Source organism: Azolla caroliniana, unplaced genomic scaffold, assembly GCF_043228905.1.
Source record: "Azolla caroliniana isolate FFs.n. ecotype wild unplaced genomic scaffold, voAzoCaro1.0.p SCAF_6, whole genome shotgun sequence".
NCBI classification, from domain to species: domain Eukaryota; kingdom Viridiplantae; phylum Streptophyta; class Polypodiopsida; order Salviniales; family Salviniaceae; genus Azolla; species Azolla caroliniana.
Window position 1 is genome coordinate 11,014,402 of NW_028230441.1, and position 72,089 is coordinate 11,086,490.

General features: G+C 42.2%; 3 protein-coding genes across 8 annotated transcripts in view; 2 read left to right on the top strand and 1 right to left on the bottom strand.

Annotated features, from left to right (window-relative positions):
* LOC147863063 (kinesin-like protein KIN-7A) overlaps nucleotides 1-3,380 on the top strand; it is a 10,857-nt gene extending 7,477 nt beyond the window's left edge. For all 3 annotated transcript variants that reach the window (XM_087321457.1, XM_087321459.1, XM_087321458.1), the window contains exons 13-16: nucleotides 1-91; nucleotides 766-1,079; nucleotides 1,660-2,061; nucleotides 3,167-3,380. The exon at nucleotides 1-91 is cut by the window's left edge and continues 1 nt beyond it. In XM_087321457.1, coding sequence (XP_087177583.1) covers nucleotides 1-91; nucleotides 766-1,079; nucleotides 1,660-1,987 — 733 coding nt within the window. In that variant the 3' untranslated portion in view covers nucleotides 1,988-2,061; nucleotides 3,167-3,380. The remainder of the gene's footprint in view (nucleotides 92-765; nucleotides 1,080-1,659; nucleotides 2,062-3,166) is intronic.
* A 7,799-nt stretch (nucleotides 3,381-11,179) lies between these two features.
* On the top strand, nucleotides 11,180-32,424 carry LOC147863064 (LEAF RUST 10 DISEASE-RESISTANCE LOCUS RECEPTOR-LIKE PROTEIN KINASE-like 1.1). Its single transcript, XM_087321764.1, has 4 exons — nucleotides 11,180-11,531; nucleotides 30,039-30,869; nucleotides 30,940-30,987; nucleotides 31,319-32,424. Exons 1-4 carry the CDS (start codon nucleotides 11,180-11,182, stop codon nucleotides 32,422-32,424), a joined length of 2,337 nt encoding a protein of 778 aa, XP_087177890.1.
* A 7,004-nt stretch (nucleotides 32,425-39,428) lies between these two features.
* Nucleotides 39,429-42,508, bottom strand: LOC147863065 (D-tagatose-1,6-bisphosphate aldolase subunit). 4 transcript variants are annotated; one of them, XM_087321582.1, is made up of 6 exons: nucleotides 42,350-42,508; nucleotides 41,757-42,051; nucleotides 40,564-40,670; nucleotides 40,337-40,453; nucleotides 40,140-40,241; nucleotides 39,429-39,808 (listed from the first exon to the last, which is right to left on the bottom strand). In XM_087321582.1, the coding sequence occupies exons 1-6, from the start codon at nucleotides 42,422-42,424 to the stop codon at nucleotides 39,635-39,637; spliced, it is 870 nt and encodes a 289-aa protein (XP_087177708.1). In that variant the 5' UTR covers nucleotides 42,425-42,508; the 3' UTR covers nucleotides 39,429-39,634. The 4 variants fall into 4 exon arrangements, with proteins under 4 accessions (XP_087177708.1, XP_087177711.1, XP_087177709.1 ...); XM_087321585.1 differs by having other exon boundaries at nucleotides 40,567-40,670; nucleotides 42,350-42,507; XM_087321583.1 differs by having other exon boundaries at nucleotides 39,429-39,805; nucleotides 42,350-42,506.
* Between the last annotated feature and the right edge of the window lie 29,581 nt (nucleotides 42,509-72,089).

The window sequence follows — 72,089 nt, forward strand, 5'->3', positions numbered from 1 at the left end:
AGAAAGTGTCACAAATGTTCATGCTTATGTAACGGATCTGAAGGAGAGGGTTGCTCAGCTTCAGCATCAGAAGGATTTACTTGCTACTCGGGTAACATAATCTATTTAAGACCAATTTGCCAGTCAAGTATTGCTTGTCTGGTTGTGAAGTTGAGCATGAAAACAAATTATAACCAGACATTATTTGCAATTCACGATGTGATCCATTGCCTCTTGTTGGCAAATGTAGTACAACAAATTAACCGTTACAAACCACTAAGAGAGAAGGAGAAAAGTAGAAGTTGATTTTAGAAAGAAATTGTAACATAGAATTACATCCAAAGCATGATGTGAAGCATTGCCCCTTGTTTGCAAATGTGGTACAACATATTAACCTTCACAAACCAATGAGAAGATGAGAGAGATTTGGCAGTAGGGTATAAATAACAAGAAGTACCATAATTATCATACTCTAAAATGCATTCTTTTTCTTTTATTATTATTATTATTATTCATATTTACGAAGTTTTATCCATGAGGCAATGTAAAAAACTCTTTTACTAGGATTGTTTTGAAGTAAAATAAACTTTGAAAAAACTCTTTTACAATAAAAATGAGAGAAGAAAAGAGGGATCAATGTATGCAGGATAGCTCCCAACAATTGTTTTTTATAAATTTAGGATTTACACAACTTTTTAAAGAAGGATTCTCAAAATGATAGTTTGCTTCTCTAACCAACCAATCCAACTAATGGATATTTAACTCTTTTTGCTGATATTGGTGAAGATTTCGGAGCTCGAAAAAGGTGCAAGTAATGGGCTCCACTCTGTTGACGTGGAACTTGTTTTATCACCTCAAAGTTGGAAATCTGACTTCCACACCAAGCTGAAGCAGATATTTGAACTCTGGGATGTGTGTAATATTTCAATTATGTACAGATCACATTTTTATCTTTTGTTCCGTGGGGATCCTTCCGATGCTATATATGTGGAAGTGGAGTTAAAAAGGTTAATATGGTTGAGGAGTCATACAGCAAAAAGAGAACCTAAAGGAAGCACATTTTGTACTCGGGAAGAACATGTTGCTTGTCCTGGGTTGAGGTAGGGACACCATGTTTACTTTACTAAGGGTTCGAGTTTCTGTTTCATGCGAAAAGCATTCTATTAAACATTATAGGAATTTAGCGGAAAATTGACACATATCCGGTGAAAGAGGTACTAAATACATTTACATTGTGGCATCAAGGTGGTAAAATGTTGTGGAACACAACCATGCCAAATTTATTAATGCATGAAAAGGGATGTGCATCAATGTATTTTGCAAAAACTCCAAAATACCCCAAAGTTCATCACTAGTTGTTTTCTCACCAATGTCCATATACTCGCAGTTCCGAATTTTTCTCATGCATTAATTTATTGAGGGAAAAACACCAAAATACCCCCTAACTTGTGGACATAAACTAAAAAACCCATAATGTTTTAAATATGAGATCAGAATACCATCCCTTGGAAGTAATCTTCCTACTACATTGGTGTATTCTGGTGATTTTTGAAAAATTAGGGCATATTTTTAAAAAGTTACCAACAGTTCGGTTTTTTTCCGAAAAGAATTAAGCCTAAAAGTCACTTCAATAGAGAACAACTAACATAAAGAGGTTTTTTGTTTTCGTGAATAATACAGTTTGAGAACTTTAAAGCATGAAAGGGAGACACTGGTGAAGCTGTTGAAATCAGCCTTAACTTCTCCTGAAAGAGATGAAGTCTATAGGCAATGGGGTGTACCAATAAACGCAAAGAAACGTAAGTTAAAACTTATCTCCTTGATTTGGACAAATCCCTATGATGAGGATCATGTCAAGATGAGTGCAGAGTTAGTTGGAAGGCTTCTAAAAGTGTGTGGTAGGAGTGAGCCAGTATCCAAGGATATGTTTTTGGTCAGCTTTTCTCCAGTTACCTCTGACAAGTCTCGGTTCAGTAATAGCTCTATTTCAAATTTCTTCAGCTTCTGACTTCTCTCACTCCATGGGTTTGTTTTGTTGAGGTGGCAGCATGGCATCATCACCCAAATATGAAAATATGCAAGGTATGCAATGAACACCTAATTTAGGATACTCAGTGTGTAAGGTAATTCGCGAGAAATATGATGACTTGTTAGACGGGCATGATAAGTGAATGTTATTTTCAAATGTTTGCTAAGAAGGGTGATGAGCACATATGTTGCATTACTAACGCCCCTTCTTATGAAGGAGTCATACAAGATGATACGTTGATTTGGTCCCATAGTTCAAAATTGGCCTTATTATGGATACTAAAATTTCTAGTCTATTTTATTCTCTCTCTCTCTCTCTCTCTCTCTCTCATTTTCTTTGTGCGTTTATGTAGTATTAGTCTTCATTGAATGCTTTTGGGGTGAAGGAATGAAGGATTCTTTAATATTGTGTGATAGATAGTTGAGAAAAAGACACCAAAATATACCTCACTTGTTTGAATATTTTGACAAGAATAGCCCCTTGAGTTTCCAAAAAGTGACCATAATAGCCCTTTATTCTGGTCATTACCCAAAAACAAGTTGCTGCTATTTTACCCAGATCACTTGCTGAAGGTGCTTAAATCTAGCCTTAGTTTGGCATTAAGTAATGCAATGGTTATGTGCAATGGCCATAAGCTACAACTATGCATGTGGATACTCTGGACATTGATGTGACACATGCATCTCTATCCTATAGATTTTCGTACTTGTGCTGTCATTAAATCCCTAGGATATGCATCAAGCCTCTGCATATTATTATCATAGGCTATGACAGTGCTGCTTGGGAGAAAGTTTCTTTTCAAGTTTCCTTTCCATGTAATGAGATAAAAGGAATGTAAGTAAAAGCACTACAAGTTTACTGAGATTTTAGTATATAGTTAAAATGTGTTTTTGTTGGTTCACTTAATAGATATTTCGGACTTTGAAGTTAAGAAATTTGACCGACATTTTTGGGAAATGTAAACATGTTTTTATAACCCCAACACTACTGTCTTTCTACAAAATGTTGGAAAAGTCTTTTTTGGCTAATGATGTATGCTCAGCTGTTGCACTACTTTGGGATGTATGCAATATCTTTTTTTTGCTACTTGTAGTTATGTAAATGGAAAGCTAATTTTCCTAACTTTTTTGGTTTCATTTTCTGATGTGTTGTTAACAGGGTAAAACAAAACTGGTTCGTGGAGCTTATCTTAAACCATCGTTGGATGTAGAAAAAAGCCAGCTACACAAGTATTAAATGAGCTTAGTTGTGTAAAACTCGTATATTGCAATGAGCTTAGTTGTGTAAAATCCGTATATTGTAATATTATTGGGCAAATGATGTAAATAGGCTTATATTATTCATATATAGTATATATTGCTCCTTTTTTTAATGCTCGGGCAACTTGTTTGACTAGAAGTCTAAACTAAACCTTCCTAGAATCCCAACGAGTACACTAAAAACTTAGATATTATTTCTCGTGTGCAAACGATTTGTACCATAGTGTATGATATTTCAAGGCTAAAGGCGTAAAACAAATTAGATTTTGGGTTGTATACTAGTGATAAAACTTTGTTCTTAACTTCTTTTTAACGGCTGTATGGTCTGCATTCGTCTGTTGGTATCCCATACCCACCATAACCCTTCTTAACTTGTTGAATCAGGCTCGAGGAGATTGCATTAGTCCATAAAGTGACTTTGTTAGTTTGCAAACCTTACCTACTATTTGAATTGTACCAAAACCTGGGGGGATATCCATGTACACTTCCTCCATCAACTCTCCATGAAGGAATGTATTTTTTACATCTAATTGATGTAATTTCCAATCTATATTCACTGCTAAGGAAATAAGTGTTCTCACAATGTTCATCTTCGATACAAGTGCAAAAGGCTCATTGTAATCAACACCATATGTTTGACTATATCCATTAGCCACCAATCGTGCCTTGTATTGATCTATTTTTCCCTCTAGGGTTAATTTTATTGTAAACACCCATTTGCACCCAACCGTCGTCTTTCCTGGTGGTAGTGACACAATCTCCCAAGTTTTGTTCTTCTCAAGAGCTCTAAGTTCTTCTTGCATGACTGTTTTCCACTTTAGATCTTCTTTAGCAACCTGCCGACACTTGGGTAAAGTGACAGTCTAATGATGCAATGAATGCTCTATGTGTAGTTGGTATGTTAAAATAAGAAATAAACTGAGCAATATCATGAGGAAAACCATAACGATCAGGAGGGACTCTTGCATTACTGCGAGAGGTCCTCCTAACCTCTATAGGAGAAGGAGAGGAAATCATATCTCCTGTGATTTCTGGGTTTGGGAGTTCTATAGGTATTTCAGAAGTCGAGGCAGGTCGGGACATGGAACTTGATGGCATAAGTGGCACTGAAGACGTGCTCATATTTCCTTCCTTCTGCCTCCTCTTCCATGTATACAACCTTTAGCTCCCCCTCAGCTTGAGTCCCAACACATATAGGTTCGTCGTCTTGTTTTCCTTCTTCTTCCTTATCTCCTACGCTCACTTGTTTCTCAGCTGATGTAGGGATCAACAAAGGAATTGATCCTATTTTTAGCAACCTCTCACCATTATCTCCTTCCCTTATATTTTCGGTCTCAATTAAGTCATCAAAGGGTGAAGTTACCTCTTGTTTATAATATGGCTTTGATTCTCTGAAATGCACATCCATGCTCACAAATAATCTCGGTTGAATGAGCAAGCTCAAATTGGGCCGGATTAGCTGAAGAAGCCGAGAATTGGACCGGATTGGACTGATCGATTAGGCCCAGATCGACTGAAGAAGTTGGGAGCTGGATCAGATGGAGATCGATCAGCTTGGTCGGATAGGTGGGAGCCGGAAGGCCATTGGAAAGATATTCCCTGACCAAATATATTTGGGAGTTAGTGTAGGGGCTCATTTATGAGCATTCAAGTACTGAAGATACTCTTGTCAGTCCTTTTAGGGACTTGTATAAAGTGCTCTCTAAGCACATTCGATGTACATAATAGAGCGCCATTCTTTGAATAGAGTTGTTGTCTGTTTGTTTGTCTCTCTCACCTACTCTGCGTATTCCATTCTCTGTGTTTTCTGTTTTGATCCGGCTGAGCCGGTTGTGATCAATGTTTAGCTTCCACATTGTAATTCTTTCATGGTATCAGCGTGCGAGGGTTGAACATCCTCTGTTGCCGACTAGAACTTCCAACATAGACAAACCTTAGTGTTCGGGCAAGAACAGACGAAAATGGGAAATGGACAGAGGCACGCTTCCAATGGAGAAGCTCGATAGGAACAACTACGCATCTTGGTCATACAAGATGCACCAATATTTGTTAGGACATGGATATTGGAGTTATGTCGAAGTAGTAAATGATGCAACACCGGATTCGACACACAGGGATTTTCCGGCTTGGGAACAATCGGCAAGCGGAGTTCTTTATTGCTTTGCATCCAGTGTCAATGATAAGCTATTGAGCTACATCGGGGACGCCAAGACGCCAAAGGAGGCCTAGGGAAATCTAAAGAAGATTTTGACCGTGAACACCACAACCAAAAAGCTTCTGCTGAGCAACATCCGCAAAGAGACATGTCCGTGGTTGATTACACCTCTCGGATCAAAGACATCTGCGATTACCTCACTTCCATCAATGTGACCGTCGAGGAGGACGAGATGGTGCAGGTCTGTCTCAGAGGATTGGCGTAGAAGTTCGGATAATTTTGGACGGTGGTCTGCACGAGAGAGAATATGCTGTCATTCTTCAAGTTGCAATCGATGATTCTCGTTGACGAGAACTATGCGGGTGCGTCGACGAGTATGCACGCCGACACCAAGATGATGTACATGGAGGAAGATAGGCCCCATGATCGTGGTGGATGAGGCGGGTCGACATGCAATGGAGGTGGCCGACAGGAGCAAAACAGAAGGCATAATTGAAATGCCGATAACAATTTCGGATCCTCAAGAAACAAGGGGATTCAAGGTGGCACCGGAAACTGGCAAGCAAAAGCCGAAACAAAATGCTGGTATTACGGCCGGAAGGGCCACAAAGAGAGCGAGTGCTGGAAGAAGTGAGTTGGGGTGATGACGACATGCGTCAAAGATCACACTACACCGAAGGCTCACGAGGAGCTGGAAATGAATCGAGCCCAACCTTTGTGATGAAGCACAAGGCTAATTCAATGCAGACAAGCACCTCGAAACCGAACGAGGTATGGTATGTTGATTCTGGAGCGTCAAACCATATGATGAGCCATGAGGAATGGTTCTCGTATTTGGAGAAACCGGAACAATTGGGGGTCAACGAAACTGGTGAAGACACCCCACATACCATCGAACATGTCGGTGAAGTTCCCTTAAACTAAGTTGGACAAAAAGGGAAGTTGATGAACGTCTTGTACGTCCCGACAATCACGAAGAACCCGGTGACGGTCGGACAGATTGTCGACTAGGGGATGCGGGTTCGGTTCACACACCTCGGATGCTTCATCGAAGAAGAGGGCAAAGTCATCGCACAAGAGCGTTGAGAAGGGAGGATGTTGACCCTCGAAACGAACGAAGTTGGAACCGTTGTTGTAGTGTATTTCGTACACTACATGAAAAACGTATAAAATACCTGATGTAATAAATATGAAGGAAACGAAGAAAATATGAGAATACATGTTACATGCATAGGGCAAGATTCAAACCTTGTACCTCCATGTTAATAATGTGAAGCCTTACCATTACACTAACATATCATTAGTGTCAAAAAGTAGATGTCCCACATAGAAAGCTAAGTTCACACTAGGATAAACTTTAGGAAAATGCATGATAAAAGAAAAAGCTACACATGCACATCTAGCATGCATGAACACTATAGTTGATAAAAAACCCATGACTTTAGAAAAAGCATGTTAGAGAAAGCATATAGTCTATTGATAGAAAAAGCATGGAGGGCATAATTAGAGAAAAAGCATGGATTGCCAAGACTCTCTCATCACTACATAAGGAAGGGGAGCACAATGTAATAAGTGTGTGGAATATTTGGAAATTGGATATATTTCTAAAAGACACCAATTAATAAAATATATTCGTGGGATTCACGAAATAAACTATACTCGTGGGATTCACGAGATTTCTATATCTATCTCTTTCAATCTAAACTCATATTCTTATCTATATATTGATTAATAAAATTCATTATACTTGTGGGATTCACAAGTTTTTTATATCTCTTTCTTATAATCGATTCATATTCTTAACTAAACTTGTCTCAAATTCTTCTTCCTCCTAGTAAAAAACATCGGCGGTTCCCACATGACTCATGCAACGATCTGGTGCCGAAAGGCACGGCACATGTGGTGAACCCGACGTGAAGACGGGTGGCAAGGAGATGGAGAATCAACAAGAGGCGATGTCCATGATGACGATGATGCTTAACCGCATACTACAAGAACAATGCTTGATGTCGGAGATCAAATCGGAAGTAGAGCGGCTTGTGCAAAGAAACGGGCAATTCAACGAAATGTGTCATGTTATCTATGTGGCTACAAGGCGGCCATGATGCGACATGGGATACCAGAAGGATTGCAAGTGATATCATCCTTCAGTTGGGTGGCCACGGATGAGCTACAAGAGAGAATCCACAAGATACGGCAACAAAACCTAACATGGGGGTCCTTTGAAGAAGCTTTACGAGAGACATATGACTATGAGAGATCGAAGGGACGAGATCGACATGAGTTTGACGAATGGGTGGTATCGGAGAAGACCCACCGAAGTGCAACACAAGCATTCCTAGAGTTTGAGTATCATTTTGCTCAACTCTCGGAGCGGGAACAAAGATTGGTGGGGGAGGATAAAGTCCTAATGTTCATAAGATTGATTGATCAGAAAGAAAGGATGGAGATCGGGATCGAACTTGAAGATGATGACGGTGCAAATGGCCTTACCGAGGATTGGGCTGAAGTCAAAAGAGTATGCCAAAGATATGATAAGAGGAAGAAGAGAATCTTGTCAACAACAACATGGCCCATGAGGGATGGTCGATTGAGGACAAATGATGTAGCCAGCATGAAGGCCGAAATACAATATGATGGTACCACGGGAGAGAGTGTGGAACAAGTCACCGTCTCGTCTTGCGAAAGAACAATAGCCAAGGATAAGCTCGATGACTTGAGAGTGGCGAACACCACTTCAAGAACGGAAGAAAGTTTCAGAATACAAGTATTCGAAACATCGAGTGAAAAAGGGGTAAGCATAATCGATGCTTGCATGATCGAGGGAGATAAAGAGTGCGAGGCGGACTTGATTGAGGAGGTCGCCACGAAAGATGACATCGAGTCGGAGGTGGCTATGAATGAGTCAATGGCGGATGGCCAAGGCAAGACTCTCCCAACACTAATTCCAGATATTTTGGCAGTTGTGTTCGAAAGACAACGTGTGTGTCCGAGAACCAATGTGAGACTGGAGAGATGGGAGGTGGCGGCAAGAAAGGTAAAGTCGGAAGCCGATTCGGATGGAAGATGATCCAGACGAAATTTCGATCCGAAAGAAAGTTGACCCGAAAGGGGGTCGACTCGGTCAAAAACGATCGATCTAGTCCGATTCGGCTGAACGCGAATACGGATGGAAGCCGACTTAGTCGAAAGTCGATCGGACGAGACCGATCCGGAAAGAAGCTAATCCGACAAAGCCGGAGGTCGAATCCGGTGAACATGAAGAAAAGAAAGTCAACCCAGACCGAAACCGGAAGGGGGCCGACTCGGTCGAAACCGATCAATCAAGTCCGATTTGGTTGAATACGAATCCGATCGGAAGCCGATCCAACCAAAAGTCGATCGGACGAGACCGAATCGGAAATAAGCTAATCCGACTCAACTGGAGGTCGAAGAGATCAAGGCTGACGATTACGAGGAAGAGGTCAAGCAGGTGCACTACAAAGGGTGACGAGGACCAATCGGGCCAAGAAAATTTGAAGGGTGTTACCAAGGATGAGATCTCGACAAAGGAAGGCTATAACATGAAGATTGTCAACTCTAACGCGAGATTATATGACAAAGGTGGACAAAGTGGGAAGCATGGCACATGCACAAGACATGAAGGGTTATGCTCTAAAGGAGCATGAGGAGCTGTGAAAACCGGCCATGGCCATGCAAACCAGTGAACGAAGACTATGGTGGATCGGATGGCGACAATGGTTCAGGTGGAAAGAATGGATATTGTTACGGGCATGACCATATAATATCCCGTGGTAAGAATTTACCGTAGTATTCTATACACGTGGATAAGTGTGAGGGTTAAACGAGAGTGTAAAGAAGGGGAGGATTACTTTATGACCATATAATATCCCGTGGTAAGAATTTACCGTAGTATTCTATACACGTGGATAAGTGTGAGGGTTAAACGAGAGTGTAAAGAAGGGGAGGATTACTTTTAATACTCGGGATTGAGACAACCCATTAGGTCAAGTGTGAACTTGCCTGGGGGCCTTGGGTATCGCTATAAATAAGAGGCCTAGCTACCCTCATTTGATCATCTTCTTGACTACATCGAGACTCTGCTCTTGTGGTGGGTCAACTCTTGTAGCGAGCGTGCCAGCACCAGGTACGACTCACCACAAGAGCAGAGTCTCGATGTAGTCAAGAAGATGATCAAATGAGGGTAGCTAGGCCTCTTATTTATAGCGATACCCAAGGCCCCCATGCAAGTTCACACTTGACCTAATGGGTTGTCTCAATCCCGAGGATTAAAAGTAATCCTCCCCTTCTTTACACTCTCGTTTAACCCTCACACTTATCCACGTGTATAGAATACTACGGTAAATTCTTACCACGGGATATTATATGGTCATGCCCGTAACAGATATGCTCAAAATGGAGAGACAAAGTCGACATAGCGAGCAAAACGGAGGGTACTACGAGTAAAGGAGAATTACGAGAACCGGTGACTGGGCGGAGCTGACAAACTGAAACCTGCAACCGAACAGAACCGACAACGAGACTGGCAACGAAACCAATCAGGCGGAGACCGGACGGAGGAGACTAACAATCTCCGACAACTTCGGCACATATCGGAGGATGTGCGGGTTTGGAGGGGGCGAGTGTCATAGTGTATTTCATACACTACGTGAAAAACGTATAAAATAACCAATTCAATAAATATGAAGAAATAGAAGAAAATGTTTTAAAATACATCATACATGCATAGGGCAAGATTCAAACCTTGTACCTCCATGTACATGATGTGAAGCCTTACCATTACACTAACATATCATTAGTGTTAAAAAGTAGATGTCCCACATAGAAAGCTAAGTTCACGCTAGGATAAACTTTAGGAAAACGCATGATAAAAGAAAAAGCTACACATACACATCTAGCGTGCATGAACACTATAGTCGATAAAAAACGCATGACTTTAGAAAAAGCATGTTAGAGAAAGCATATAGTCTATTGATAGAAAAAGCATGGAGGGCATAATTAGAGAAAAAGCATGGATTGCCAAGACTCTCTCATCACTATATAAGGATGGGGAGCACAATGTAATAGGGGTTGTGGAATATATTTGGAAATTGGATATATTTCTAAAAGACACCAATTAATAAAATATATTCGTGGGATTCACGAAATAAACTATACTCGTGGGATTCACGAGATTTCTATATCTATCTCTTTCAATCAAAACTCATATTCTTATCTATATATTGATTAATAAAATTCATTACACTTGTGGGATTCACAAGTTTTTTATATCTCTTTCTTATAATCGATTCATATTCTTAACTAAACTCGTCTCAAATTCTTCTTCCTCCTAGTAAAAAACCCCGACGGTTCCCACCCATCTCACGTAGCGATTTGGCGCCAAAAGGCACGACAACACGATCGCAGTTTAGAGGATTCCTTAATCAGGTATGATTAGTCATTCAAATGCATCCTTCTCGATATCCCACCGATGCATCACGAGTGGGACTAGTAGGCGCTCTACTTAGTGGCATGACTTTGGCATGGTTCGCCCCAGTGTTAGAAAAAAACTCTCCCTTGTTAAATAATTTTGAAGAGTTTATTACCGAGTTTAAAGCCTGTTTTGGAGATAACGACAACGTTAGAACAACAATCAACAAAATCCGACGATTGAGCCAAGGTGAGCGGACGGCCTCGGCCTATGCTGCGGATTTCCGTCTTCTCGCCATCGATATTCCCTGGGATGACCGGGCACTAATGGAGCAATTTCGTTTTGGCCTACGTAATGATGTTAAAGATTTACTCTTAAATTTCCCTGAGGAGCCAAAGTCATTGACAGAAGCAATCAGTCGTGTGGTGCGATGCGATAATCGCCTCTTCGAACGACGTTCAGAACGTCAGTTCCAAATGGCACGGACAAGATCGGAGCCCACCTACGCTTCAATTGTAGCAAAGCCTTTCCCAAGGGAGTCATTCAATATGTCTCCAACAAATATTCCGACTCCAATGGAAATCGAAACCACATGTCGTCGCAGACCACTATCAGAAGAAGAACTGGGGTGGACCGGGGCATATTGCAGTGAACTGCCCCCATCGGCCAAAAAGGCAGGTAAATCAAATAACCGCGAGTACTAATAGTACTAAACCCGAGTCTATTCCTCTAGGTGTGTCTAATAGTCCTAATAGCCCAAGCCTTTCAAACAAATTTGAAATCCTTAGTCAACTAAAAGAAGAGTTAAACGATTAAGTCCAGCCAAAATAGGAGTTGTTTGGTTGGACAACCCTAGATCTGTGCAACCCATTACTGGTTCCATTTCCTCTAAGCAAGTTGGCAATGTGTTCTTAGCTCAAGTAATGGTTAGTACTAAAAGTACTCCTCCAGTATATGTCTTAGCACTCTTAGATTCCGAAGCCAACTCTTGCTTCATGGATAGGAATTTTGCCCAAGCTCATCAGATATCCCTAAAGAAACTCCCATGACTAGCCTCTGTAGTAGTCATTGATGGTCGTCCCATTGCTTCGGGGAATATTATAGAAGAGTCAGAACTTGTTAATATTGTCCTAGATAACTTAGCACGTGTTATATCATTTAATATAATTAGTATCCTAGAACATCCCATTGTTTTGGGATTACCATGGTTCGAATTACATAACCCAACCATAGATTGGAGAACAAGAGAAATACGGTGTCGACAAACCCGAGGATCTACTCATAAGATTGCAACCATTTCGCTACATCAGTTGCGTGAGGAAGGATGCAAGGAAGAAATGTTTCTCTTCGCAATATTAGTAAACCCCTACAGTATCAATAAAGAGGATTCCACCGTTCAACTTCCAAAGAAGTATCGTCATTATGCCGATGTGTTCGATAAAGTACGAGCTAATACGCTTCCTCAGCATCGACCGTATGATTGCCCCATCGATTTACAACTGGGAAAAGAGGCACCATGGGGACCGATCTACAATTTTTCACCAACCGAGCTAGAAATCCTTCGAGCCTATATAGAGGAGAATTTGACAAATGGTTTCATTCGACATTCGAAATCTCCAGCCGGCGCACCCATTTTCTTCGTCAAGAAAAAGGATGGATCACTTCGTCTCGTCGTAGATTACCGTGGGTTGAATAAAGTCACCATCAGGAATAGGTATGCACTTCCTCTTATCTCAAGTCTTTTAGAATGGATCAATGGTGCAAGGTTCTTCACAAAGATCGACTTACGAGGAGCATATAACCTCATACGGATCCGACTAGGAGATGAATGGAAGACTGCATTTTGCACTAGATATGGGCACTTCGAGTATACGGTCATGCCATTCGGCCTCACTAATGCGCCAACAGTCTTCTAGCACATGGCAAATGATATATTCCAAGATCTCTTGGATGATTTTTTGATCATCTATTTGGATGATCTACTGGTTTATTCAAAGTCCCAAGAAGAGCATGATTCTCATGTACTATTAGTACTAAAATGGCTTTGAGAACATGGTCTTTATGCAAAACTGGAAAAATGTAGTTTTGGGTGCAACCAGGTAGAATTTTTGGCCTATGTCATTTCCTCGGAAGGCATCTCCATGGATGCAGCTAAGGTCAAAACGGTGGTAGAGTGGCAGACTCCGCGTTCGTTGCGAGATGTTCAATGCTTTTTAGGCTTTGCCAATTTTTACCGCAAGTTCATACAAGATTACTCAAAGCTTGTTTTGCCTCTCACACAACTTACCAGGAAGGGAAAATTGTTCGTTTGGTCTGAAGAAGTGGACATTGCTTTTGAGAGTCTTAAGAAGACATTTACATCAGCTCCTATTTTAGCTCAAGTTGATCCAGAAAAAACATTCATCATTGAAGCAGACGCATCAGATTTCGCCTTGGGTAGCATTCTGTCTCAACAAGGCGATGATGAAAAGCTACATACTGTGGCTTTCCATTCATGCAAGTTTGACGCCACGGAAATCAACTATGAAATTCATGATAAGGAGCTATTAGCAATAATGGACTCTTTTACGCAATGGAGGCATTTTCTAGAGGGGTCTTCTCATCAAGTCATCGTATTTAATGATCACAAAAACCTTGCCGACTTTCAGAATGCTCGTGTGTTAAATCGACATCAAGCTCGGTGGGCCCAATTCCTCAATCGTTTCGACTTCAAAATTACATATCGTCCGGGGAAGCAACAAGGGAAGGCAGATGCATTATCACGGCGTTCATATCTAGAACCACATCCCGGCGAGCCGGCTTTCGATAACCAAAAGCAAGTAATCTTGGGACCGACACGACTGCAAGCAACGCAAGTCTTCGGTATGCCCTTGGATTCCCACATTATCGATACCATACGTGAGGACTTGAAGACAGATGTTTTCGCTCAAGAAATTCTAGCACAAATTGATCCCTCTCGAGCATCTTGTTCACAGTCGCAACAACCAGGTACGGACTATCGACAATTCGAATGTCATGATGGATTACTATTCTTTAAGAAACTCTTGTATGTTCCTAATGGTACTTGTTGCCTTCAAGTAGTCCAAAACTGTCATGACACATATACAGCTAGGCATTTTGCTAGTACTAAACCACTAGATTTAGTACAACGATCCTTTTGGTGGCCCCATATGTGACAATTTGTCGAAGATTTTGTTAGAACTTGTGATACATGTTGCAGAGCAAAAATGCCAAGGCATCATCCATATGGTTTATTAGAACCATTACCAATTCCAAGCAAGCCATGGCAATCCATTGCCTTAGATTTCATCACAGATCTTTCGGTCTCTACGGAATTCGATGCGATCTTAACAGTAGTAGATCGATATACGAAGATGACCCATTTCTTGCCATGTACTAAGGAAATCTCTAGTGAAGAAACCGCCGAAATTGTCATGCGTGAAGTATGTCGGCATCATGGCCTTCCCGATAGTATCATCAGTGACCGTGGACCCCAGTTCGTCTTGAAGTTTTGGAAGCACCTCTTTAAAATGCTTAAGGTCACTTGTAACCTCTCCTCCGGCTACCACCCGCAAACAGACGGCCAAGCAAAAGGAGCAAATCAAATGCTAGAGCAGTATCTTCGGTGCTTTTTAAGCTATCATCCAGATGACTGGGCGGATATTCTCCACTTCGCCGAATTTGCATATAATAACTCTGTCCACTCATCGACAAAGGTGACACCATTTTATGTTTACACAGTGTTGTGGAGAAAACCATCCCTAGGAGGAATCGGTGAATAGTGTGCGTGAACCAGCCCTTACACGCAGGCACATGTTTTGATGTATCGTGCATAGTTAGGTACAGGTCTGCGATGTGAATATCCTAGGTAGCGCGTATGCATTAGGTAGGGAATCGAGGAGTATCTCTATCCAAAAGGACAGAGAATAAAAGTGATGTAACCGACTATAACGTCTCTCTCTCATTGGGCTATAAAAGGAGAGGAAAGGGGACTGAGTGGGGGGGGGGTTGTGGAGGACGAACTACTGTCGGACTGGGACCGAGCTCTTCTCCTTTGTCTTTCATCGTTCTCTGCAGATTTTGGAAGGCTACCTTTGCTTCGTGGAAAGCCCGAGTGCTTCCGGCAGAGGCTCCATCTCGTGTTGTCCATGTGCATTGTGTGAGTTGGTGTAAGTGCGTTGACGCTTACCGGCTAGCCGGTTGTCACTTTGATCATAAGTATATATTTGCCTTATTCGTTGTTCGATCTTCGTTGTGAGTTCTCTGTGTATTTGTGCGTGCGGCTCGACTGTGGTTTCGTGTCGCTCCTCCCTTCGTTCGGTTATTCCCCGGTTCAGGGTCCCCACGGTCTCGCCTAGGTTTCTCTTGCTCGTGCAAAATAACACGACAACGGGTTGTCACCCCCGGTGGTGTGTATTTGAAACCCCAGAGTTACCTACAAATCCTTGTGCAGAGGATCGTTTGGAGCGGCTACGTAAGATACAAGCGGATTTATCTACTCATCTACAATAAGCTCAACAAACACACAAGGTTTACGCGGATCGTCATCGGCTTCCATCCAGTTTTGACATTGGAGATAGGGTGTGGCTACTACGACGACACATCAAGACTACTCGGCCATGCGAGAAGTTGGATTACCGACGATTAAGTCCTTTCTGTATTATCGGAAAAATTAATGATGTCGATTTTCGTCTCGATCTACCTCCACAACTTCAGATACATCCGATGTTTCATAGTTCTCTCCTCGAACCCTATCAAGACAGCACCATCCCAGGTCGTATTAAACAACCTCCACCCCCGATTGAGCTTGAAGATGGACCTGAGTACGAGGTTGCCGCCATTGTCGATTCCAAGATTGTTCGCAACAAGATCTACTATTTAGTCAATTGGCTAGGATATAGTCCTAGCAAGCGTTTGAGAACCTATAGAGAATGTGACCAATGCTCGTTCTCTTCTTGAAGACTTCCATCGTCAATATCCAGACAAACCGGGTCCTCAATCCAAAACGACTCGTGACACTCGTCGTTTTAAAGGGGGGATAGTGTCATGATGTGGCAAGACTCGAACCCATGATCTTTTGTTACATGGGTTGAGCTCTTACGATTAGGCTATTTAATATGAAAGATATTATTTTCATTTAAGTTTTACTATAGAAAATTGATGTATATTCCAGATTTCTTTGGAATATTCTAGAAACTTCAGGAGTACTCCTGAGAACACTATAAAAGGAGGCACAAGGCATTATTTCGAACCAAATCGGTTCAACGCCAGTCTTAAGCCTCATAGCTACTATTGTATATTCCCTTAACATAATATATATCTTTTGTTATCCTCATTCTCTCTCTCTCTCTCTCTCTCTCTCACTCACTCTCTCCTTCTCTCGAGAGTTCTACACCTTCCTTAGTACTAATCCTCATCTCTTAGTACTAATTCCTTCTCTGTTTTAGTACTGTTCATGACAATACTTCTCTGTCTTAGTACTGCTCATGACATTGCCCTATCGAGCACCTTTGTTTCCATCCGTGAAGCCGTGATAAAGGGGTTGCCCGAGAATCATGAAATGTGAGACCTCATCTTGCATGAAGAAATTTTGGTCAATCTCCACATCTCTGATCTTCACCCTCACATCCGGACAAGCCGCAAATAGGTCTTCCGTTGATTTAGTGGCTGCCCGAATCTTCCATCCATGACTGGTGTTAATAGGCCACTTCCCCTTCTGGTAGAACTCCTTAGACATCAGATTGATCTCTGATCCATGATCAATCAATGCAACTACAGGCTCTTTGATGTTTCCAATTCGAACCGGAGTCTCGGTAGTCGCTTGTGCCCAGTGTGAGTTTGTGTAGTGAGAGTTTTGACTCTCATCCTCCACTTCTGTGTCGTTCATTACGGTATTCACATTCACCCTTGGAGCATTCAATTCTTCCGTAGCTTGCCTCTTTCTCTTCACGAGGTCCACAAGGAGATCGTGGAACTCTTTCTTTGCTATTTCGAGCAATTCCAAAGAGAAAATTCCACCCAACTATCAAGGATTCTCTCTTCAAACACCTTCTTTAGATCCGTCTGTTGTTCGATATCCGACGCGAGTTTGAATGCCGGACTCGTTTTCCCTTTTCCTTTTCCTTTGGAATTCCAGCTCTCCAGTGTCTTCGATGGTCTGGTCGCATCATCCGTGCGCCATTGTTTCTCATCTACATAAAACTCATGTAATTCGCATAGGGCGCAAACGTTATTCTTGTCTACGACACACTCCCATCCCGTAGCTTCTCGGATTCCTTCCGTGGTGCTTCGGATCTCATCCAAAGACGACTTCACTCTAGATGTTTCTCCCACACGTATTTCCGCGGTCGTCGCATAATTGCTTTTTGCCATAATCTCCTCCTCTAGGACCTTCTTCATGCCGCCCTTTTGGAAGTTCAGTCGAAGTGGCTTCCGGGAGTCCATTGAATGGATCCGATTTCCCTCGTAGTAGATGAGATATCGTCGTAGAGCCTCGTGCTCATCGCAATCTTTCCAATCATGTTTGGTGCTATTACACCATATGCATCGATGGTCCATATACTTGGAACTCGTGGGACAATCTTCCAATTTCTTCATCATTGCAATCTTGATATTTTCCATCTCTTTCAGCAATTGCTCCACCGTGGTCGCCTCAATTCCCTTTTTGATCATAGTCTCTCGAGGTCGTGGTTGGTGATCTTTCAATCCGGGTCTTGGTCTCAAGATTGGTTCCAAAATTCTCTTTTCTTCATTACCGAGCCATTGCCCCCTCTTTGTGTATCGCGCGACGATATCCCACACGTTTTCCGATGTATTGGTGAGGCCACTCTCAGTAGTTGTATCCTCTAGAAGTACTCCAAGATCTTTCCGGTCCCGAACGTCCACGACTCGTAAGAACATGATCACTTTGTCTGGTGCGAGGATAGCTTGATCTCTCGCAGACAACCTCCCGAATCGACTTTCGAATGTCGAAAACACATCCAGGACCTTCAGCCCCTTGTCCGGTGTTTCCACCCAATCTTTGAATCCTCTCCGTGTTGCCTTGGAGGAGTTCTCGATAGCTAATGTGGTCTTCAATGCTTCTTTAAACGCCGCCCACGTCAGATTTTGAAGTCAATCAGCAACCACTCGATTGAAGGATATCACTTGCAATCCTTCTGGTATTCCACACTGTAACATCTCTACCTTGTAGTCCCGCAAATAACGTGACACATCCTTCCCATTGAATTGCTCGTTCCGTTGCATGAGCCGCGCCACTATCGTCGCAATCTCTGACATCGCACGTTATTCTTGTAGCATCCGCTCGAACATCGTCATCATGTTGCTAGGCTCTTGTTAATTCTCCAGCTGCGTGCCACCCGTTTTCACGTCGGGTTCACCAAATGTGTCGTGCCTTTCAGCGCCGGATCGTTGCGTGAGTCGGGTGGAATTGCTGGGGTTTTGTACTAGGAAGAGGAGAGTTTTAAGGCTAATAAGAATATAAATAGATTATAAGAAAGAGAGATAGGAATTCGTGAATCCCACGAATATAGTGATCTAGTTTAACTTAATATTTAAAATCATAGTAATAAATTGAAATTGTTTAGAATAGATTAGAATAGATTGAGAAAAGAGATCAAAACTTGTGAATCCCACAAGTATTATGTTAATCAATATTTACATCGTAATAAAAAACCCAAGAATCAACAACCTTATTACAATTTGCTGCCCATCCTTATATAGTGATGAGAGAGTCTTAGCAATCCATGCTTTTTCTATCTATAGACTATATGCTTTCTCTACCATGCTTTTTTCTAACTGCATGCGTTTTTTTCCGACTATAATAGTGTTCATGCACCCTAGATGTGCACGTGTAGCCGACTTCTTCAGTCGACCCGGCTCCCTTTTTCTTCTTGTCTCCCCCTGTTTTGGTCTTTTCCTCCTCTCCGGCTACATTGTCGGTGCCTCTACCAATTCTCCTGGTTCCTGTTCCGGTTCTCCCCCTCAAGTGCGGCATGTCGAGATGCTGCAACCCAAGCATCTCCGAAAAATGTTGCAACTTGTCCGATATGAGGGGCTTGGTGAAGATGTCGACAACCTGCCGATTGGTTCGAACATATCAAAGTTCGACTTCACCGCTCAAGACCCGCTCGCGCATAAAGTGATAATGCACTTCTATGTGCTTCATCCAAGCATTGAACACTAGGTTTTTGGCGAGCTGAATGCTACTAATGTTGTCGTAGTAGATTGGGATCAGATTTGGTACTGCAACAGCCATTGAAGCCAAATGCCTTCACATGTCGCAATAGTAGCTCCATGGTACTCAGCCTCAATGCTCGATAGAGCCATTGTCGGCTACTTCTTCCTACTCCACACAATAGTCACGCTCCCGAGAGAGAACATAAAACCGGAGGTGGACAGACGATCTGATGCATCACCGGCCCTGTTGGCATCTATATAACCAACTAGTTTTTCGGTTATACCATGTTGGTATTATAGTCCTCCATCCTTAGTGTCACTCACATATCTAAATAATCGATGCACGAACTGAAGGTGCTCAACGATTGGCTTCTGCATAGATTGACTGATCACTTCAATCGAATAGTTGATGCTAGGTTGGGTGATTGTCAAATATGTAAGGCTTCCGACAATTTGTCGAAACCGTTTATATTAGAGACATGAACTAATGTAAGCATAAAATAATGATAAAAGATAGATCTAGATAGAAAGTAGAGAGAGAAAGACGGGTGCCGATCCACCCGACCACCCCCAAGCGAAGGGATCGAGATGGAATCGAGCCTCGATCGGTGTCTCATACCACCGCCGTGGCGTCGAGTCGTACTTGGTGCTGGGGCGCTCGCTACAAGAGTTGACCAACCACAAGACAGAGTCTCGACGTAGTCAACAAGATGATCAAATGAGGGTAGCTAGGCCTCTTATTTATAGCGATACCCAAGGCCCCCAGGCAAGTTCCCACTTGGCCTAATGGGTTGTCTCAATCTCGAGGATTAAAAGTAATCCTCTCCTTCTTTACACTCTCGTTTAACCCTCACACTTATCCACGTGTATAGAATACTACGGTAAATTCTCACCACACAGATATTATATGGTCATGCGCGTAACATTAGGGAAGTTAGTTCTGAGAGTATTTTCGCGTTCCCATGTGGCATCTTTTATTGATTTATCCATCCATTTTATTTTAAATTCTCGGATTTCTTTAGTACGTAATTTTTTTGTTTTAACATCAAGAATTCTTACTGGTACATGTGGCTAACAATAAAATCCATGGATATACTTTCCCACTTATTATTGGCAATGTCCAAAGGATGTAAAAGTCCTACGGCTTTAAGTCGCTCGGCTTTGTTAACCTGACATTGGTGACATTTAGTCACATAGCTATGTATGTCAGGACGCATCTTAGGCCAATAAAATTGAGTGGAGATGAGATCGAGTGTACAATGTATTCCAGGGTGCCCCGTAGAGGGTGCATCATGGCATTAAAAAAGAATTCTCTTTTTGACCTCAGGCAAATCTGGAACACAAACCTTCCCATTACGGTAGAGCTGACCGTTAGCAATGTGGAAGGATTCCTTCGAGGATGTGGTGGTGTCTATTCTAGACTCAACTCTTGCCTAGTATTTCACAAAATAACTATCATCAGGATACTTTCCACGAAGGTGATCATAAAGATCTGATGTTATTTCAGTGAAGCTAAGCATGTTAACTTTAGAGATGCGACTTAGTGCATCAGCGACAGTGTTCATGGAACCTTTACGATATCGTATGGAAAAACCAAAGTCCTGGATGAGATCAGCCCATCGTGCCTTACGACCTTTCAGGTCTTGTTGGTCACAAAAATATTTCACGGACTCGTGGTCCGTAGTTACCACAAAGCGATTTCCATAAAGATAATGGCACCATGTTTTGAGGGTATGTATAACTGCAAATAATTCCCTTTCTTGAACGGTATACCGACATTGAGCAGAATCAAGTTTCTTACTGTCGAATTCTATTGGTTTACCATCTTGATATAAGACCACCTATAGCATAATCTCTTGCATTGGTTTCAACCTCAAAAGGTTTTGAAGGATCGGGTAAAAGAAGTGAAGGGGCCTTGCATACCAGGTCCTTGAGTTCCTTAAAGGCGAGGTCTACTGTAACATTCCAGACAATAGGTTTTGTAGACTTACGCGTTTGACCTTTTAGAAGATCAGTAAACGGCGTCATCAATTGGGAGTAATTACGAAGGGATTTTCGCAAAAACCCGACAAAACCAAGGAATGATCGAACTTCTCGAATATTTCGAAGAGTGGGCCAAAGCTTAATTTTCTTGATGCGAGAAGGATCAATTTCAACTCGTTCGGTTATGAGATGTCCAAGATAAGTAATTGATTTCTTGAAGAACTCACATTTTGAGATCTTCGCATAAAACTTTTGGCACGCAATGTTTGTAAAACAAAGCAGATATGTTTAGCATGTTCTTGTAATGTACGCCTATAAACTAAAATATCATCCAAGAAAATAATGACAAATTTTCCAAGTTGTTCTCGGAAAATGTCATTCATTTCTTGTTGAAATGTAGTCAGAGCATTGGTCAAACCAAAAGGCATAACCAAAAACTTATAATGGCCATAGCGCGTACGAAATGCCGTTTTATGAACACCGTCCTCACTTATACGTATTTGATGGTAGCCAGTACGGAGATCAAGTTTCGTAAAATACCGAGCTCCCTAGAGACGGTCAATTAGATCGTCAGCCCGGGGCAATGGATACGAATTCTTGATCGTCACTTTATTCAAGGGTCGGTAATTAATACACATACGCCATGTGCCCTCTTTCTTTTTAACCAAGAGAACTGGTGCACCCCATGGAGATTTACTATAACGTATATAACCCATTCGTAAATAGTCCTTGAGTTGCTTAGATACCTCATCCTCTTCGGATCGACTTAAGTGATAAGGAGGTATACTTATTGGTGCAACTCCAGGTACAATATCTATACGATGGTCTATATTACGTTTAGGAGGTAACCCATCTGGTAGTTCACTCGGAAAAACATCACGAAAATCATTTAAGATTTCATCAAGTTGTTGTTGTTCAAAATATGTTAATTGAACCAAGACATTATCGATATTGTAAACGTGAATGTCCGGATCAAGTACACAATAAAATAGACTAGAACAAGACAACTCGGATATTGATGGAGAGGAAACAATTGAGAGGGATTGTTTTTTTACACATTGAATAAAATGAGGACAATTGTTCAGTACAAATGTAATTGAATGATGAACCCAATCAATAGATAAAGAAGAGTTTTTATTATAAAACCAGGGATAACCCAGTATTACATCGGTGGTACAAAGATTCATTACATGGCAGTCTACTTCCTCTATATAAGTGTCAATAGAAATTCCTAATGAATGAATCGCCCCGTTGATGTATTGTACTCTTCCATAAGCCAAGTGCACCGTATAGGTGTGATCACTTACGGTGGGTTGGATTCCCTATATCTAAACCAAACGATCATTCACAAAGTTGTGTGAGTTTCTCGAATCAAACAAAAATTGTACGGGTGATCCATTGATATACTTGTTTGCACGTAGTAAATCATTGGGACCCAATACATAGTGAGGGAAAGAACATTGACAATTACTTAAATGATGTGTATATACCTAAAGGACATTAGGAATCTGACCTTTATGGTTTGCAGCTTTAGCTTTACTGTCATGCTCTTTCCGTTGGAGGTTTCGACATTGCTCTTTTGTATGACCCATCTTTTTGTAGAATACACAAAAAGGATTTTGGATCCTTATCGTGCACTATCCAGTGATAGTCCGAATTGGGTATGCCATTGACAAAACAAGAATTAACCAATTGTCCCCTTCTAGACCCGATTTTTGGATTTGGGTTCTAGCATGGTGGACATAGTCTTCTAGCAAAGAAAATTTCTTGCTAGAGACGTTCATTAAAGCTTGAGCTGCCTCAGTTCGAGAGGGAGGTTGCAGAAATTGGCCCTTAAAAATTGTGACAAAATCTGTCCAAGTATCAGGCAATTTCCCCAAAGATCGGAGCCCACACCACTAGGCGGCAACCTTACCCCCTAGTTCTCGGTTGACATATGCAATCTTCGTACTATCTGGCATGGGATGGAGCTCAAAATGAGACTCCTATTGGCCCAGCCACATGCAGATTGCTTCTTCGGTTCTTTCCTTTTTTTCTTCCCGTAAATGGCTTAACGACAAACGATGGGTCACCCTGTCGCTCATCAAGTCTATTAGTCTCACGTTGTAAACTAATGACACGTGCCTCGAGAGCACTTTGAGATTGCCAAAGTTCGGTCATCTGTTGAGCGGTGAAACTAAGGTATTGGGTTATTTGCGAAAAATACATCTCAATGGACATTTGTCTAGGAGGATTTTCTTGAGTTCCTTCCGCTTGAGTGGATGACATAGGGTCGTTATTTTGAGCCATTGAATGGTTATTTCTGGCAAAAAAATAGGATAAGGTCAGACAAATAGTCATAACATCATGTCGTGATGTAAAGATATCATGGGCAAACATTAATCAATATCATTATCTCACGTCAATACCCCTCTAGAAGTATGAGATGAGGTTCAAGATCAGGTTACTATGGTAACACAAAGGTGTTTTAAAAACCATGGGGGTGACAAATAAATGTCTTTCCCTGATCTCTATATCGATTTTTTCATGGCGGCTCCCTGAGGCTCAACCATGTATGTCCACGTCATGAGTAGTTTATACACGAAAAAAATGTTAACAATAAACTATGTTTCTGTGCCCACATATGTGCTTTCGGCTCTTTAAGTCCTATTATGAGGACCCCGAAGTGAACTTAGACCTCAAGTCTAAACATGTGTCATAGGTATCAACAATGTTGTATGGTCTTGGTTATATTTGAACTCGAGACCTCGAGAATAAATGCATTAAACACTTGAGCTAACCAAGTAGGTTGCTCTTCTTGAATGTTTAATGTTTCATGCGTATAAGAGATATGAGGCATTTGCCCATATATGTTTTTTTAAAAGAAACATATATGTCAAGAGTCCTTATTTCCCCCTTGTTTACTACAAAATATGTTCGTACGTTACCTAACCTCAAGTCTCGTAATTACGATGGCATACGCCAAAGTGCAACCTAATGGTCAAGCCAAATGAGCCCTCTTTTCGTAGTAAGCCCACGTGGCCCATCAAATGGTTATGTCATTACGAATGCCTCTCGTAAGAATGATCTCATGGTGGCATCATATCCATGTAGCGAGGGAGGGATGTTGGATATGTGTGTCATAGGTGCGACCTCACATGAAGTGGGTCGAGCCCTACGTTCTCAACATCATTGTGGCTATAGGCATTTCTTTACGTAATAAAATTGAAGTCACCAACGGGGATGTCAACAATAAAAAATTGTTGAAAAAAGGGATGGTGACAACGCCATTCTCACAAAAATGTGAGGACGGCCACCAAAATCCTTTTCCTGAAAATGACAAAATTCGATAGAAATCACATAATATCAAATATACACGTATGTTTACTTATCACATATATACGATCAAATACGTATACACGTGACCACATATGCGTACATTAAACAAATCGTTACATCAAATAGCCATAAATGATATAATCGAGATACGTAATCAAGGCATATACCTCTACGCCCACGAAACATCCAAAAATAAGGGTTCATCGTAATACGCAATTGAGGTATTGACCTCTTACGCATACGAGACCAAACACATGACATTTACAACGAAATCGAGGTATTGAACTCATACGCATACGTAACATATGTACGTGAACGTAATACGCAATTGAGGTGTTAACCTCGTACGCATACGACACTAATCACATATTATTTATTTGTCAAATGAGGTATTGACCTCCTGCACATATGTAAACGTTTCATACAACCAATTAATTACCACTACAACATCATTAAATTAATGAAAACAATTACATATAGACTATACACATGATTAGATGGGAGAATAAAGAAAAGGAAAAAGAAGAAGGAAAGAGTTACCGAAGTTCCTTTGTTGATCGTTGTCTGGATCAAGGTTGACCGCACATTGATCGATCACCATCAATCAACAAAACAAAAGACAACAAAAGAAACATTAGAGCATAGGCTCTGATACAAACTATTAGAGACATGAACTAATGTAAGCATAAAATAAGGATAAAAGATAGATCTAGATAGAAAGGAGAGAGAGAAAGGAGGGTGTCGATCCACCTGACCACCCCCGAGCGAAGGGATCGAGACGAACTCGAGCCTCGATTGGTGTCCCATACCACCGCTATGGCGTCGAGTCATACCTGGTGCTTGCGCGCTCGCTACGAGAGTTGACCCACCACAAGAAAGAGTCTCGACGTAGTCAACAAGATGATCAAATGAGGGTAGCTAGGCCTCTTATTTATAGCGATACCCAAGGCCCCCATGCAAGTTCCCACTTGGCCTAATGGGTTGTCTCAATCCTGAGGATTAAAAGTAATCCTCTCCTTCTTTACACTCTCGTTTAACCCTCACACTTATCCGCGTGTGTAGAATACTACGGTAAATTCTCACCACCGGATATTATATGGTCATGCCTGTAACAGTTTATCATTGCAAGCCAGTCTGGAGTCGGGACGTAGCTTGAGGTTCCAGTCTAGTGGTGTCAAGATTGGTCACCATTCGTTCATGCCAAATTTGTACAACATATTCAACACATAGTGTCGTTGTGACAACAATATGCCGACGGGGATGTGGATCACTTCGATCCCGAGGAAGTAATGAAGGTCCCCCAGGTCCTTCATTTCGAATGCTTCCGACAATTGGGACTTCACTCTATTGATTTCATGAAGGTCGGATACGGTGATGACCAAGTTGTCGACATATAGTAGAATACATATTGGACCCTTTCGGATGAACAATGATGAGTTGGATTTGGAGGCAACAAACCCCATCTTACGCAACCGGTGCGTTATCTTCAAATTCCAAGCTCGGGGGGCTTGCTTCAGGCCATAGAGCGACTTCTTGAGTCAGCACACTACCGACTTGTTCACCTCCGACTGAAATCCGGGGGGTTGGAACATATAGACTTGTTCTTCAAGATCACCTTGAAGAAACACATTCTTCACATCCATTTGGTGAAGATGTCACCCCCTTGCCGCAGCAACTGCGAGCACCACATGAACCATCGTGATCTTTGCTACCAGTGCGAAGGTCTCGTCGTATTCGATTCTGTGGGTCTACCAGGTCCCATGTGTTGTTGGCATCGAGTGCCCGCATTTCTTCTTCCATCACGGCACGCCAGTTCGTGGCTTTCGCCGCTTTTGTGTAGCTCTCCGGCGCACACACTTCTGCCACTTTCATCATGTACGCATAGTGATGCACCATGTATTCATTATACCCATACCGTTTCACAAGATTCTTTTGGTGGGTCGATAGGTGTAACTTCTCGTTAGCCGATTTAAGGGATGACTCAGACTTCATCTTCGAAGGTCCTTCTTCATATCGGACTCCTCCAACCGGTGTCGTATTCTGGCATCTTCTTCTTCCCCTTCTCTTTGTGCATGAACCGTCTCCTCGGTCCTTGTGTGGGGACATCACGGTCGAGTCTCCATTATTCATCGGTTCATCATCCGACTGGTCGTTCCAACTCAGTCCCTCATTCGGCTCGCTCAGCTGAAATGAGATTGGACGCTCGTCTAGAGTACCAAACACTTCTTCCTCTTCTTTTGCCCAGATCATGTTGAGCTCACTGATCTCATCCTCAGTGTTTGGGTGGTTGGAGTTGTCGGCGGTAGGAGTCGGTAAAGAGTACCATGATGTCAACTCATCAAATTCGACATCTCGGCTCACTCGAACTTATTTGGTCCGAGGGTTATAGCACTTATACTCTTTCTGGTCATGAGAGTAGCCGACCAATATGCACTTCTCCGACATCGGGTCCAACTTTCTCCTCTTCTCATCGGGCAAATGCACATAGGCAATGCTGCCAAATATCCTCAGGTGTCGTAAGTTCGGCTTCCGTCCGAAATACAACTCATGTGCCGACACCTTATCCCTGATCCGATTTTGGATGTACACGGCCGTCCGGACCACTTCGACCCAACAAAAATTGGGCATGCTCTTCTCCTCCAACATCGTCCTTGTAGCCTCCACAACTGACCGGCTCTTCATCTCGGCAACTCCATTTTGTTACGACGTATATCTGCAACTGAATTCTCGCCGAATTCCCTTTTGTTGCAAATAGCTGCTGAATTGGCTAGAAAAGTACTATTTTCCGCCATCCGACTGCAAGCACTTAATCTTCCTCTCAAACATGTGTTTTTATATATTTTGTGTGTATTATGTGTATGCTTTCATGTTTGTATGCTTAGGTTGGTGTTGGAGTGAGGGAGGGGTATTAGGTAAAAGAGAAATTGTAAAGGGGGGAGGACTTAATTGATGACGTGGCAAGGTAACGTAGCTCACTGACGTAACTTGTAGATTGACGATAAATGACAATGATGAGCAACAATGGGCACTGACAACATTAGTGAGTATGGCGGCAATAGTGAAGTCATCATCCCCCATGCACCCTAAGCTTGAAGACTTTATTAATGTATATTTTCACTTATTTCTGTTTTGGTCATTAACCCATGATTTCGGGTAGTGGTATTCATGCGATTTCAGATGTAGTTGGGATGATGAGTGAAGATGAAGGGAAGGATGATGGTAGATAACAACAGGATGACTCCACCACCATACCATGCATTCTTGAAGACTTTGGCATCATCGCAAGTGGTTTTCAAGAGAAGATTACAATCTCAACCACCCATGAAGAGTTTAGTACGGATCACTAGGATGATGAAGTTGCACTAGGTAGTACACAATGTCCTCATTCTAGGATCAACAAGGGTTTAAACCCAAACCTAAATGTTACAAAGAATTTGCATATGACAGGATAAACAAACAATTAAATAGATGTGAGCTTTTTTATGGGTGTGACTCTTTTAATCATTGTGATATGATTCAATGGAAGACTATTCCAAAATTCAATAGTCTTTTAATCGGTGTGATATGACTCAATGGAAGACTACCAACACAACCACCCATGACGTTTGGGGCACCATATCGAGTGCAAATAAATAGAAGACCACTCAAGTAATAGAAAAAGAGAAAGGCCACCCTATGCTTCAATCCAAAGAGAAGGGCCACCATATGATGTTACCATGCATAACTCTGATGATGAAATTCCACTTAGCATTGTGGTTTTAGGACAATGAAGGGTGTAGGATGGAACTTAATTGTTTCAAAGAATTTGCGTAAACACAGGATTGTCCTAATACTATCATTATGGCCATTGTCCCTAAATAATCAATACATTGAACATTGCTTGTAACCATTGGCAATTTCCCTCTCTTCAATCATGAGCAATTGCATTGAAGCTCCTAAAAGAAGTAAACGTGGGATTGTCCTAATACTATAATTATGGGCCATGGCCATTGTCCCTAGGTAATCAATACATTGAGCATTGCTTGTAACCATTGGCAATTTGCTTCTCGTCAATCATGATCAATTGCATGAAGTTCAAAGCAATGTAGATTGTTTTATAATACATCTCCATATGACACAATAATTAATCTCTTGTGGTACTTATGGTCAAAGTTTCTATATGGAAATGATTAAATATATTGCATCCACTTACACAACTAATGATATTTTAGAATAACTTGAGATTGACTATTCCCAACAATCCTTTATTGTTTGCTTTCAAACGAGTAAGAGGCTTCCAAGCTCTTTATAACAAACCCTTAAAATAATGTAATGGGTATAAATCAAGATTACTTATACAATTCAACTAAGTTTGTTGTAACCAACCTACATAGATGAGGTAATCATTTTTTTTGGAAATTATGGAATAAAGATATCTCACAAATATTTCTAAGGAAGAAACGACATGTGGATATACAAGGCTATATCATTAACAACTTACGTATATGTCACTCAAACGTTTATAGAAGAGCTCATTTTTTCTGAACACAATAGTTTCAGAGATTCTTAATGATAGTGCTTTGAAGTTTGGCCCACATAGTTTCCTTGTTTGAATCAAATTCACATAATGACATCCCTACATTAATTACATTGAAAGCTTGAGTGTTCATTTAGTTTCCATGAGCAGAAAATTTGGTAGTACTAGATTAACATAAATTAATGGAGCTTGAATCAAAGTTTCCATAAAAGGTTATCTTAAGCAAGAACACATTCACATAAAATAAGCATTTCTATTATCATGTAATATCGGAGCTTTGATTAATTGAGTAAAGCCAAATAAGAGCATAGCCATACGTCAAAGGTAATCCATGCACCGATGCTCGTTATTTTCGAACTCAAGCCATATTTAGTGACAAGTTACAACATATTTTATGTCCTCACAAAACAATTCTAGATGGTGATATCTAACAGAATTCTAGAAATGTTTCCTACAAAACTCATGGGTTACAATTTTTTTCGTTTTTACGAAATGTAGCTATCTTTATTTGAAATGATGTGTGCATATGTATCCAAGTAACGTCTACGAGTACTTTCACATAGACGTGAAGGGAAATGAGAAAATAAAATACTAGAGCAATCAATGTGTCTACATTCTATTGGGGGTTTCATGACTATGAAAGAGAGAAGAATAACATTAGCTTCACTTTTTCCTCTTACTACAAAGGGGAATTATTAGCTTGTTAATTAAGCATCATTTGATCATTATTTTATTAATTATAGTTAATAATCTTACTTTTTAGAGTATATAGATATAATGCATGGAAAGACAATCAACAACTTACACTATTTATATAACATGTACAAAGTGAATACTTATGTGCTCATGTACAAAGAGCACACACTTCATTTTCACCCCGTGTCTGTATCCTCCACACAAATTCCGCATGACTTGCTGTCATAAAAAAAGTAATCCGAGTCCCACATTGGAACCTCATCATTGACTCATTTTTCAACCTCACCAAAGAGTGTCTTTTGATCTCATTGTGTCACACATTAAATACATTCCAAAGCACCATATCTATGAAGGCATCTTATGGGTTACATGCATTTCTTGCCCAAACTCGTTAATAATCATAAGGTATCCATAGTTCCACGCTTTTTTAAAATTCCTCTATTGGAAGAAATGAGAAATTCTATCCCAATCATGTTCTTGTTTCATTGTTCCAGATCCCTCTAATTATAGCTTGGAAATGATTAACTCTATCTTGCTTCCTTGTCCCCAAAATGAAAACACTTTTTTAATAGCATTCCTCTTCATCATCTTCTTCACTTTCACTGCCACAAACAAAGCAATCAAAGATATAGGCGTGACATCCCATTCCTTTCCTTCGACATGTAGGACCTCATGTGGTCACCATGAGATCAAGTTCCCCATAGGCATCGATCCCGGATGTGGAACACCTCAACTCTCCATGTCTTGTACGAATTCAAGCACCTTGCAAATGCCATTAAACTCAAAGCTATTTTTAGTAGACAACATCGACTACACCACAAAAAGTATCATCTTGGAAGACCCTCTCATGTCCAATTGTGCCTATCTCTACTCCTTCAATGTCGGCCTTGACATTGACCTGACAAACACTGGCCTCACATTTGGCCGATCAAATACCATCCTCCTCCTCAATTGCTTATCGTTGACTCAACAAATGAATTTCTTGAATAGCCAATATGATTGCCATAGTGCCACATGTTGGACATTCATGTCTGCATGTCACGTCCAAGAATTGCCCGCAAGTTGTTGTCGGGTCATGGATCCACGAAATGGGATTGACCTCTACCCCTTGCAATGTATGTCCTACACTAGCATTTATAGTCCACAATCACCCATTCTGAACCCTTCTGGCTGGTCTTATGGAATTGAGATGCAATGGACTCTCCCCTCGGAAATCGTTGACAAATGCAATAAATGTCAAGAGAGAAAGGGTGTTTGCGGCTACGAGATTGTTGTAGAACAAGTGAAGTTTCGATGCCGATGCAATTCAGCTCTCGGATGCAAAGGCATGTGAAAAGGAGATTTGGGGTTTAAATTTAGGGTTTTAAAGCTCATGTTTTGCTTTGCATGGTGTAGGTTGCTTGTCAGATTCATGTGAACGAAGGCGGAAAAATCTTATTATTGGTAAGTTTGTTGTGAGAAAAAAGTAAACTCCTAGAGCAACGGATTGCCTTCCATCTCTAGTAGCATAAAAACATATTTCCCATTCCTAGTAGCATAAAAACATTAAATTGCCACAAAAAATTCTTTCCTAACACAAACCATTCCATTGGTTACATTTTTGCTCTCCTAGAACTAGCTAAGATTACCTATCATATTTCTTGCTTTCTCTTGCAAAGCATTCTATCTTGTATGCCTAAGTTGTAGCCGCCTGAATCATTACACCTTACATTTGTAGCACAAGGATTACATTTAAAGTTCATACTCATGTCATGTTGTGTTTGTGTACACACAGGAGGCACAACAGCTGGGGCATTCGTACTAATAGCAGGCGCGGTATGTCTATTTCTTCGTCCATGGAGGCAGCGCTTCAAGAAGATCCGATCCGAGTCCACTGGAGATAGCGAAGACTACTTTCGCGCGGACAAACATAAGGGCATGGAGCTTGTCCATGTTATGGCGACCATGACAGGACCCCTCCCCCTAAGGCTTTTCCCCTATAAAGAGCTTCTTCATGCCACATGCTCCTTTTCCGATACCCACCTCCTTGGGGACGGTGGTTACGGTATGGTCTATAAAGCCAACCTTTTGGACGGTCGGGTCTTCGCAGTGAAGCGATTGAACCATCTCCACCATCGCAGGCTGGAGCATTTCTACAACGAAGTGAGGATCTTGTCGCAAGTGAAGCACCCAAACCTCATCCGACTCGAGGGTTTCTGCCTCGAAGGCCGAGACCTTCTTCTAGTGTACGAATACATATGCAATGGCACATTGGAGGATCACATCCATGTGGGAGGAAGTGGGGGTCATCATTCGAGCGAATTCGAGAAGCTCGGGTGGGAGACAAGGTTAAATATAGCATGCGAGGTAGCCGAAGCTTTGGCTTACTTGCATTCCACGGTGTCACCGCCGATATACCACCGGGATGTGAAGACAAGCAACATTTTGCTCGATGGCCAGCTGAAGGCCAAGGTAGCCGATTTCGGGTTGTCTAGGTTAGTACCAATGGAAGCAACCCATGTGTCCACTGGTCCTCAAGGGACCCCAGGCTATGTAGATCCAGAGTACCACGAATGCTATCAAGTGACGGACAAGAGCGATGTGTTCAGCTTTGGGGTGGTTCTGCTAGAGCTCATTTCAAGCAAACGGGCAGTAGATGTATCCCGCCCACATAACCAGATCAATCTGTCTTCACTTGCCATGGACAGGATACAGAGGGGAGCCATGGAGGAGCTCCTGGATCCAGGCATCCCCGAGGACTGTGCAAAGAGTGCGTATCAAGTGGGCGAACTGGCATTCAGGTGCATCGCACTGCAACGTAGGGCTCGCCCAGACATGAGAGAAGTCTGTGCTCAGCTCAAGGTCATACGTTCGAATCTCAGGAACCCACAACAACAATGAATGAATGACCTTTTGATTCCTTTCATTGTATGTACTATGTATTTTCTTAGATAGATAACCCACCAAAACATAATATATAGAAAAGCCTTCTTTTTCATTGGGATGCCCCTTGGAACTCCAAGACAAGGAGCTCTGTGTTTTTTGTCCCATCGTTCATGATAAGCACCTAATTCTTTTGTTTGAACGAAAATACATTCCAAGATTCTTAGATGAAGGAATGTTTGCATTGGCAAATTGTAAATTTGTAGCAAACATGAATACACACAAGCCCGATGTTGCGAAAAATAATGCACAATGAAGGTATGAATGGTATAGAAATACAAACTACGTGCACATTCCCAACTTTCTATACCATACACTATACATATATCATATGTCTCCATACACAAAGACTACAATTTTCCCTTTGTGAAGTAATATATGATAATTAAGCATCTATCATAGAATACTACTACTAGTAACCCTTTTCCCTACTACTAGTCATTATAGGAAGACGGGTATCGATTGGCCAAACTCTTCCCTAAGAAGTATTATCTTCATGTGCTTATACTGTATCCAAATGAACTCCAGTGATCAACATCTCCCCATCTAACCCACGATAACTAATAGGTCCTACACTTGGGTGTTAGCAGGGTTAAGACTGTGTGTGATCAAGACGACCTTGGTCTATGAGTAAGGCTATCCATCTCAAATAACATGCATAAATAGAGTTATAAGATAGTGGAAGCTTAGTTAGACTATTTCTTATTGTCTCATCTAGCTAGCTACACATAGCAAGCCATGATGATAGAGTACAGGGTTTGAGCATTGTTGGTGTAATTTCAATGATAATGAAAGTTCAGATAGTTTGTTTGTGGATGTAAATACAGGCCATAACATGTTTAAAAAACCAATCTAAGATAAAAGCATTTGGTTTCTTGTTTTTATTATAATAGTATGCATTCTTGTCGTTCACGACGTTTACTTCAAGGATATTGTTTATGCTAAGAAAATATTGATAATTGAACTTATTATTTGTTTGTTTTTTCGATAGATATATTGCTCTCTCATGTTGAGATAGACAATATGATATGCATTGTATGGTTACAAAAGCCTCTTACATGACATTGTAGTATCTGTTGGAGTTGGTGGGGCTACACAAAAATGCCAAAGCAATCAATGAGTAAGCACATGCACCGATGTTATAGATTATCATGCTTTAACTATAGATTAGTACAGGAAATGCTACATCGGTGGTTTCTAAATAGATTTGGTTTTCAAACAATTCTTCTTGTTGAGTCTCAAGTATAAAAACAATGGAGTACCAGGATGCTTGGATTGGCTTCCTCCATATGGAGTCGCTCAAGCACTTTGGAGATGTACTCATTTTGAGATTGATGAATCTTGTAATTCTACCCATCTTATGTGACCTAAATTTCTAGAATATGCTTCATTACTTCCAAATCTTCATGCCAAAAAATTGGCTCATCTTCCCCTTCAAAGTTTGTGTGTTCCTTTTTATCAAGCACTACACTTGCTTCAGTTAGCATTATAACTTAGAAAGAACTGAGGATTAGCATAGGCCTAAGGTCTAACTCAATTTCTTAGAAGACACCAAAAAGCTTAAAAGACTCATAAAAGTGTGTTCCTTTTTATCAAGCACTACAATTGCTTCAGTTTTGACTAAGGTCTAAGAGCATGAAAATGGTTAACATACTCCTTGGTTTAATGAGTACGTACTCCTAGGTGTAACCATTGACAAGGCTAAATCTCTAAGTTCGTGGTGAGGACGTTTGCTAGAATGAAGATGGTGGAGGTAGGTTGGGAGGATGATAAAGGGAGGGTTAGCAAGATACAAAGGGTGGTTGCATGATTAAGTGTTGAGGGTGGGTTGCAATCATAAGTTTTTTGGAGACATTCGAGTGTGAGAAGAGATAGATGTATGTCTTGGATCACATCAATTCTTTGAAGGAACTCCTATGGTGCACAATAATTTAAATCGTCGACATGCAAAATGTCTTGCGAACTTCAAATAAGGCATATTCATAGAATGAACCATACGTATCATACGTGCATTCGCATTCCATCAAATGTGTATGGTAAATCATCCCAAAGTTGGATTGGATTGACGATGGTCTATATTATATATTGATTCACTCTCAATCCCAATAAGTGGACTCTAATCCATTGTGAACCACCAACATAAGTATGGTTGCAATATTTGCATTGTATCACATGCATACTTTTGGGATGCTTCTTAAGAATCAAGACATCTCTATCATCCTCACTTTAGAACTTAACAAAAAAATGAGTATGAACTATATTGAATCAAAATATGTCATTATAAATTATAATCAAACGTTCAAAAACTCATAAAATGTATATTCGAGAATATGAAAAAAACATGACATAGGTTGTAGTAGCATAACAACTTACCACTAGGGTGACCTAATTTCTAATAACAAAGAAAGAAAGAAAGAAAGAAAAAGGAACATGACACTAACATAAAATTTTGCCATGACATAGGCAGTAATAGCATAAGAACTTACCACAAGGGTGAGCTAATTTCTAATAACAAAGAAAAAAAGAAAAAGAAGAAAAAGGAACATGACACTAACATAAAATTTTGCCATGACACTAACAAGAGGATATGAGAAAGTTGGGAATTGAACCCAAGACACAAGTAATAGTAGCACAACAAATTACCACTATATTGTACTTAGTTCTAATAATGCATGCCAAGCTTTCGTCAGTCATCGACCAATCAGCTATCGCTGTTTGATGAGGGGATATTCTAAAAAAAAAAAATTAAAGCAATTTTCTGAACTGGAGGTAAAAAAAACTATTATAAAGTAAAGATAAAATTTTGCTATGACATGGTACTAATGAGAGAGAGAGAGATGAGAAAACTTGGAATGGAACCCAAGACATAGACAGCAATAGCATGACTCTTTACCACTAGGGTAATATAAATGCAATGGTAATAAAAAAGCATGTATTTTTCCCATTTCCAAACGTTTGAACGCTTGCACGAACACGAATATTACGTTCTATGGGCGTATTGTTGAAACTGTGATAAGTTGGGATATAAATCATTGCCTCAAAGTTGCATTTATGGTATGCAATTTGCTTGTATATGAGGTTGAATGCACGAGAATTATACAAGTTATCGATGAAGTGGGCTTCTAAGTGATGAAACAAGTAATTTTAACTTAACACAAAAGCCTTGAATTCTCTATGCTTAGTTCAACTCCCATAATTTTTTCATTTTATGGTACATGTCATTGTCAAAGTAAATCGGTTCCGAATGGAGTACAAAGGCTCATGTGCACCCATGTGCCATGAACCTTTGGGTTTTTTATTTATGGATTTTACAAACTTCTATAGGTTACTTAGGAGCCATACATTTTCCACAGAAGTTATATTATAATTTGCAAACTATCAAGTAAGTACAAGTTAATTGTAAGTTTATTGTAATAATAGTTTGATTCCAAAACTTGTTGACCACAGTAGGGGTTTTTTTTAAGGACAATTTGTAACAAAAAGGGAGAGCGACGAGCACGGACTAGAGATGGAGATAGTGTATGATTGAAGATGCAAAGAGTATACGGTAAAAACAAGCTTTATTATATTGAGAATAGAAGATTTTACCAAAGTTACAATAATCGATAGTAAGGACGACATGTTATCTTTGGCTTGAATCCTTGACTATGATCTTGAGAGACTATTGTACCGATAAACGATCCCTATTATGCAAAACTATTCTTATAGATCGTAAAGCATATTTATTGCTCTTATTTTGTATATACATTGTACTATCCTTTTCATGCTACACCCATTAGGCAACCAACACTATGACACATACTGTAGGGATTGGAACTAGCACAACCGGTTTCTCGTACATATATTCGGGTGCAAAGAATCGAGTAAGATAGTGCATAGACAAAAAACGGAAAATGGAAAAAAAAAACTCAAGGAGACACAAGATATTTAACATGGAAAACCCGAATGGGAAAAACCACGTGGAATCCAAAAACTCTGAATGAATCACTATAAGGGGAGGAGTACAACAAGAGGATTCAAAGCAACGACCTTGACCCCTTCTTCATCGACTAACGACTACAGAGTTACACACTCCTTCACTCTCTCTCTCTCTCTCTCTCTCTCACACACACACACACACACACACACACACACACACACACAGAGTTACAGAGGCGACTATCTTCTTCAACTATACAACTATACGATCAACTAATGATTCACTACCTCATAAAAAAGTTTGCCCTAGTTGTATTTATACTAATACAACTTCCTGGGCTATTTACAAACATGACCCACAGAGGCACATTAAGACTATTTACAAAATTAGTCTCCCGAATTGGCTATTTAATCGATCATTGGATTATTCTATTTCCGATTTCCGATTTCGGCCGAGGCCCATTTGTTCCATCAGATTTAGTTTGTTCTCTTTTTCCCATCCGGAGGGACCTGTTTTCCCAACACATACCACCAAATATTTCCTAAAATTATACCTTAGGATGCAATCAACATATCACTATTGTAGCAAGAGCCTTACTCCACTAATGGTGTTTCATAGAGTTCCATTGGAGATGTTTGTCTCCCCTGATGAAGCTAGCTACTCATTCTGTAATTACACCTTAGGTCCTTCAGTCGTCGTATGTTACCGGGATTGAGCTAGATATTCCACAAACCTTCAAGCTTGATGATTAGGGCCATCAACAAGTTAAACAAGAGGTGAGGTAGAAATGGAACACTAGGTGGAAATGGATATGTGGATGGAGATCAAGATGAAATATAACATCACTGATTTGACCTGAGATTCCAAATAGACAAGACATTGATAATTTTGCTTGTCACACAATTGTGTAGTTTTCACCTCATGTTGTAATAGCCATGCACAATCCCCAACTTGAAAGTTAGGTTCCTTCAATGAGGAGTTGAGACAATGACTTATTGAAGTCTCGTGTGTATCTTGAGCCTTACGCAAATCATATGGGAAAGTTGGACATGAAGCTCTTTGAGTTGAAGTAGATGATCCTTCAAGCCTTGTACATGTTCAAGCATTGTCCAAATGAAGATGATATCATTTATTTGTGAAAGCTGGAGTATCTCCCAAAGAAGAGTGAATTGAATTATTCCACGTGGACTCCACAAAATGCATGAAGTCAACCCAATCATCATATTGTAATTGATTAGTCAATGAAGATATTATTCTATTGCTTTCTTAGTATGGTTAGCTTGACTATCACTCATAGGATGAGAATTGAGGAGAGTTTATGCGAAATTCCAAAGAACTCAAGTAGGTGTTTTCCAAAAGTTGGAGATGAACTATGGCCCACTTGACTATTGATATTCTTTTTGCACAAAAGGAAATGTGCTATCTTAGTAAACCTATCCACCATAGTAAGAATGACATCAAAACACTTTAACGATGGGGAATATGTAATGAAATCCAAGGAGATGTGTTTCCATGGACCATTGAGAACCGGCTATAGTTGATATGGAAATTGACAACAATCATCAAAATTGTGCATGTATTTAACAACGCTACAAAGCTAAGGCAACCAATAGTTTTGAGTGGCCTACATTCCTAAAGACTTTGTGAACTCCAAAGCATCTAGACATTGGAGCATTGCTACAATACTACAAGATTTGGAGTGAAGAATCACCATTAGGAGGTATTATGTATAGAATATTGTTTCAAAAACATTTCTTGTCATGCTATTTAAATTGATTGTAATCCATATAAACTATTTGAAAGAATCCATAATTGATGTAGTTGATTTTTGTGGTCTCAAACTTTTGTGAATGAAAAACACTTGGATGTAATTTCCCATCTCTTCTTATTTGCAACAATCTTATAGATGTAGACAATGTAATAATTGAATCTAAGCGCAATCATAAGCACCAAAAAGGAACAGGATCTTGGCCCTTAGTACATGTGAGCCCCTATATCAAGGTTGTCTCATCTTATGTAAGAGAGAGAAAGAGAGAGAGAGAAAGAGAAAGGAGAGAAAAAAAGAGAGTATCTATCGATGGTGAAGAATAAGCATATATATAGGATGAAGAGGATAAGAGTGAGTGAATATATGAACGAGTTTCAAGTAGGGTATCAAGCAAAGTTGAATCACGTGAGGGATCTAAGCATTGTTCACAATCGTCAAGTGCAAAAGCAACAAGCAAGAGGAAGATATGCATCTTAACTATGATACCTAGATTCCCAAGCTTGTTTAGCCAAATGTGCTAGTCAACAAATCTCACCATCTAAGCCTTAACATATTGTCTCACATCAAGGGAGGTATGAACTAAATAATATGTAAGCAATGGTTCAGATGGCAAACACTAGGTTCGGTTGTAACATGTATGTATCAATGCATGTGGTTTTCACATTCAATAAAGAATATATGGTTTCGTAGTTAGATGGAACTGTATAACGTGTGAAGCATATGCCTCCACATTTTTCCCATGGCATGATACATTGGGTAAATCAAATGCCTCTTATTACTTTTAATAATTTTGGAGTCTTAATTGAAAGTAATAATGAACAAACACTCATTAAGCTGCAAATGTACACACAAAGTAATCACATCTCACAAGAGTTTAATACATTGTTTTAAGGAAAAATACATCATTCATCAACATAAAATGTTATACATTCCACAACTTCACAATTTGGCAAAGAGAAAATATGATTCTCATGTAGTCAACAAGCCTAGAATAAAAGATAACCAATTTCCTCAATATGTTTCAGATGGCATATAAAGCACTCTAATAGTTTGAAATTTTACTTCGTTTGGATATTGGAACATAGATGCAACTTTATCTTTCGAGGAAACTTTTGACTACAATGTTTTCAGTTTGGCATCAATACAAAGGTTCAAATTCCCTGTACTTGTTTAGTTCTCTAAAGATTCGGCCAATATTAATAAGTTCATAAGAATCAGGGGTAGAAAAATATTAGATTGTACATCAAAAAGGTTAGTTATTAACCCACAACAAAATGTTCTGAAGGGAGAATCAATCAGTCAATTAGTCTTGACAAAAGTATATTTTCCTTCTTTGCCAATCTTATTACATCAATTGTGCCAAACTTTCTGAGAGTATTGATACAACATGAATGTATGTACACTTCCAATGTTATCTACATAAATATACAGAAAAGCCAAGTGATGGCAATGGTATATATATCAAACACAAAACAATTGTCTCAAAAGAACTCCCACTCACGATAGATCTTTTCAACAATGCCACCGCCACTCCGTATCGCATAGTTTAGTGAATCAACTGCTGGAGGAACACCCCAAAGGAAAGGCACGGCCACTGTCATCGAGAGTTTCTCGTTCAACCCTCCAGAGGTACATTTCTCGGCAATAACCACCTGCTACAGTGTATTCAATTTCTACACACATGAGTGGGACTAGACCTTTACACATGCAAGGAGACCTCCCAAATATCTGAGAAGTTTATCTTTTTTCCGAAAATACCCAATTTACATTTCAAATTTTTTGCCAAATCCTTCCCTCCGCCCCCCCCAAAAAAACTTTTACATCTCCCTAGATAGAGACAGTGAAAGGAGATGTGATGTTGAGAGGGGTATTTGGAGAAATAGAGTAAACTTAAGCGACTCCAGTGTTTTCCCAGATTATATATATGGAAGTGATATGCATATGAACATGTGTATGTACAAATGCACTACATTTTCTTCGACTTACCTCTCCCCCTTGCTCTAAAACGGTATCTTCCACCACATCGCTTAGCATTTCAATGGATCGACAATAGCCGAAAACACACAACTTGCGTCCCGAATCGAGCCCCTACACGAGAGAGAGATTCTCTTAAATGCTTTCTTACACACAGAAGGGGTAAAATTATGAGGAAGAAAAAGAAATAAAACCAAATATCATCTCACATTGGTTGCAACAATATCAAAGATTGCACCAAGGCAGAGACCCTGTTTTGGGTCCATATAGTCTTCCTCCTTGACACGACGAGATCTGAAAGGTGTCCTTCCACGGGATTGTTTCCTCTGAAAGAGACAAATTAGCGACAAAATAAACACATATTTCGATGAAGACGAGAAACACGCTAATTTAAATGTTTGTGGGGATGCATAAAACAATGGAATGTAGTTATTACCACCTCAGAAGGAGATGATGATAGACGGGGGATTAATGAGCCCCCAATCTGAATCAATCCATCAGTTGTGAAAAGCGTAACCAGGTCATCCTGAATCCATTCGATTGCTGCCATAGAACATGGATGTTTCAGATCATCCAAAAAATCTTCTGAACTTAGATCCATGTCTATATTTAGATCATCAACACAACCTAAACTCCACACTGTATGCTGGTTTTTGGATCATTTAAGACAACTAAACTCAGATCTATGCTAATGTTTAATTCATTCAAGCCACCTTATCTCATATTTATGCTGATGTTTAGATTTGCTTAGATTGGATCACTGAAATCGTTTAGACTCAATTCAATGATCTAATTTATCATTCAAATCATTGGAAATACTGTTCAGATCACCTAACTTGCATTACAATCACCTAAACTTGCATCTACGCTGATGTTAAGGTCATTCAAATTATCTAAATGCCAGTGACTACTCAAATCGCATAAATGCTGACATGTAGATCATTCAAATCACCTAGACTTGGATTATGCCAATGTTGGATAATTCCTATACCATGATCTATATCAACATTAATATAATTCAATTTCTAAACTTGACTCTATGCTGATATTTGGATGACTCAAATCACCCAACCACAATGTTTAGATCAATAAAATATCCTAAATAACGATGTAGATCATTGAAATAACCTAATGAAGATAAATGCTGATGTTACATCATAGTGATTGCATACAATCCAGTATATGCCAATGTTTTGATAATTCAAATTGCCTAATCTAGGTTCTTGGCTACATTTATATCATGCGGATCACCTACATTCCACTATATGCATTGCTTACATCATCAGAATCACACAGACTTAGATCTATTGAGACATTTACATCATTCGACTCATATAAACTCAAATACAAGCCAAGCTGTACATATTCCAAAATGCCTCAACTCAGATCTATTAGATCATTCAAATTGCATAAACTCCAAGCCGATGTTTTGATCATTCACACTACCTGATGTTAGCTCATCAAATATAGCCTAACTCGGATCTCTACCAGCCAATGTTTGCAAAATTCAAGTTATCTCCACTTCACTTTTTGCAGATCATGCAAATTAAATAACCCTGGACCTATGTGGATCACCAGAATATCAACTTTATAAACAAGGGACAAGATAAGTATAAACAAGAGGAATACCATTGGTATCAGACCCCTGCCATACTGGATCCCACGGATAGTATCCGAATTCATCCCCAGGGAAACCTCCTGTTCGACCTTCACAAGCCAATCGAAGTCCTTTCAAAGAATCGGCTTTTGGAAAAGGACATGAAAAGTGTACATTGGTCCTACTATAGAAAGAAATGCCATAATCCATTGTATAAAAGGAGGTGTTGTTCTTTGATGCATCTACAGGCGACGGCTTTCTTTTGCAACTATTTAAAAACTGTAATAGAGCCAGAGGGCTGAGTTTTCTCTCAACAGGAACAGATCTCTGTATTTTGACATTACAAGAGTTAGGTTAGATTTGATTACTAAATGATCTCATCCTTCTCTGCAAGGAAAACCCTAACCTTAGACACCATAACAACATGAATCCCTAATTTTGAAAACCTTAATGAAGAGATCTTAACAATTGAAACCCTAACTAGTGACACCCTAAGTGCATGAAACCCTAATTTATGAAGCCTGTACTGAAGAAATCCTAACAATTGGAACCCTAATTGGTGACACCCGACCTATTGAAACCTTAATTGACAAAACTCTGGCTATTGGAAAAAGGGAAAACATACCTGAAACAGAGAATTCTCTTTCCTGAACGAAGGTCCACCAGGGGCGGGTGAACAGATGAATTGGGCAGTTTCCATAGCAGTAACAGAAACGGAGGAGATAGATGGGGAGAATCAGATTAGAACAATACAGAGTCGTTTTGTTTGTGGCAGGCAGAATATGTAGTGTGGTATGTACATGTAGAAGATATGTATGTATGTATGTAGGTATGTATAATGTATGTATGTATGTATGTATGTATGTATGTATGTATGCATGCATGCATGATGATGCATTATTCTTGCTTTCTTGACTAATAACGCATAAATAGCAGGACACCCACGATGTAGAGAGAGAGAGAACCATTCGACCTACACACACACACACACAAACAAAACACATGATTGTTCCTATCATCAATGTGGGACACCCGATAAGAGATCCGTAGTATTCTACCAAGTCACACTACCATATCCTTTAACTCGCTTGGGGACCTTAGGTTTGGCTATAAATATGAGGTCTAGCTACTCTCCTTAGTAGGAATCGGCAACAGTTCGGTTTAATGGTTTCCAAATCTGAACCGAACCAATTTCTAGACCGGTTTAGCCAAGCCAATTAAGCCTTAACCGGCTTGGTAACTAGTTTAGGCTTAATTGGTTTGAGCAATCCCAAACCGAGCTCAAACCGGTTAAGGAAGCTCAAGCCTAAACCGAACCAAACTGAACCGCCAAACCGCCTGATTCAATTTAGGCTTGAACCGAGCCGTTGCCGATTCCTACTCATTAGTGACATCATTTGACTACGTGGAGACTGTGATCTAGTGGTGAACAAACTCTTGCACCAAGCGCGTCAATACCAAGTACGACTCGATGCCATGGCGATGGTATGGGACGCCGATCATGGCTCGAGTTCGTCTCGATCCCTTCACTCGAGGGTAATAGGGTAGCTCAACACCCTTCTTTCTCTCTCTTTTCTTATCTATCTATCTTATATTTCTTTGTTTCATGCTTGAATTAGGAATAATCTCTAACACACACACACACACACATAGCCCCATGCATTCATGAATGTCATCATCATGAGTTTGGATGATATGCTACGTATAAGATATTCTGTTGGCATAAAAGGTTGACTCCTTCCACTTTGTATCTTTAGTGTGAACACGTCCTCGAGTTAGGGCTTGAGTATATAAAGCTCAACCCTAACATTGTATACAATCTTGGAGTGAAAAGAGTTACTGTTAATAATTAGGTAAGGTAATTAAGCAAGGATTAATTAGTACCTAATTATGTGACTAGTTGATAAGAGGAAGATTAAGTGATATATGTGTGTGTGTGTGTGTGTGTGTGTGAGAGAGAGAGAGAGAGAGAGAGAGAGAAAGAGAGAGAGAGATACACTCATGAAGAACACAAGATGGGGGATGAGTAAGTATATTAAATTAACAATATCATCATCAAATACAAAAATACCTACAATGAGGTATATATAGATCTCATGTGCAAGGGTGCACATGTGTGAGGATAATATAGGTACAAAAGTGTAAGTCCTATATTAAATGTACTTGGGGGTGGAGGATCTAGAGTATCCCACTTAAGTACAAGGTCCTATTTAAGGCGTTATAGTCAACACTTCTAACTAGATTCTATCTAGGTAACTACAAAGTTATATGGTTGACTAACTAACTAAATTAAGTTGAGCTTGATCTCTCAACAGTTACAAAAAAGAGAATAACAAAGATCTTGCGTTGAATCTTAATCTGTGTCTATCATCTGTCTTTTCTTCTTCTGTTGCTTGTTACATATCTGTGTTGTTTGTTGTACACATCTTACTACAGGTCATCATCATCATCATCCGTTGCCAACCGTCCTATTCACTACAAGTGGTATCAGAGCAACCTCGATGTCCAACGGCAACGAAAAGCAGAAAAAGTCTGAGACGAGAAGCTATCCTGCTGAAAGAAAAGACCAGGCCAACAAATCTACCTTCCAAAAAATGGTGGCACAGTCCAACACGAATGTGGAAATCCGGAAGTTCGATGGGAAGAACTTTGCCCTATGGAAAGAGATGATGCAAGATGTCTCGGCGTCAAATTGAGGGTATACGACACAACAAACCAGCCTCGATGACAACAGAAGAATGGCATTCATTGGATGAAATAGCCAGGTGGATCATTCGAATGCATTTGACCGAGAATGTCTATTTTAGCATGGCCAAGGAGACAACAACATTCTCTTTGTGGAGAAGTTAAAGGCAGTGTATGAGAAGAAATCCTCCTCATCAAAGTTGATACTGATTCAACAGTTATTCAACATGAAGATGAGAGAGACGGATCCAGCAAACTCCTACATCAACACCTTCAATCAGGTGTTATTTGAACTCTCCCCCCAAGGTATTAACTTCGAAGAAGAAGTTAAAGCCCTTGCCCTCCTTTCGAGCTTGCCGGTGAGTTGGGAGGTGTTTTGCACGACCTTCGCCAATAGCTCTCCGGATCTAAATTTAGATGAGACAATCAGACAAATTCTTAGTGAGGACATTCGGCGAAAATCGATGGGAGTCGGGACTCACCATTGATGAATCGGTAGAAGCCCACCACTCGACCGAGTCAATCGAGCAATCAAGTCGAAAGAAACTCTAGTCGACCAAGAAAGGGGGGGGGGGGCAACAACAGTTGAAGTCGAGGAATAGTTGATCAAGTGACTTCCGCGCCCACTACAAAATTGCTGAATGTTGATAAATCAAGAGGAAGGAGAATGGTTGGTGACTCGAGCGGAACTTTGGACGATCTAACTCGAATCATTCTCTAGTATGCAATCAAATCAATGTTGTTGAATCCCGGTTAGGAGAAATCCTCTCCTTGGAGGAATCATCGACCTGTGAAGTCCTATATAGTGCGCAAGATGCGCGAACATGGCTATTAGATTCCGGAGCCACATTCCACGTGACCCCTAGCATCGAATGGTTTTCAAACTATTCGGCCAAAATCAGTGGCACAGTCCAACTAGGTAACAGGTAGGAGTGCATAATCGAAGGGATCGGCGAAGACCCCATCCAATTGCCGAACGGCAATACTATCACCTTGTGTTGAGCCCGGCATGTACCCGAACTCAAAAGGAGTTTAGTCTCTATCGGCATATTAGCTATAAAGAATTGGGTATGATTCTTGTGTAGTAGAAGAGACGTGTGTTATGTGTATGTGTGAGAGGAAAGAGAGAAGAGAAGAGAAACACAAGATAGATAAGCTAGAGAAATGAAATACTCAAGAAGAAGAAGATGTATATTCACAAGTAAAATAGAAAATACAAAACACAACCGACTTAGTATGAAGTAGGAGAAGGGTGCTTTATATATAGTCACCCTCTCCCTTCATTAACAACCGACTTAGTATGAAGTAGGAGTCACAACCGACTTAGTATGAAGTAGGAGAAGGGTGCTTTATATATAGTCGCCCTCTCCCTTCATTAACTAACTACAACAACTACTATCTCTTGGGGAATGTGAAGACTCATAGTCATGGGTAATATGTAACTCATTAGTTAGGTGTCATAGAATATGATTCTATGACACATAGTTAATGTGTAGAGATTAGTGGTGTGACTCTAGACCTTTGAGTAATCATAGATTCTCAAAAGATGTGTTCACACGTTGCACTATGTTGAGCTTGATTCTCAACATGCCCCCTCAAGCTCAACTCGGGCCGATTCCTTTTGATTGATGTCTGCTTTGGCTGGTATCCGGTTCGGACGATCTCCTGTGTCTGCTTTAGCTCGTACCCGGTTCAGACAGTATCCAGTTTTCTCTTGTACTCCCCCTCAAGCTTGGCATGTCACGGATTGTCAATCCAACGTCTAACATGAATTGCCGAAGCTTGTCAGCTCCTAGGCCTTTGGTGAAGATGTCGGATGTTTGAAGATTTGTGTTGATGTATTGAACGTCGACATCTCCGGCTTGAACGCGCTCTCGAATGAAGTGATAATGCACTTCGATATGCTTTGTGCGTGCATGGAACATCGGGTTTCGAGCTAGATAGACATTGTTCATGTCGTCGCAGTAAAGGGGAGTCAGATCCTTGATGGGAACGCCGAGATCTTTCAAAATCCTCTCGCGCCATACAACTTCACATGCAGCTACAGTTGCGCCCTTGTATTCGGCCTTTGTACTCAAAAGAGCGACGGTCAGCTACTTTTTGCTACTCCACAAAATTGCTCTACTACCAAGGGAGAAGACAAAACCAGAGGTTGATCGTTGATCGGTTTTGTAGCCGGCCCAGTCGGCATCCGTGTACCCTTCGAGTCGAATTGGTGTCGCTGATTTGTAGAGAATGTCATAATCTATTGTGCCACTCACGTATTGTAATACTCGCTTAGCGCAATCAAAATGGATATCTCGCGAAGTTTGCATGAATTGGCTAAGGAGTCTGACTGGATAGCTAAGGTCGGGTCAAGTGATTGTGAGATAGAATCTGATGAGGCTCCCGATTAATTGACGATATTGAGTCGGCTCGCACTCGTCTGTGCCGGAATCAGCATCCAGTTTGAGGTTTCGATTGAGAGGGGTTGCCCCAGATTTACACTCAGTCATCCCGAACTTGTAAAACAAGTTGAGGATGTAGTGTTGTTGGGAGATCATAATGCCGGCTGGAGTCCGAATTACCTCGATGCGAAGGAAGTAATAGAGCTCCTTCATGTTTGTCATGTCGAATTCGTTGGAGAGGAGGGACTTCACTTTGTTGATGTCGACTAGACTTTCACCTCCAATGACCAGATCATCCATGTATAGAATGATGACAATTGGGCTTCCAGAGTCGTTTCATACATAGAGGGAGTTGTCGGATTTCGACATTCAAAAGCTGATTTGATGAAGATATTACTTTATCTTCGAATGCCAAGCACGTAGTGCTTGCTTAAGGCTGTAGAGTGGCTTCTTCAATTGACATATTTCTTTCGGATAGATGTTTGATTCGAAGCCGGGTGGTTGTACCATGTACACCTCCTCTTCTAATTCGCCTTGAAGAAAAGTGTTCTTGACGTTCATCTGGTGGAAATGCCACCTTTCGCTGCTGCGAGTGCGATCACGGTTCACACAATCGTCATCTTTGCCATCGGGGCAAATTTCTCTTCGTAGTCGACTCCATGTGTCTGTGCATATCCTTTCGCTATGAGTCGAGCTTTGTAACGGTTTATAGAGCCGTCGGCATTATACTTCACCTTATAAATCCATCTGCAGCCGATCGCATTCTTGTGCGGTGAGTGGGGAATGAGATCCCATGTCTCGTTCTTGCAAAGTGCCTGCATCTCCTCATTCATTGCTTTGACCCATCGCGTGGGTCCTTCACGGCTTCGGAAAAGGTTTCTGGCTCCCGTATTGTTGCTACCTTCATCATAAAGGCGTAATGGTACGCCATATACTCATTGTAGCTAAATCGGCTTACCGGGTCCTTTTCTCGGGTGGATCGGCGGAGCTTTTCGTTTGCGGATGCAAAGGCTTTCTTCGCTCCATTTGTCTGGATGTCAAGGCCTTCGAACTCACTATCGAGGGAGTGAGTCTATTCGTTGTCATCGAAGTGATCGTCTTCATACTCTGGCATTTTCGCCTTCCCTTTGTCCAGCTTCGGACTCTGCTGAGATAGACAGTTCGTGCACACCCGATGTCATACACAGGTTCATGAGATAGACAGTTGTGTTGGCGGCTTTTGCCCAGTACGACTTCGGCATGTGCTTCTCGTTAAGCATAGCCTATGCTACTTCGAGGATGTGCCAATTCTTTCGTTCGGCTACTCCGTTTTGTTGTGGCGTATGTCGACACGAAAACTCTTGCCGAATTCCTTCTTTTCGTAGAAAAGCCGAAAATTCGTTGGAGAAGTACTCCTTTCCTCCATCTGACTGAAGACATCGTACATATCGGCTCGTGGCTTTCTCAACTTCATTCTTAAATTTTTGGAAATTTTCTAACACTTCGCTCTTTTGCCGCATGGGGTAGATCCAGGTGTGTTTGAAGAAGTCGTCAATGAAGGCCATGTAGTATCGACATTCGCCGATTGTAGTCGTTTGAGCCAGTCCCCATACATCGGAATGAATTACGTCGAGTACGCCTTTGCTCACGTACCGCTCCTTCACAAATAGGTGCCAATGTTGCTTGCCGAATTGGCAAGTGGCACACACGCCTTCAATCTCTTTCTCTGTGAAAGTCGGGAGCCCAATGATGACTCCTTTCGATTGCATTGCCTTGAGCTTTTGGAGGTTGATATGGCCAATCTGCTTGTGCCATAACTCTATGTCGGTGTCGTGTCGAAGCATGTCGCATATAAGAGCTTGACGTGTCCGGGCGGAACTGCTGGAGTTCTGAACCAGGAGAGTGGAAATAAGAAGATGGAAGAGAAGAGTGGGAAGTCGAGCCGGAAGTATCTCAATAGTCACGAGTGGTTTGCAGCCCTACCCGTGAAGACAAAAACCCTTATATTGTTCCACCTACATAACCAAATTAAGTGTGCAAACACAGATTGGAAAGCCCTCTGGAAGAGCTTTCCAAAGAGCTATAGAACGTCAAAAACAGACGTCAGAATTGAGAGTTATCAAGAAAATACCGTACAACGCTACTCCTCAAACGCAAACGAAGAAGAAATGCCAAAATAGGAAATTCACTATTTCTTCGAGAGAAAAACCCTTTAAAAAATAGGACTCTTTGATTGTTTCCTCCCCCCTCCATGACAATAATCCTCCCCTCTTATACTAAATCAATGTCATTACATGTAGGCCACGTGGCACACACCTAGAGAAGCTTGTGCATGTGCGTGATATAAAGCATGTGGGCCATGTGGCACACATATAGAGAAACTTTGCATGTGTGTTATATGGTGTACATGAAATACATTACATGGTTTTGATTCTACAACATTTGTTCCAAAATAATGCAAATAAATCCCTAAGAACAATAATACTAAAGAACTTTGAGTCTAGAATGTAAATCAACTCCAATGAGTTGAATCAGGTGGATCTCCAAGGAGTGATGGGTCACCAAAGCAAGTCGAGATGCATGGTTGTAGTTGAGGCAGGTGTGGAATCGTGGTGGCACCAATCAGTCATATCCCTTTACAACATGCACCCCCTCCTAACCTGCACATCCTTCAGTATGTACCAAGTGGAGAAAATTCCACCAAAGTCTTCTTTCCTTTTATTTGAAGATTTGATGCATGCAAATCATCTTCATTCAATTCCAGAATCAACATGAGAGACATCTTCTCCCCTTCAAACTTCTCGTTTACTTTGTCTTCTAGATGAGTATCATGTGATGAAACTGTCGTTACCGCTTGTAATTGGATACTTGTGGTTGCCACGCCATGGACCACCTCTTCTTCAACATCTTCTTCCCAATTCGAATTAGCTTCCATGGATCCTTCATCCTGCAAAATGTCAAGAACAAGAGAGGCTCTTTGTTTAAAGAGTTTAATTCATTTACCAGCAATTGGAATTCAAAGAAGAGTTCCATCAAATTCTGACAAGATATATGTTCCACTTTGCCGGACTTCTACCACTCGATACGGCCCAAACCATCGATGAGAGAATTTTCGAATAGATTTGTGTTGATGCTCAAGGCTACTATCAAACACCAAAACCCAATCTCCTTTTTCAATGGGAATATTCTGAACTCGATGTCTCTTGTCAAATCGATCCTTATTCTTCAATCGAACTTCTTGTTGTTTCCTGGCAGCTTCAGCTATATCCTCCGGCCTATTCTCTAATTGCCGAATTCGAATAGCCAACAAATCTTCACATTCCATCTTATCTTCCCAAGGTAAAACTCCCCAAGTGGGAATCATCCACTCGGTAGGCATAATAGGCTTTTGACCAAAAAGTAGTTCCGATGGCATAAATCCCATAACAGAGTTGTGAGTGCATCTATCAACCTAGAGAGCATAAGGAAGCATGTCAGGCCACATAGAAATTCGGCCATAACATGCTTTGACCAAAGCTTTCACAATCGGAGCATGGCCCCTTTTCACTTCACCATTTCCCTCTGGATTATATGCAGTAGTCAAAGTCAATCGGATCCCGAATCTTTGGAAGAACATTCGAGCCTCATCTGAATCAAGCTCCCCTCGATCTATTACAATCTGCCCAACATTACCATATCTACAAATTACATCCTCTAATAAAAACTTTAGAACGGCCGATGCAAACTTGTTTCGGAGAGGTCTTCCTTCCACTTGGTTGAACAAATTCTCTCGAGCAAGAACCAAGTATTTCATTTGATTTCGATCAGAGGGCATATGAACTATATACACCATCCACTTATAATGCAACATAGGTGAGTACGTCGGATGTAGCTCATCTCTCACCCTATAATCAGAATACATTTGACATTCAATGCATGATTCCACATACCTTTGGATATCCTCATACATTCCCTTCCACCAATACCGATCCTTAATCTTCGAAAATGTGTTGACCACTCCTTTATGTCTAGCCCAATGACTATCATGAAAATCGGAAATAATCTTATCTTTCTGAACCTGTAAACCGATAGCTCGAGTTGGAGGATCCTTAACTTTCTTTGCAAGTCTCCAAAGATATCCATCCTTCAAGAGAAACCTATAAGCCTTCTTCCTGAATAGCCGAAAATCCTTTGGTGTCCAATCAGGGCTTCCTTCTTGTGCTTGTAGGAATTTCCCGATTTGCAATAGTTCTCCTTCATATTCCTCCTCTCTAAATTCAGGCACCTACAAACCAATCTCATTACAAAAGAATCCATTATCAAAATCATCCTCTTCCTCCAGAGAAGATGGCTCTAGAATAGTCCGTGCTCGGGACAACATATTAGCCATAACATTGGTTTTTCCTGTAATGTGTCGGAACTCTGGGTTAAATGTTTTAATATAGGCAATCCATCTCAGCATGGATATATCTGTAGAAGAGCATCTTGAAATCATTCCAAGGATCGGCAGACAATCCGTCTCTATAACCACTTCCGATCCAATCAAATAATCCTTGCCTGCTTTAATCGTAGAAACTATGCCCCACAACTCTCTCTTTATTTGAGCATACCTTCTTTGTTGATCATGTAAAATCTTTGCTCCAAACCGAATAGCATATCGATCTCCAGTTTCATCATCTTGATTAATAACCCATCCAATTCCAGTCGGACTTACATCCACAGTCACAAAGATAGGTCGACCTTGCTCATATATAGGTTGTTGCAAGGCTGGTGCAGATGACAAAAATATCTTAATCTTCTTCATGGCCAATGTATGCTCCTCCTCCCATATAAACCTTTGTCCTTTCCGTAATAACTTATATAGGGGATCAGCAATATGTGCAAAATGTGGAATCCAAATATGATAAAAAACACATGCACCTAAAAACCGTCTTACTTCTGATGTTGACTTGTAGATATCCTCCATTGCATTGATGTCGTCCACCTTGGTTGGATCAGGTTTCCGACCATAGGGGTCACACAAATGTCCCACAATCCGCACTTCAGATCTACCAAAACTTGATTTTTCTCCAGAAATTGTCAAATGTGCCTCCTCTAAATTCTTCAATATGTCTTCACAGTCTGCTATATGATCTGAGACGAATTTCCGACATCCATCCAACCCAATTTCTTCATCCTTCTCCTCTTCTAGACATCCTTTAATTGGAATGTCATCCAAGAAAGGCATTGTTCGATGAGGAATGTGATCCTTGAGCACCTTATTCATTGCGTTCATCATATGAGTGACATAATTAATTGCACCTTGTGGTAAAGTACACAATCGAACCAGCCTAATAGGTGTACGAATTGTAGTAATATCCCTACTATCCAAAGCAAGCTGAAATTGATCATATCCAGAATACAAATCAACCTGGAGTAGATAGCTCTACCTGCAAAAGATTCTGCGAAGGAATCTACGACGGGACCAACTCCTGAATTCTGAATCGTTACTTTGTTAACTGGTTGGAGATCTTGAATGAACCTGAGAGATCCGTTCTTTTTTGGCACTGTAAACCACCGGTTAGAATACGGAGCATTCGAAGGCTCCAAGATACCCATCTACACCTTCTCTTTTAGCAAGTCAATGAGTTTCGGAATATGAGCTCTAGGAACAGGAATTGGTTTCAAGTTCCAAGGCATATGAGGGATAGTAAAAATAATCATTGGCTCCACCAGTTGTGGGTCCACACAACCTATCTCTGAAGGTGAAAAAGCAAATGCCTTACCATGTTGCCATAACATCTTTCGAAATTGGCTTTCTTCAGCTTGATTAAGGAAATCACCCCCTCATATCTGAAGCTTCCCTTGCGAAGACTCCGTAAACACATGACCAATCATCCTCAGATCCCGTAACATTGGTTCTTCCTTCACCCTTTTTAGCCGATCTATGCTATCAGCTGGCAATGGTTCCGCTACAGGTCGAACTTTCCGGTCCACTATCTTATATTTAGTATGGACGCGAGCAACCATATCCATCCGATTTTGAAATGTTGCAATTTCAGCATACATATCCACTGAATTGGCCGGAATAAAAAATGATTGACCTTCATTTGAATACAAAGAGTTTTCCAACTCTCCAATGGTATCCACAAAGGAAAGTTCCTCCATAATTCCCGACACTTGATCATCTGGTTCCAAAATCCGATGTTTAAGAAGCATCACCCAAATGTCTTCCACATTTACCTGGCCTTTACGATTTAAATCATGAATAGAAGAAAATGAGATTGCTCCCGTATAAGAAACATAAACTTTATTATTTCCGGAACAATTATTCTCATACAGGGACTTTTGTTGTCCCGGACTATTATAGCCCTGTTTTATAATAGTCCTATCTAAAAATCCCGATCAGAGGATACATGTAAACTATCCTTGTTTCTTTCATGATTAGGTCGAATTGTCTGAAATTGTATTGTCCTTCCACCATCCATATCTTTGATCCGAGCATAGGTTGATCCATCATCCAATACCTTGGTCTCCATGCGGACAACAACCATAAAGGGTTTCCCCAATATAACTGGATATGTGGCTGAATCCTGAATAAAGAAATGTTGAAGCACAGTAACACCACCGATTGACACCTCCACATCTGGGCAAGCTCCAGATAACTCCTTTGATGATTGTGTTGCTGCTCGAATCCTCCAATGGTGATTAGAAGTCATTGGCCACCCTCCTTGCTTGTAAACCTCCAAGGACATGAGGTTGATCTCCGAGCCACTATCAATCAGAGCCATGACTGCCTCCGATAAACCACCAAGTCGTACTTTCGTTTCTGTAGTTGCCCGAGCTCAGTGATTCTGAGTAAAGTGGCTCCTCAGAATATTATCTTCATGCTTCAGCACTTGTGTAGATCCTTCTTTCCATCCAGCCTCCTTTGCAGTCATTGTTGTATCAATTGGAATTCGCTTTCTTCGCATCTTCTCCAGTAAATCATCGTGAACTTCCTTTTTGGAGACTGCCAACAAGTCTCCTAATGGAACCAAGACATGTTACTTTAGAACATAATTTTCAATGAAAGAGAAAGCATCTACCTCTTGTTCCAATTCAGTCCGCATTCGGGATGTTGGAGATGACTTCTTGGATACTTGTATAGGGTTTGGTTCAGCCTTTTGCATGTCCAAATTTTGCTTTTCGGATGGAGAATGAAAATCAGCCCTCTTTAGAACTCGTTCATGATCAAACTCTTCCTCTCTTCTCCTCTTCTCCTCTACCATCACATCATAATTTGTGGGAAAAGTTGGATCACTCCAACCAGTCCTTTGACAACCATCTTCAATAAGAACAGTTTGAATAGTTGGATCTTGCTTGGGCAATTCAATTAGTTGAATTGACGAGGAATACGCAGATTAATCTCTGGCAACAACCGAAGCGTAGATCACTTGATGACAATTAGACACAGAAGAAATGGGAATGGAGGTCAGTCAACAAAACAGAAAAAGAATACATAGGATATTAACGTGGAAAACCCTGAGAGGGAAAAACCACGGGAGTCCACAGACTCCAAACTATCACTCTGTAAAGTAATACAACAGGGAGCATAGAGGCAACGACTTCTTGCTCACAATCTTCGCCTAACGGCAGTTACAACAGAGACACAATCTCTGTATCTCTCTATGTATCTCTCTCTCTGTCTCTCTCTCTTACGCACTGTACAGAGGTTACACCAATAACTCTATCATCATAACTATTTGTTAGGAATCAAGTCCCTCTGGATGGGAAGTGAGAAGAACAGTACTGATGAGCAAACTCGGCTGAGGCCGATAGGCCGAGGCCGAAACCGGATGTGGAGTATCCGGCTACGGAAGACCCGGTGAGGACCGGATGACGTGTGCCCGGCAAGCGCCGGATGATGCAGGCCCGGTGAGGAGTGCTCACCGGATGAAGGGACATATTTGTAAATATGTTTCTAAGAATCCATCGGGGCTATATTTGTAAATAGTCGAAAAGTCATATTAGTATAAATATGACTTAGGGCAAACTTAGTATTGTGGTGGTTGTCATTCTTGTTGGTGCAAGATTAGAGCGCATAACCGTGTACAGAGAGAGAGAGAGAGAGGAAGAGGTCGTTGCCTCTGTTGTAACCGCTGCCTGTGGCGAAGATAGCAAGCTCGAGGTCGTTGCCTCGGTGCTTTACTATTGTACATTGTGATATAGTGATAGTTTGCAATCTGTGTGCTGCCGTGGTTTTTCCTAGTTGGGGTTTTCCACGTTAACATCCTGTGTACTCTTCTCTTCACTGTGTCGTGCATTCATTCCCCGTTTTCTATGTGTGTGTTTTTTTATTTATTCTAAGCTCGATTGTGGCCGAGCGTTGTTCATCGGGAGCGTGTAGTTCCTGACACTATTAAGTTTGCCCTAGGTCATATTTATACTAATATGTCTTTCGGGCTATTTACAAATATAGCCCCAGTGGGCTCTCTGGAACATATTTACATATATGTCCCTTCCATCCGATGAGAGGTTCACACCGGGCCTGCAACATCCAGTTCTCACCGGGTCTTCCTTGCCGGGTACTCCACATCCGGTTCTCACTGGGTCTTCCTTGCCTGGTACTCCACATCTGGTTCTCACGAGGTCTTCCATTGCCGGGTACTCTACATCCGGTTCTCATTGGGTCTTCCTTGCCGGGTACTCCACATCCGGTTCTCACCGGGTCTTCCATTGCCGGGTACTCCACATCCGGTTCTCACCGGGTCTTTTGTTGCCGGGTACTCCACATCCGGATTCGGAGTTGGTCGACACTGTTCTTCTCACTTCCCATCCGGAGGGACCTATTTCCTAACAGTCGAATAGCAACCGAAGTAAAATGGAAAATAGCTTGTGCATGTCGAAGCTCTTCTTCCTCCAAGAGCTTTTTCATTCCTCCTTGCCCAAAATTTGTCTTTAGTGGTTGACGAGTCACAGATGAGTGGATCAACTGATCTTGTAGAATATGAGGTTCTTCTGCATCACCTCCTGATGCTCCACACACTCCGATCTTCGATGCTCTATACTGTCACACCATAGGCATCGAAAATCCCTAGTCGGAAGAGTTTGTTGCACTTGTGGCTGATGTTGCACCTTCGACATGGAAGAAATCTTCCACTCCATGAATTGCTTCACTAGGTCATCTACGTCACTTGGTTGTGGTTTCTCCATAGATGCCTCAATCCTTGTTCCTGTCTTCAAAGAGGAGGTCGGAGTAGCATCTCCAAGTCCCTTCGAGCCCAACCATGTTCTTCTTTTCTCATGTCGAAGGCAGATGGACCGAATTCGGCTCTAGTCCTCCTCTAAACCTGTTTCAGTTTCACTTGATTCCATAAGTTTTCCTAGCTCTACCCTATCCACATAGGGAACCGAGCGAAGGAAGAGAACCACCTTCTCTGGTTCAAGCAAAGTTTGCTCCCGAACTGAGAGTTGTCGGAATTTTGCTTCAAAATCTGTAAGGGTCTCTAGAACTGACCCATGCTTCTTGTCCAACTCCACCAAAGCTTCAAATGCCCGTCGAGTCATCTTGGTGTAATCAGCATAATTAAAAACACCGAGCAAATCACGACGGAATGCCTCCCATTCAACATCTTGCGTTTGAAGCTCTTCTTTGATAGGAAGAATATCGGCAACTACCACACGATGGAAGTTGGATTTCTTCAAATCAGCAAGAATATTGCAATGTAACATCTCCGCATCGAACACTTGCAAAAATCGGGTCACATCCTTTCAAGTGAATGGACCTAACTTCTATAATACCCCATCCACAGCTCTATCTAGGTTCGGACTCCACTCCCTCCTTGTGAGAACAACTTCTAGAATTGATTGACGTTATGTTGCATCCATGTTAGAAGAGGTAAAATCCCAAAGAACTCACTCTCCTTGCCGCCCGTTTTCACGTCGGGTTCACCACATGTCGTATCGAAGCACGTCGCGTATAAGACCTTGGCGTGTCCGGGCAGAACCGTGGAGTTCTGAACTAGGAGAGTGGAAATAAGAAGATGGAAGAGAAGAGTGGGAAGTCGAGCCGGAAGTATCTCAATAGTCACGAGTGGTTTGCAGCCCTACCCCTGAAGAAAAAAACCCTTATATTGTTCCACCTACATAACCAAATTAAGTGTGCAAACACAGATTGGAAAGCCCTCTGGAAGAGCTTTAGAACGAGCTATAGAACGTCAAAAACAGACGTCAGAATTGAGAGTTATCAAGAAAATACCATACAACGCTACTCCTCAAACACAGACGAAGAAGAAATGCCAAAATAGGAAATTTACTATTTCTTCGAGAGAAAAACCCTTTACAAAATAGGACTCTTTGATTGTTTCCTCCCCCCTCCATGAAAATAATCCTCCCCTCTTATACTAAATCAATGTCATTACATGTAGGCCACGTGGCACACACCTAGAGAAGCTTGTGCATGTGCGTGATATAAAGCATGTGGGCCATGTGGCACACATGTAGAGAAACTTTGCATGTGCGTTATATGGTGTACATGAAATACATTACATGGTTTTGACTCTACAACATTTGTTCCAAAATAATGCAAATAAATCCCTAAGAACAATAATACTAAAGAACTTTGAGTCTAGAATGTAAATAAACTCCAATGAGTTGAATCAGGTGGATCTCCAAGGAGTGATGGGGTCACTGAACCAAGTCGAGATGCGTGGTTGTAGTTGAGGCAGGTGTGGAATCGTGGTGGCACCAATTGGTCGTATCCCTTTACGACATCGGAATCGGGTTTCATGCCCTTTGCGAACATGGCCGATTTCATCTCGTGCGAGTCGAGAATGAACATTCGTCCCTCTCTTAGTCTGCGAGCGATGAGTCGGCCCTCTTTTTTGATGAAGCAACCGCCTTGATTAAATCATACTTGCATCCCTTGCTCAACAATTTGGCCGATGGAGACCAAATTCTTTGTAATGGTTGGTACATGCAAGACATTCTTAATAAAAGTTTGGTTACCTTCTTTGCTGAATGGGACATTGCTGATATGTCGAATCGGATGCGTAGTGTCATTTCCAGTTTCAAGATAGCCGGGTTGGTCCGACTCTCGAAGTTCTCAGAACCATTCTTGATGAGATGTCATATGGTTCGAGCCACTGGAGTCGCCGAACCATACGTCTTCCGAACCGGAGGCACTAGTTGAAGTAGAAGCCGACATAGAATTTTCTCTATGTCTCATTACGAACATTCCGCCATGGTCCTCATAGTCAAAGTTGGTGGTGTAATTGGTTAGTTGTCGGCTAGTGGAAGCTGACTCGCGCATCCTCTTTTGGCACTCTTCTTCATGGTAGCCGATTTTTCCGCAATATCCGCATTCGATCGAGGTTTGTTGGCTCAGACCGGTGCCGTGAGGATTTTCAGCTATGGTGAGAAAACCTAAGTAGGATGAATAAAATGGGGATGTGCAACATTGCACATGCACTTGATAGAATTGTAAAATAGAGTAACAAATGTAAAGGGAAGGGTAGAATGTAAGGTGTTAAAAGTGCACTACAAAGTTTGTGAAGTATAAAGGTGATGTGTACTTAGGGGCTCATGCACATATAGCCTAAAGGGGAGTGCATGGAAGTATAGTGTAATAAGTGGAGGGTGTGGTTGGTTGTGAGGAGAGGGAGTTAAGGCTTCATCAATCTCTCCTCCTAAGATCAAGGCAAATATTCCCCAATGAAGGAAGGGGATATTTGGCCTCTCTTTTTGTAATGTGCCTCACCCCTTATTACTATAAAAGGGAGTGAGGGGTCACTTGGGAGGGGGTCGCCATTTTGTTGATTTGGGGTAGACCATTAGGGTATATATTTCTCATCCCTATTTCGTTTAGGGTTTCAGGTTTTAGGATTTCGTTTTAGGGTTTTCTTTCTTCTTCTTCTTTTTCCCCTATCGGGGTTTAGGGTTTCGTCTAGTGGTGCTTATGTTCGGCCTACACGGCCACAATTGTAATTGGTGTGGTGCTTTCCATAATGTAATAGTTTGATGTATCTTGACTAGTTTAGATCTTATTCTCTTGACTCCTAATCTTTGTCTTCCTTCTTGGTTGAACTCCCAAGCTTCTCTCCCTTCTCCTACTCCCTAGTCCAAGACCCCCATGCTCCCGCCCTTTTTCGACACGTAGTCGCGGATTTCTGTGACACCGGAATGGAGCTCCCCCTTCTTCCGAAGGTTCCTTGATGGCTTCAGTCTTGTTGCCGAAAATGTGAGTTGTTTTCGTAAGTCGGGCCTCATCAGCCTCTTCTTGCACGACCATGTCCTCTTCCTCCGTCCGAGTGTGAGTAAAGCATGTAGCCTTCCGAGGCGTTGCTCCTTGTTCAAACATGGTTTTCTTTGACCAACAACATGGATTGAAGATCGAAGGAGCGCGGATTCTCCCGTGCTAGTACGACGGTCCTCATCGCGCCGAACCGTGGTGCAAGGCCGTTGAGGCATATTTGCACCATCTTATCATCGTCCACATTAACGCTTATCGAGCTGAGAGAGTCGCAAAGCTCCTTGATCTTCAAGGTGTAGCTCGTGATGGACATATCCCTTTGTTGTATGTTGTTCAACTCTTGGCGGAGTTGAAGCTTTCTCGCCGTTGTGTTGGTGGCGAAAATCTTTCCTCCCACGCTTCCTTTGGCGTCTTGGCTTCTCAAATGTCGTCGAGCATGTGGTCGTGAACACATGTCGCCAAGTAATACATCACTCGGCTTATCGCTTGCTCCCATGTTGCGTAGTCAGCGTCTTTCGGGTTGGGTCGGTTTTCATGTGCTCCTTTGATGTAACCCCAATAGCCTTGACTGACAAGGTATTGGTGCATCTTGTACTCCCAAGATGCAAAGTTGTTTCGATCTAGCTTCTCGCTAGGGAGAGCGTTCCCCATTTTAGTATTCCTTGTCGATGAAGATTTCTTCCTTCTTTTCTTTTCCTTCTCTCTGGAATACGAGCTATGTAGTCGCACTACAATAGCGATGGACCGGTTCTTCTCGAACGTCGGCATTGAACACAACACATGCAGATGGGCTAGATCGAGCTACCAAACTGCTCTGATACCATGTAAAGAATCGGCTATGATACTTGTGTAGCAGAAGAGATGTGTGTTATGTGTATGTGTGAGAGGGAAGACAGAAGAGAAGAGAAACACAAGATAGATAAGCTAGAGAACTGAAATAATCAAGAAGAAGAAGATGTATATTCACAAGTAAAATAGCAAATACAAAATGTGGCATTCCAAGGATTCACAACCGACTTAATATGAATTAGGAGAAGGGTGCTTTATATATAGTCACCCTTTCTCTTCATTAACTAACTACAACAACTACTCTCTCTTGGGGAATGTGAAGACTCATAGTCATGGGGAATATGTAACTCATTAGTTATGGGTCATAGAATATGATTCTATGACACATAGGTAATGTGTAGAGAGTAGTGGTGTGACTCTTGACCTTTGAATAATCATAGATTCTCAAAAGGTGTGTTCACACGTGTCACTATGTTGAGCTTATTCTCAACATTAGTCGAAGACGAGTACCGAACGACTCTCAATGAGTCGACATGGATGATGAGCCGAGGAAACATGAAAATCGGAAGTGGATGCAAGCACAACAATTTGTATGCACTAATGGCAATCAGTCCAGAAGGGGTTGTGAACATAGCCGACTTGTCATAATTGAACCTATGGCATGGCCGACTCGACCATATGTCACAAGCCGGATTGGACCGACTAATGGTGAGCAGCTACATCCCAAAGCTCCAAACAAAGATGAACTTCTATGAGCATTGTCGTTATGGGAAACAGATGTGAAGTCTGGACTCTCTCCACTACGAGACAATATGACAGACCCTAGAACTCGTGCAAATAGATATATGTGGGCCTATCCCCGAATGATCATGAGGAGGCTCTCGATACTTCATCACATTCGTAGATCACTGTACATAGAAAGTCTGGGCCTACTCGATTAGGTTGAAAGACAAAGCGCTCAAGGTCTTCACTCACTGAATAGCTGAAGTGGAGAACCGATCTGGATACCGAGTGTAGACACTCTGATCTGACAACGGAGGTGAATACACCTCCCAAGCCTTCAAACAGTACTTGTTCGAAAAAGGGATCCGACACCAAAAGGCCGTTCCATACACACCCATGCAGAATGGAGTGGCAAAACGGATCAACCGAACAATCCAGGAGAGGGTGATGGCAATGCTCTAGCAATCTAGACTAAAGCTGGAATTTTGGGCCGAAGCATTGCAGACGGTAGTATACTTGATCAATCTGTCACCGTTATCGTGAAGTGCGATGTGAAAACAATGTCAAAAATCTATAGAAGTACATTTGCCATCTGGAGCTTATGACAAGGAGCATGAAGGAATTTTCGGTTCGTGAATCGGAGTTCAGAAGCCCAAGATACAAGCTTCGGAAGGATTAATGTTACTTGGGACAAAAATGTAATTATGTCAAAAGGGGGAGCCAAAATTAAATAAGGGCTATTTCTATAATTTCTTAAATATAGAACTATAAAATTGAATTGTAGCATCAATAAATAAAGAAAATAAAAATAAAAATAAAAATACAACCGCCTTGCATGAGGCGGTTTGTCAACCGCCTTAAGAGGGTGGTAGGGCGGTTGACCACCCTATATAAGCCACGCCTATGGTGACTAAAGGGAAGGGAGGAGGAGAAGGAGAAGGAAGAGAAGGAAAGGCGAGTGAAGAAGCTCGCGTGGGTATGGGATGCAAAGCTCGCCAAAGAAGATGGTGGCCTGCATAAATCAAGACAAGAGTTAAAGAAAGTGAATAGAAGGAAAGGAAGAAATTAAAGTGGTGTATCTCAAACACATCTTTGTAAACAAAAGGTAGTGTGTTCGAATCCTCTTCAAATAACTTCTTTTGGTAATCAAATTTTGTAATATAAATTTAGTATATATAAAGTGAAAGAGAAAGACAAATAAATAGAAACCAAAGAGATTGAAGTGGTTTATCTCAAACGCTTCTTCTCAAATAGAGTTTGTGAGTTCAAGTCTTGCCAAGTAACTTTTGGCAAATAAATATTGTAAGTGGTTGTTTTACAAGTAAAATTCTTTTCGCGACAACATCGCATTTATCTTGCCTTCTCGGCGTCTTGTCATCGCACCATCTGCGATTACGCGTTTTCACCCCGATCATCCCTGAGTCACAGAACCCCAGCGGTTGCGACACACAACCACAATCTTCGCGACACAAATTTGGTGAACCCAACGTGAAGTGTCGTTGACAAGGGGAGTTTCGGAGTTAAAGTTTTACAAAGAGAAGGTCGGAAAATCAAAGAAAATGGCGGATAAAGGTGCCAACATGGAGATGGCAAATAAGGGCTTCAATGAAGAGATGGCAAGTTTCATGATGACGATGATGAATCGGATGCTTCAAGAGCAAAGTGCAATGAACCGGATGGAAAGTGAGTTAACGCTCGCCGTACAAACGCTCGTCGTACAACCGGTTAAGCAAATTTAATGGCGAGGACGTCACTCGGTTCCTTGAGGTCTACGAATACGAGATGGCTAGTAGAGGGGCAACCGGAGAACAATGGTCTCGCGCATCAATCGGGTATGCACACTTGATGTCCGAGCAAGGGTAACGGAATTATCAGAGAGATTTGGTGAAGATTGGGCTGGGTTCCGTCAAGCATTGCTTGATGAATACATGCTAGATGACCGGACCCAAATGTCAAAGAAGAGCTTTCTCGAATGGACCGAGAAAGGGGGTAAAGGACTCTCAGTTTCAGACTTGCTGGGAGAGTTTGAGAAAAGATATAATGAGCTATCGGTAAGAGATCGAGAACTACTACAATCAGAGAAGGTGGATTTATTCGTCCAAGCGACAGATAAATCTTTTAGAAAAGATATGACCATCCTTCTTGAAGACCGGACAAGCACAACCAGTTTGGTGTCCGATTGGGCAGAAGTACTCGAGGCTTGTCGAATACTAAGAAGGAGGGTGCTAAGGATGGAGGATGGCTATGACAATAGAATAAAGACAACAGCTAGAGAACATCCAAAACAAGAATAAGGAACTCGAACGGATGTTGGCAAAGGAAAGGAGCCAAAGTCCACGATTGATGATCTGATAAAGGGAATGCGGGATCTGCAACTGAAGTTCACAAAGCTTGAGAAGGGTGTAAGCTCAGGTGTTCGACAAAAGCCCATTGATGGAGAAAAGGGTGAATTCATCCGCCGATGCATATGGTGCGATAGCACGGAGCACCAAAAAAGGGATTGTTAGAGCCATAAGGAAGCGTTAGAAAGAAACATTATCTTCTATCAAAATGGGAGAATCCACTCCTCGGAGACCCGACAACCCCTAAAAACCAACTTCGGCAAAGGTGGAATGAAGAAAGTGATGGAGGACGAAGAGTCGAAGAATGCTCAGGCAATGTACTTTTCGACTACTTCCAGATTGAAGGTCGATGATCCCCAGATTGAATCAGGATTCTGGGGAAAAGTGATAAAGTCTACTGCTGACAAAAGAGTCCAACCATAGGACTTACGAAAGGATGGTGACGAGATAAGGAGTAGTATTGGGTGGAATGACCCAATAGATTCACTCATTGCAATCGCCAAGATAGCAGGGGTGAATGCCCACGAGGTGACAGTCGAAGAAAAACGAAGGAGAACTGAAGAAGCGGGACCTTCTAGAAAACCCGAGACCCGAGAAAAAAAGAGACGAGAAACTGAACGAGTTGTTGCGGAGGCGATGAAAGAAGACAAAGGTAAGCAAAAGATAGCCCCGTCATTCAAACTCGCCTCCGACATCGAAACATCCACGGACCTAAAGCATGTGCTAGAATCAAGGATTCTCGATAGTAAAGTTGAGTTAACACTCTGAGAAGTACTAGGGATCGCGAAGAAGGAATTTCATAACGTGATCATTGATGTGATTCGGAGGAAAAGACAAGTGGTTGAAGAAACGGGTGGAGTAAATACCGCCATGATACGGGAGGAAGACTGCATTGTTAGCCGGGGTACGGAGTGCTGACACACAATGTAGTCATGAAGAGGAACGAAGCCATTACACCCGCACACATTGGGCTCGGGCGACAACCGAGGCTCTAGTCAAAATTGGAGATTAGATGGAACCATGTGTGGCACTCATCGACCATGGCTCCGAGATAAATATCATATCGTTTGATTTTTACAATCGCGGGAGATGGCCAATAGAAAGGAACCACGGTTGGAAGGTGAGAGCAGCAACTGAGGTCGTGGAGGATTTATGTGGCGCATGCCCAAATATTAAAGTTACAATTGGGGACGTGTCAGTAGATCAAAACTTCTTTGTCCAAGAGAAGTCCTTTTATCCAGTAATCCTAGGGCAACCGTACATCACAGCAGTGCGGATGGAGACTAAAGTGATTGATAATGGAGCGGCGTTTGCTAGGATTCAAAGCCAGGATGGGAAGAGGTCGGTACATATCCTTATTGTTCAACCAAATCATGAGAGGAATAAGGAGCATCTACGAGATCATCCACTACGAGATGTGGGGGATTTCGTACAGGATTTCTAGAGCGGGCCCTTACAAAAAGGGGTTGTGATGGCCCGAGGGAGGTAAGAAGCCCCATTCATAGCATTGAAGATAACGGTAAATTGTATGTTGTGTCTGTAGATGGCACAACTATAATAGAAGATTTCAAAGGAAAGAAATTCCGAAAAATAGAAAAAGAATTACAAGGTGGAGGTATGATAGATTCAGAAGAAAAATTAGTGAATATATTTGAAGAATATTGTTTTAAAGATAGAATAGGAGAGTTGGAGTTTCTAATGATAGAAGATGATGAAGTTGAAGTTGAAGTTGTGGTAAATTCCATCGAGCTATTCAAAACCATCAAGGAATATGTTCAAAATGAAGAAGCTTGAATAAACACCAAGTACAAAACGGTGGAGAAGAAGGTCCGGCCAGCAACAACACCACTTCCAGAAGACAGTGAAAAGATAATGAAGGAGGTGTCGACCGAGCCAATTCTTCGGGATCCAAAGAGAATTGGGCACAAGTTCATGGAAGAAACAATTAAACAACTAAGAATTGGAGGGGAGGACTTCCTAACACCTATAGAAGAAGCAAAATTTAGAAAAATGCTAGGGCAGCATGGGAAAGTATTCTCCTTCAACCTTGAAGAAATTGGATGTGTGAATCCGAAAGTAGTTGAACCAATGGTCATCTTCACGATCCCACACATTCCGTGGAATCTGAAGCCAATCCCAGTGCCAAGAGCAAGGATACCGCAATTAATCGAGCTTCTAAAAGAGAAAATGGACATGGGCATCTTGGAACCATCAAACACTCCATACTCGAGTAGATGGTTTACGGTGCAAAAGAAGGATGGGCGGCTTCGATTCATTCAAGACATGCAACCTATGAATCAAGTTACTATTTGGAATTCAGGAGTAGGGCCGATAGTAGATGAGTTTGCAGAGATGTTCGCTTGAAGAGCGATCTACTCTATGGGTGATCTCTACTCCGGCTATGACCAGTTCCAGCTTGCAGTCAGTAGTCGGGATATCACCTCCATTAGGACTCCTATTGGATTACTTTGAATGTGTACCCTACCTCAAGGTGCGACCAACTCGGTCGCTCACATGATGAATGGTATGCACAAAGTTCTTGTTGAGGACAGTGCTCGGCCACAACCGAGGAATAGGATCAACTCACAGTAAATAGGAAATACAAAGTACACGAAGACAATAGAGAGAAGAGTACACAGGGTGTTTTACGTGGAAAACCCGAAATGGGAAAAAACCACGGGAGTCCTCAAACTCCAACTATCAGTATACACAGAGATGTACAATGGTGAAGCTACAAGGCAACAACCTTGAGCTCACTATCTTCGCCACAGGCGGCGGTAATACACAGAGGCGTCGACCTCTTCCTCTCTCTCTCTCTCTCTCTCTCTCTCTCGGCTGCTCTCACTTCGCTCTCTCAGCTGAAAACACAAAATGAGCAACAACATAAAACTGTTTGCCCTAAGTCATATTTATACACATATGACTTTCGGGCTAATTACAAATATAGCCTCAAGGGCTCTTGGCAAACATATTCACAAATATGTCCCCGCATCCGGATCTCTCTCCGGGTACATTCGTCATCCGGCTCCGTAACCGGGATCTTCATCATCCGGCTCCGTAGCCGGGGTCTTCATCATCCGGCTCCGTAACCGGGGTCTTCATCATCCGGCTCCGTAACCGGGGTCTTCATCATCCGGCTCCGTAGCCGGGGTCTTCATACTGGGTACTCTTCATTCCCGGTGAGTACTCTCACCGGGCCTGTATCTTCATCCGGTTCCGTAACCGTAACCGGGCTTACCGTCATTCATTTCCGGACATCCAACCATCCCAGCCGGAGGGACCGTAATCCCAACAAACTCCCCCTTCACTTCGGCATGGGATGTCTCTCCAATCCGATCCTCTTCCGGCATGCTTCCAGCTTGTCGGGTGTGAGCACCTTGGTCAGCATATCCGACCCGTTCTCGTCCATGTGGATCTTCGTCAGCACAAACTCCTTATCTTCTATCCTTTCCCGGATCCAGTGATATCTTCGCTGGATGTGCTTCGTCCGGGAATGGTAGGCCGCGTTCTTCGCAAGGTGGATGGCACTCTGACTGTCGCAGTAGAGTCGGTACTCCTCTTGCCGGATACCGAGCTCTCTAATGAAGTCCTTCATCCATATTATTTCCTTGCCGGCTTCAACAGCCGCCATGTACTCCGCCTCCGTGGTTGACAACGCAACCGTCTTCTGCAGCCTCGACTGCCACGAAACAGCTCCTCCTGCATACGTCATCACATATCCTGATGTGGACCGGCTGGTATCTGCATCAGCCGACATATCCGAATCGGTAAAGCCGTCGAGTTCGGGCTTACCGGAGCCAAATCGGAGGCACACGTTTGCCGTGCCCTTCAGGTATCGGAGTATCCACTTGACCGCGTTCCAATGCTCTTTGCCGGGATTGCTCATGTACCGGCTCACCACTCCGACTGCATATCCTATGTCCGGTCTTGTACACACCATTGCGTACATCAAGCTTCCGACGGCAGAGGCATATGGCACTTTCATCATGTCCTCCTTCTCAGCCTTTGTCTTGGGGCTTTGCTTGCTGGACAACTTGCAGTTTGCCGGGAGGGTGGATCCAACCGGTCTTGCTTCCGACATGTTGAACCGTTTAAGCACCTTTGTTACGTACTTCTCCTGTGACAGCCACAATTGCTTCTTCTTCCGGTCCCGGATGATGTGCATCCCTAGTATTTGCCTCGCCGGACCCAGGTCTTTCATTGAGAAGGTTCGGTGAAGAGCCTTCTTCAGCATCCGTATCTTGACCTGGTCCCGTCCGACGATCAACATGTCGTCCACGTACAGGAGGAGTATGAGAAAGTCTCCTCCTTCGAACTTCTTCACAAACACGCAGTGATCAGACTGCGTTTTGTGGTAGCCTTCGTCGGTCATGAAAGAGTCGAACTTCCGGTACCACTGCCGGGGAGCCTGCTTCAGTCCGTAAAGGCTCTTCTTCAACTGGCATACCAGGTGCTCCTTTCCTTTCTTCTCGAATCCTTCCGGTTGCTGCATGTAGATCTCTTCTTCGAGGTCACCGTGAAGGAATGCCGTCTTCACGTCCATCTGTTCTACCTCGAGGTCCATGCTTGCCGCTATGCTCAGCACCGTCCGGATGGAAGTCATCTTCACTACCGGGGCAAATATCTCGTCGAAGTCGACGCCCTTCTTCTGCTGAAACCCCTTCACCACGATCCTGGCTTTGTATCTCGGGGGGTTTCCGGCATCTCCCGGTTTCAGCTTGAACACCCACTTGTTTCGAAGTGCCCGCTTTCCTTTCGGCAACTCCACAAGTTTATATGTGTGGTTCTCATGCAGGGAATCCATCTCCTCCTGCATGGCACTCAACCACCTGCGGCTATGAGTGTCAAGCTTTGCTTCTTCAAAACTCTCCGGCTCCCCCTCGTCGGTTAGCAGCACGTGCTCCGGTTCCGGAAATCTCCGGGGGGCCCTTCTCTCTCTTAGAGGATATCTCCGTTCCGGAGCTTCGATAACCGGCTCCTCCGTTTCCTCTTCATCCGAATCCATTTCGGGATCGGGGCCGGTTCCGGTATCAGTTTCATCTTCTTCGACCGGTTCTGTTTCTTCACCGTCTTCGGCCGGATCTTCGAGTGTTAACCGGTCCCTTGCCGGTCGGGACTGCTCTTCGTAGAGTCGATCCTCACCGGTCAACTTGGAGCTCTTCATCTTCTTCTCCGACTCCCAGTCGGCGAGTGTCTTGTCCTCCATGAAGATGATATCTCGACTCCTGGATATCTTTTTGTCGACCGGGTCCCATACTCGGTAGCCGAACTCGTCGTCGCCGTAACCGAGGAATATGCATGGCCAGGTCTTTGGATCTAACTTTCCTCTCCGGTCCTTTACCACATGCACATATGCGAGACACCCGAACACCTTCAGATGCCGGTAGGATACTTCCCTACCGGTCCACACTCTCTGTGGCGTGTCTCCGTCCAGAGGCACTGAGGGTGATCTATTTATCACGTATGTCGCCGTCGTCATTGCCTCAGCCCAAAACCCCTTGGGTAGTTTCGCATGCGCCAGCATACTCCGGACCCTCTCCATTATGGTCCGGTTCATCCTCTCGGCCAGCCCGTTCAGTTCCGGCGTCTTCGGCACAGTAAACTCGAGCCGGATTCCCTTCGAGCGACAGTACTCTGCGAACTGCCCCCGGTATTCCCCTCCGTTATCCGCTCGTATCGCTTTCAGCTCCTTGCCGGATTCCCTTTCCACTCTCGCGTGGAGTTCTTTGAAGACGGACAATACTTGGTCCTTTGTCTTCAACGGTGCAGTCCACAGCTTCCGGCTGTGATCATCAATGAATGTCACGAAGTACTGGGCTCCGCCATGTGACTTCGTTTCTACTTGACACACGTCAGTGTGCACCAACTCCAATGGTGCGCTACGTCTCGTCGGTGGCCTTGAGTGGAAGGAGGTTCGGTTCTGCTTACCGGCCAGGCAATCGGTGCACTTCTCCAGGTGCACATGCTTCACTGGAATGAGGTTGTCTTCTGCAAGCCTCTTCATCCCCTTCTCACTCATGTGGCACAGTCTCTTGTGCCACAGCTCACCGGCAGTGTCGGCTGCCACGTTCAACTCTTCCGGACACAACCGGGCATTCATAAGGTACAGTGTGTTGACTTTCCGGGCCCGAGCCACTATCAGGCTCCCCTTGCTGAACTTCATTACGCCGTTCCGGATGCTACCTGTGAAGCCTTCATCGTCTAGCCTCCCGGCCGAAATCAGGTTCAATCGAACCTCCGGAACGTGTCGAACATCCTTCAGCAGCATCTTGCATCCGGTTGATGTCATCAGCCACACGTCTCCTATGTCGGCAATCCGGCACGTACCTTCATTTCCCATCCGAACATAGCCATGCTCACCGGCTGTGTAGGATGAGAAGTATTTCTTCTCCGGGGTCAGGTGGAACGACGCTCCGGAATCGACCACCCAGGTCATCTCTACACCGGCAAGGTTCAGCTCTGTCTCTTCGGTAATGAGCATTATCTCTTCTTCACTTGCCGCGAGTGCCGTCGTTCCTTTCCGGTCCTGCCCTCGCCGATCCGGACCTCTCCGGTCCGTGGCTCCCCGGTATGCACCGTTTCTCTCCGGTGACTTCTTCGAATCGGTGTCGTCGGCTCCGTTGTCCTTTCGGTAATGCCGACAATTCTTCCGGAAGTGCCCCGGCTTCCCACAGTGGAAGCATGTGGGTCTTCCTCTTGACTGCGACCGGGTCCCCGACTTCTCCCGTCTTTGCGGACTCCGGTTCCATTGTCTTCCCCGTTCCGATTCGGTAAGCAGCGCCTTCGAGTCGGTGGCCGGTTCTTTATCTCTCCGACGCGCTTCTTCGTTCAAAATGCTTGTCTTTACCGTTTGTAGAGACAAGTTATCTTCGGTGCAAGAGGTGCTGAGAGTCACCACCAAGTTCTCCCAGCTTTCCGGCAATGTACACATCAGAATGATGGCTTGCATTGCATCCTCCAACGGGAACTTGATCGCCGCAAGCTGGTTCACGAATCCCATGAACGTGCTCACATGTTCCACCATATTCTCGCCGTCCCGGTACTTGAGGTTCACTATCTTCCTCATCAGGGAGGTCCGGTTCAACGCATTCTTCCTCTCATAGAGGCCCGACAGCTTCTTCCACATCTCATAGGCGTTCGTATCGTTCGCCACATGTTGCAGGACACTTACATCGACATATTGCCGGATCGTCGCTACGGCTTTCCGGTTCAGGAGCTTCCACTCCGACTCTATTACCCCCTTGGGTATCTCGGCATTGTCGATCGGTTCGTACAGGTCTCGGACGATGAGAAGGTCTTCCATCTTTATCTTCCAGTCGGCGTAGTTCTGTGAGTTCAACACCATCATGCCCGGAGGCCCACTACCGCCGCCTTCCATTTTCTGTGTTACCGTCGCTCTGATACCAATTTGTTGAGGACAGTGCTCGGCCACAACCGAGGAATAGGATCAACTCACAGTAAATAGGAAATACAAAGTACACGAAGACAATAGAGAGAAGAGTACACAGGGTGTTTTACGTGGAAAACCCCAAATGGGAAAAAACCACGGGAGTCCTCAAACTCCAACTATCAGTATACACAGAGATGTACAATGGTGAAGCTACAAGGCAACAACCTTGAGCTCACTATCTTCGCCACAGGCGGCGGTAATACACAGAGGCGTCGACCTCTTCCTCTCTCTCTCTCTCTCTCTCTCTCTCTCTCTCTCTCTCTCTCGGCTGCTCTCACTTCGCTCTCTCAGCTGAAAACACAAAATGAGCAACAACATAAAACTGTTTGCCCTAAGTCATATTTATACACATATGACTTTCGGGCTAATTACAAATATAGCCTCAAGGGCTCTTGGCAAACATATTCACAAATATGTCCCCGCATCCGGATCTCTCTCCGGGTACATTCGTCATCCGGCTCCGTAACCGGGATCTTCATCATCCGGCTCCGTAGCCGGGGTCTTCATCATCCGGCTCCGTAACCGGGGTCTTCATCATCCGGCTCCGTAACCGGGGTCTTCATCATCCGGCTCCGTAGCCGGGGTCTTCATACTGGGTACTCTTCATTCCCGGTGAGTACTCTCACCGGGCCTGTATCTTCATCCGGTTCCGTAACCGTAACCGGGCTTACCGTCATTCATTTCCGGACATCCAACCATCCCAGCCGGAGGGACCGTAATCCCAACAGTTCTCCGAGATTTTATTCCTCACATAACCATGCCTTTCTTGGATGATATACCCATTAAAGGATGCGAGGAAAGAATGAAGAATGAAGAATTGGATAGTGGTGGATGTCGGAACTTCGTCAGGAATCACATAGAAGATTGTGATAAAGTGCTTTCAAGACTAGAGGAGGTACACCTAACACTTTCAGCTCCAAAATCAATATTCGGGGTTCAAGAAGTACTAGTGGTAGGACATATGTGTGGGCCATACGGAAGAAAGCCAGCACCAACAAAGATCAACGCAATACAGAATATGAAAGAAGAATGCAACTCTGTATCTGAAGTTTCGGAGGTTCTTGGGTGCATGTGTATTGCAAGTGGATTCCACATTATGCCCACATATCAGATCCATTGTATCGGCTATTTAGAAAAGGGGAAGCATTTGAGTGGACAAAAGAACACTCAAATACAATTAAAAGACTGAAGGAGAATTTGGCTAAAGCTCCTGCATTGAAACAACCTGACTACAGCCAACCAATAATCCTCACAATTGACTCAAGTCCGATTGGAATCGGGTGGGTAATAAGCCAACAAGATGAGGAAGGAGAAAGACATGCGATTCGATTTGGTGCGAAGGTACTTAGCGGACGTCAACGAAAGTATGCGGAAGTGAAGAGAGAGCTCTGGGGATAATCATTGCTATCAAGACGGATAAGGACTATCTGGTTGGTGTTGAGGTGATTGTGGAGACAGATTGCTTGCCAATTCTGGGGATTATTGCAAATTGCAATATTCCAGACCAAGCAATGCTTAGGTGGTGTATCTACATCAAAACCATCAACCCAGATGTTCGACATATATCTGGTGAGAAGAATGCAATGGCTGATATGTTATCCAACGCAAAATATGAAAAAGAAGAAATGGTAGAATCAGATAGCGACGAAGAAGAATCAGCTTTGGTCATAAATGCAATTAGAGGGGGTGAGCCACATGAAGAACATGATTTTAAAGAAGAAGAGTATAATGAAGAGTTTAAGGAAATCGGGAAGTATCGACAAGCACCATGGAAGGAAGGAACTTGGAGTGGGAGAAACTTCTCAAATTTCCGAAAGAAG

Bases quoted from the DNA above. Each gene is read 5' to 3' on its own strand.
- LOC147863064 (XM_087321764.1), top strand. From the start codon at position 11,180: ATGGAGCAATTTCGTTTTGGCCTACGTAATGATGTTAAAGATTTACTC. The intron at 11,532-30,038 runs GTAAATCAAATA...TCATTGTTCCAG, and splicing joins CCCATCGGCCAAAAAGGCAG to ATCCCTCTAATTATAGCTTG. The intron at 30,988-31,318 runs GTAAGTTTGTTG...GTGTACACACAG, and splicing joins GCGGAAAAATCTTATTATTG to GAGGCACAACAGCTGGGGCA.
- LOC147863065 (XM_087321582.1), bottom strand. From the start codon at position 42,424: ATGGAAACTGCCCAATTCATCTGTTCACCCGCCCCTGGTGGACCTTCG. The intron at 40,671-41,756 runs GTATTCCTCTTG...GTTCTATGGCAG, and splicing joins GCAGGGGTCTGATACCAATG to CAATCGAATGGATTCAGGAT. The intron at 40,454-40,563 runs GTAATAACTACA...TGTCTCTTTCAG, and splicing joins CATCATCTCCTTCTGAGGTG to AGGAAACAATCCCGTGGAAG.